The sequence below is a fragment of the Macaca thibetana genome, chromosome 7 (assembly GCF_024542745.1).
Source record: "Macaca thibetana thibetana isolate TM-01 chromosome 7, ASM2454274v1, whole genome shotgun sequence".
Taxonomy (NCBI): domain Eukaryota; kingdom Metazoa; phylum Chordata; class Mammalia; order Primates; family Cercopithecidae; genus Macaca; species Macaca thibetana.
In genome coordinates, this window is record NC_065584.1 from 94452801 (window position 1) to 94524889 (window position 72089).

Sequence of the window (72089 nt, forward strand, 5' to 3'; positions counted from 1 at the left end):
TGTGGATGCTACCTCCTGGGCCCAAGCGATACTCCCACCTCAGTCCCCTGAGTAGCTGGGACCACAGGTGATATGGTTTGGCTGTGTCCCCACCCAAAATCTCATCTTGAATTGTAGCTCACATAATTCACACTTACTGTGGGAGGGACCTGGTGGGAGATAATTGAATCATAGGGGTGGATATTTCCCATGATGTTCTCATGGTAGTGAATAAGTCTCATGAGAGCTGATGGTTTTATAAAGGGGAGTTCCCGTGCACATGCTCTCTCTTGCCTGCCACCATGTAAGACGTGACTTTGCTCCTCTTTTGCCTTCCGCCGTGATTGTGAGGCCTCCCCAACCGTGTGAAGTTGTGAGCCAATTAAACCACTTTTCTTCATAAATTACCTAGTCTTGGGTATATCTTTATTAGCAGCATGAGAAGTGACTAATACAACAGGCACGTGCCACCACACCTTGCTAATTTTTTATTTTTGTAGAGATGGAGTTTTACCATGTTCAAGCCCAGGCTGGTCTCGAACTCCTGGGCTCAAGCGATCCTCCCACCTTAGACTCCAAAAGTTCTGGAATCACAGGTGTGAGACACTTTGGCCAGAAATTAATCACTCTTAAAAGGAAAACTGAAAAGGACCATGTAGTAGAAGATGAAGAGATTATTTATAGGTACTTTTTATATGTATATATTCTACATGCCTAATACGCAGACCCACATACAGTGTGAGGTCAATTTCTTTAAGGGGCTCAGCACAGGCTCTGGCCAGGGAGGGTGCTTCGGGCCTAACCGCCTGCCATCACTCTCTCCCCTGCCATCCCATTCTCCAGGCTGCCATCAGATTTCTCTTTCCGAAGCTATGGCCCTGTATCCTCTCTCTGGAAACATTGTTAAAACCTGTTATCATCTCTCTGGAAACATTGTTAAAACCTTCCCAATTGTGCACAGAATACATTCTCCCCCTCCCCTTGGCTCCAGTTCATGTCCTCAGTCTGATATCCCTCATATCTTTCAATCCTCCTGCACGCCAGCACTATAGAGCTACTTTCATGACACTCTTCACCTCCTCCTGCCCACCACTTTACCCTCATTTTCGCCTGTCCTACTCGTTCTTTAAAGCCCTGCTCAAATTCCCAGAGTGACCACTCTAAATTAATCTTTCCTTCCATTATTTCCTCTTTGCACTTTATTGATCTCTTTCATTGCATTAATCAGAATTTTACTTGTATTATGGTTCTTTGTGTCTTTCTGTTCTTGTACTGATTTTTAGCCACCCAAATCATGTCTTCATTCATAACCTTTATGGAGTGGTTCTCAAACGTTAGCACGAATCACAACCATCTGAGGGTTCATTAAAACAGATTGCTGGGCCCCATCCCTGGCCATTCTAATTCAATACATCTGGGGTAGGGCATGAGAACTGGCATTTCTAATAAATTCCCAGGTGACGCCGCTGCTGCCCCAGTATGGCGACCACACTTTGAGCACCACTGCTTTTCAAAAATGGGAAATAATGAACTAACATAAATGAACTTGCTATAGTAGATAGGGAATGGAAGTTCAGAGGGCAGGATTTAGAATCAGAGGCTTAGGTTTGAATTCCAGTTCTGCCACTTAATGCTTCAACAAGTCACTTAATCCCTCTGAATCTTCATTTTCTTGCCACAAAAATTGGGATATTATTACAATAAGTCCTCAATGTCACCCATAGGTTCTTGGAAACTGAATTTAAGCAAAATGATGCATTTAAAAAAAAAAAAAAACCCAATCTTACCATGGGCTTATTCACATACTCAAGAGTTAATGGCCTAGGAAGTACTTCCGGTCACAAAAACATCGCCAAACTTCTAAATAAAAACTAGAACATGGCTGGGCGCAGCTCACGCCTGTAGTCCCAGCACTTTGGGAGGCTGAGGCGGGCAGATTGCCTGAGCTCAGAAGTTCGAGACCAGCCTGGGCAACATGGTGAAACCCTGTCTCTACTAAAACACACACACACACACACACACACACATATTAGCCAGGCATGGCGGCGTGCGCCTGTTGTCCCAGCTACTCCGGAGGCTGAGGCAGGAGAATCACTTGAACCCGGGAGGTGGAGGTTGCAGTGAGCCGAGATTGCGCCACTGCACTCCAGCCTGGGTGACAGAGCAAGACTCCATCTCAAAAACAAAACAAAACAAAACAAAAACCCAAAAAACTAAAACACTTCTAATATTAAACATTGAAATAAATGTGATTACACATATATTTAAGAAAGATTAATAAACACAAATAAGGTCATTATTTAAATGCTTTTTCCAATTCAGGGTTAGGAGTGATCAGAACCCATTCTGGCAGCTCAGAGCATAAGGTTGGAACCAGCCCTGGGCAGGATGTCACCCCACTGCAGGGGTCACTCATACCCACCCACGCTTACACTCACTCACACTGGGACCGTGTGGATACATCGGATAACCTGACGTGCACATCTTTAGGGGATACCTGGAGAAAACCAAGGAAGATTGTGGCCCCAGCTGGGATAGACATTTTTTCCCATCCATATTGTAAAGAAACAAAACTGAATGAAATAGTTATTCAAGAACCAGCTGTACCTCTTACATAGGGTTGTTCCGAGGGTTATATGAGATCACTTTTGTAAAGTGCCCAATAATAGATGTGCAATAACTTTATAAGATAAATTTTGTCACCATTTCACAGACAAAGAGACTGAGGCAAATGGAGGTCCCATAATTTACTGGAAGTCCTCTACCTTATGAAAGACTAGACTGGTATTCTAATTTAAGTCATTTTGATACATTCTACTCTACCTACCACAGCATACTAAATATAATGCACACTCAAAAATATTGGATTTCTGTATTTTTTTTTTTTTTTTTTTTTTTGTGGCGGAGTTTCGTACTTGTTGCCCAGGCTGGAGTGCAATGGCGCGATCTTGGCTCACCGTTACTTCCACCTCCCAGGTTCAAACGATTCTCCTGCCTCAACCTCCTGAGTAGCTGGGGTTACAGGCATGTGCTACCACACCCAGCTAATTTTGTATTTTTAGTAGAGATGGGGTTTCTCCATGTTGGTCAGGCTGCTCTCGAACTCCTGACCTCAGGTGATCCTCCAGCCTAGGCCTCCCAAAGTGCTGGGATAACAGGCGTGAGTCACTGCGCCTGGCCTAGATTTCTGTATTTCTTTATGTGAAATCCTCTATTGGCATTACCATCTCTCAAAACATTTTCCTGGACTTTTAACTAAAGATTATTTCCATTGTGATGGGCACAAGTGCAATTTCCCTTTTTTTTTTTTTTTTTTTTTTTGAGACAGAGTCTCACTCTGTCGCCCAGGCTGGAGTGCGGTGGCGCGATCTCGGCTCACTGCAAGCTCCCCCTCCAGGGTTCGCACCATTCTCCTGCCTCAGTCTCCCGAGTAGCTGGGACTACAGACACCCGCCACCACGCCCGGCTAATTTTTTTTTTTTTTTTTTTTTTTTTTTTTTTGCGTTTTTGGTAGAGACGGGGTTTCACCATGTTAGCCAGGATGGTTTGGATATCCTGACATCGTGATCCGCCCGCCTCGGACTCCCAAAGTGCTGGGATTACAGGCGTGAACCATCGTGCCCGGCCCAATTTCCCTTTCATTTTAAGAGACTGGGAGAAATAACAAATCAGGTAAGTAAAATTAATTATTAAAGAAGGAACTAGCACTTAAAAATATAATTTATAAAACTGAGTTGCCTAAGAGAAGCGCCACCTTACAAGACTTTGTTACTTCATGGCATTAATAGTTTCAGGAACATTATAATACATAGTTTAATAGTTTAATTTTCTTTGGTGTTCTTTGTCGTGTTTGGGGGGGGGTGGAGGTTTCTTTAATTATAGATTTTATGATAAATAACTTGGTTTTAATAGCACTTTTGAATTTGCTAGACACTAAAATAATAGAGAAAAACCATTTTATAAACTGAAAATTCACTTGTGTGAACACAATGCTGGGATTTGATTTCTTTGTTTCTATAGAAACAAAAGAAAATTGAGATTAAAATAAGCTAAAATGGAATTACATTTTATGAAACAGTAAAGAAGCTTATTTTACTTGTTCCCTGTGTAGTGTGGTGAAATAAAATTTTTATTTAAAACCCAAGCTGTCTGTGGGCCTTTCTGCCTTCTAAGAAAAAGTTTCCTTGGAACAGGGAGTGGCAAGATTTATATAGTGAAAAAAAAAAAAAAAAAAAAACCCATTTCTTTGGTGTTTCATTCCAATTTGAGAAATCGCTGGTGATGGTTTGGAGGAGATAGGGGAAGATGAAGAGTGTTTTCGCTGTGAAAACTTAAACCAGTGCTGTCTGTATTGTTCAAATAGTAAGAGTAGGTTTAGCAGAAGCAGTAATGTTAATGTCTTTGGGTCGGTAATGACAGCCCACTAGGGTAATAGGTCAAAGAACCAACATTTTCTGTGATAACGGGAAGGATGGCCAACTATGAGTTGGGGCTGAAGAGCTTTAAACAAAGTAGGCGCTTAACACTTGTTTTTGACTTATTTGTGTTGCTTCAATGTAAGACTGAGATAGTTAGTACAATGCAAGTACTGCCAGGCATCGTGGCTCACACCTGTAATCCCAGACCTTTGGGAGGCTGAGGTGGGAGGATCACTTGAGCCCAGGAATTTGAGGGTGCAGTGAGGTGTGATTGTGCCGTTGCACTCCAGCTTGGGTGACAGAGCAAGACCCTGTCTCAATTTGAACAAAATAAAACAACAATAGCAAAAAATGTGAATATCCATGTGGTTGGTTTTAGGGAAATTAAGGGAAAGGGGGTAGGTTTAAATGCTGGGTTGGCACAGTTCAAATGAAACAAATAATGTCTGTGATAGACGAGATGTGGGGAATTGGGGCATTTGGGAGACAGAAACTCAGAGAGAACAAGTCACCATGAGCCTAAGTCCACAAGAGTTTACAAAAATATTGAGAAGGGTATCTGACAGCTGACATTTAGGTTATATTTCTACTACTTAGATAATATTAAATCTAATGTGGTTCTAATATTAGAGTCCTTTGCCATTTTTGTTCTTAGTCATCTTCGAGTGTCTAGTAGAATAATATTTTCATGTATTAGAATAATTCTAATCTAGGCAGAAAAGGATACGTCTCCACCTATAGCATGAATTTACTCCCACCATTGAATTAAATTGCAAATCAATAGAAAAAAAATTGAAGCGGGAGAAAATCTAAATATCATTACCTAAAACAATGATGAGGTTCATGTCTTGGTTACGTAGAATAAGAACATCCCCCACCCTCAATTCAAAAGACTTGAGTTTGGAATTGCTGGATCTGTAGAATTTAGATGACAATCCTTGTCTCCTCAAGCATGTTTTTCCGCATATAAAATGGAAAACTTATATCTTGGTATCATGAGGATGTTGTGCAAATAGTAGGCCCTCAGTACTAACCTGGTAAACTTTGTCATTACATTGTTTTTATTTTTTACTTTTTTTTTTTTCTTTTTTGAGACGGAGTCTCACTCTGTTGCCCAAGCTGGAGTGCAGTGATGCGATCTCAGCTCACTGCAATCTTTGCCTCTTGGGTTCAAGCGATTCTCCTGCCTCAGCCTCCCGAGTAGCTGGGACTACAGGTGCATACCACCATGCCTGGCTAATTTTTTGTATTTTTAGTGGGAACGGGGTTTCACCATGTTAGCTAGGATGGTCTCAATCTCCTGACCTTGGGATCTACCGGCCTTGGCCTCCCAAAGTGCTGGGATTACAGGTGTGAGCCACAGCACCCAGCCTATTTTTTACTTTTACAAGGGAATGGTAGAAGGCAATTAGGGCCAGCTTTATGGGCATACAACCTGTGCTACCACACAGGGCTCAACACTCCAAACGGCCTCACACTTAGCTTAAGACTCTGCTGCTTGAAAATCTTCGCACTTATTTTATTTATTTATTTTTTTTTGAGATGGTGTCTTGTCTCGCACTGTCACCTGGGCTGGAGTGTAGTGGCGTGATCTTGGCTCACTGCAACCTTTGCCCCCTGGGTTCAAGCGATTCTCCTGCCTCAGCCTCCCAAGTAGCTGGGGTTACAGGTGCCTGCCACCACACCCAGCTAAATTTTTTTATTATTATTTTTGTATTTTTAGTAGAGACAGGGCTTCACCATGTTGGCCAGGCTGGTCTCAAACTCCTGACCTCGTGATCTGCCTGCCTCGGTCTCCCAAAGTGCTAGGATTACAGGCATGAGCCACCGCTCCTGGCCCCAAAAATCTTCATAATTTTTAGACAAAAGACCCTGCATTTTCATTTTGCACTGGGTCCTGCAAATTATGCACCCAGCCCAGAAGGTAAAATTACTCTGTAAGCTTCGGCCTTTCTGACTCTTTCTTGAGCACTTTCCCTCATCCGTTCCCCACTATGAGGACAGCACAGGTAGCTATATTGCTTAGCGGGACTTAATCTCTGGCTATCGTTGATTGGTTCAGAGTAGGGCACCTCACTCCAGATAGTCCAATTTAGCCCATTCCCATAGTCAAAAGTGATTGGTCCAAAGATGGACACTTGAGCAAAACTGAGCCAAACTCTAGGAATTTTGACACTTGGATGGCACGACTGAGCTACTAGACTGTTGATGGCAATATTTTCCACTATTTGAACTAGGAAGGAAAAGAAAATTGATTTCAAGAGAGAATAAAAAGGAACCTGGCTGGGCTAATATCTGTAACCCCGCACTTTGGGAGGCCGAGGAGGGTGGATAGCCTGAGGTCAGGAGTTCAAGACCAGCCTGGCCAACATGGCAAAACCCCATCTTCACTAAAAATACAAAAATTAGCCAGGCTTGGTGCTACATACCTGTAATCCCAGCTACTTGGGAGGTTGAGGCAGGAAAATCCTTTGAACCTGGGAGGCAGGGGTTGCAGTGAGCTGAGATCATGCCATTGCACTCCAGCCTGGACAACAAGAGCAAAATTGCATCTCAAAAAAAAAAAAAAAAAAAAAAAAAAAAAAAAAAAAAGGAACCACCAGGCATGAAGACAGTTGCAAAGGAGAGGACTGGAAAGAGGATCTCATGAGCATTCCTGGATCCATTTGTTTCTGAGGCCCAACTGCTTTCCTGTAGTTGGATAACTATTATGGGAATAAAGAAAAATTCTTCCCAATCCATTCCCATTTTGTCAATTCAGTTCAAGATAGGGTTGTTCTTATTTTGAGAGAATTGTCCTTCACTGTGCCACATGTAATCCTTTACCTGGTGTGACATTCCCTTCCTGATTTCTTACTGACTCCGTGATCCTGTGCAGCGAAGGCGCAGCATGTATTCTCATGCTTGCATTTACATGGGCTCTGATTTTTTTTTCTTTTGTTCTACATATGTGGCATGGATAATTTGAATCTGATAAAGGATCTAATATTTTTTAATCAGATAATATTCAACTCAATCTATCTTTAATCTGAAACTTTGCTCAATAGGAACATATAGGAAATGCAAAAAAAAAAAAAAAAAAGTAAAAAAAGATGGAAGACCTAAATCCACCTTGAGGCATAAACTATGGTGTTACTTTAAGAAATGCACCTGCCAACCCTAATAATGTCTGTAATAGTATATAAAACACCTCCATGCCTCGTTCTTTTAGACAATATGGTCCAGTGGGAAAAGTTTTGGCTCTAAAAGATACTGTTTTCTAGCTTAGTGATATGTTCATTCCACCTTTCTTGATCTCAATTGGAGGATCTGCATAATGTAATTCATAATTTTGTTCTGCCAAATCTGAAAAACAGTACCAGCACCTATAGATAGCAAGTTGTAGAAAATGGCAAATATATGCATAAAAATGGAAATGGATCCTAACTATCTCACCTTACTTGTTCCTAGAGAAGTCCAACAGGTAAGTTGGAATAATTTATTTTTTCTTCCCCAGTCATGCAGGCCTAGTTACAATTGATACACTTTTCCGTTTTGTCCAATAGTAAACAGTCTGAAATGTAACTTAAAATACAGTTTTCCTATGAATTATAAAAAGTTCTGAGAAAAACTCGTTTACCTAATGGTCACTGGATATCCAACACTGTGCTGTTGAGAACTTCCTTAGCAAGAGGTGATCAAATCAGGAAGAGCTTCCTTCGGAAATCATGATCAAATCAGGAAGACAAACCGAGCAGAAGTGAAACCACTTTTGACCAAAACATATGTTTAACTGAATATAAGATGTTGATCAAGATGTGTTTGGCAGCCAATAGAAATATTAATTCAGCTGGTTTAAATGATTAGGACTTTTATTATCTAATATAATAAAGTTTGGAGGTGCGTCCGTATCTGAGTGAGGCTTCTTCAGCAGTTCAATGGCATAATCAAAAATCGAAGGCTTTTTTCCTGCTCTGCTATTCTCAAGGTGATAGTCTTGTGTTCCCAAGTTGCTACAGAGCTTCTGCAGCTCCAAGCATGACCACTATATTTGGCTGCTGAAAAGCATGACAAAGGCAGAAATCATAAAGACTTTGCCCAGAGGGCCTTGACGGTCCTTGCCTTCTGGTACTTTAGCGAGAACTTCATTGGTGGTGGCTCCAAAAATCAGTAGACTTTCTGTGATGAATTCACTGTAAGAACTGTGGGACCCAGCCTTCCTTGAAGGACATAAGTACCCGATATCTGATGAAAATAGAGGTTTTTTTGTTTTTGTTTTTTGAGTTGGAGTCTCGCTCTGTCACCCAGGCTGGAGTGTAGTGGCGTGATCTCGGCTCACTGCAACCTCTGTCTCCTAAGTTCAAGCGATTCTCCTGTCTCAGCCTCCTGAGTAGCTGGGATTACAGGCATGTGCTACCATGCTCAGCTAATTTTTATTTTTAGTAGAGATGAGGGTTTCCTCATGTTGGCCAGGCTGGTCTCGAACTCCTGATCTCAGGTGATTCACCCACCTAGGCCTCCCAAAGTGCTGGGATTACAGGTGTGAACCACCGTGCCCAGCCTCTCCTGGCTTTTGTAGACTTGCATTTGATTCAGCTATAGGGTCTTGTATGATACTGTTTATCCAAGTCAACTGCTTGGTTCCATTTTTCTTTTCTGTTCTCCATTTGGTTGGTTTTATAATCTACAAATTCACATCCAGAAGGTATGTATATTTTCATCTAGTAAATGGATAAACTTATTGTGAGATTTTATTAGACTTTTTTGAAACTTCCAAAAATTTTAAATTGCATTTACTGCTTAAAGGAATAATTTGAGATATAACTCAAATCAGTAAGTACTCTTTTTAAGAGAGATTCTTATTAAATATTTTTGGTAATGTTCCATAAGGGACATGTTGTAAAATTCTACTTGATTTAACTAGTATTTGTTACCTTTCACTTTTCTCAGCTGCACTTTCTCAGTTTACACTCTAATCTCCTTTTACCTGGACAATTCTAGTCGCTTCCTAACTGTGCAATGTACACATCCTGTTGCTGACCATGGGAACTCTCAAAACACAAATATGATGCCCTCTTCCTGTTTGAAATTTCAATCAAGGTTACTTGCAAAATCAACTTCATAGTTCTTGGTCTAATGCCTGAGACCCTGACTGACCTTGCAACTTCCTTCCTTTACAGCTTCAAAAGTTGCTACCTCAAAAAACCTTCCAAGTTTTTGAAAAGTACTTTAAGGATGAACCTACTGTAGGCATGAGGAGCTGTTGGTGGCTCCCCAAACATCCCATGTTCTTTCAAGTTTCCATGCATTTGCACATTTTGGTACTACTGTCTGGATCATGATTTTCTACCTATCCTGCTTTATAGGAGAATTTATTTATTTCTCAACATGCAAATGTTCTCTCCTCAATGAAGATGTGCCGAAACTCATCTTTAGCCCATTTCCACGTAGCCAGCAGTTAATACTTTTGCAACATCGTATATGTATTTCTAATACAGGATCCAGATCTGTACATCACATGTACATTTAATATAAACTCTAATCCCCACATTAGATGAGACTTCATTGTCTGAGCCTAAGGCATGGTTAGTAGGCTCTCAATAGGAAATAGAAAGCTAAGCAGGTTGGTTCTTCTTTGTGACTTTTAAAGACACTGGATAAGTAAATCTGATGAAGATAGACTTCGGTTCAAACCATGGATTGGGCAACATGCATTTCACTCATATTATCACTTTTACGAAATACCTGTATCATATTATGGGTATTTCACTCATATATCTCAGAAAAATCTATTCTATGGTTTGTGGAGGTAATAACTTTTAGAAACTGAATTTTAATGCAAAATTGATAAATTCTGGTATGCAAATGGTAATATTTAAAGAATTTCCACCATTCTCCACACATTACTGGGACTGGATAATTATCTGAAAGGCAGATTCTGGTTTTGAAGGTCTAGACAACAGCATAGTAGACTTTCTTTTTAGTACTTACTTTGATTATCATTGACTATCTAACATTAATGTAAATAAGAATTATAAAAAATGAGAAAACATGTTTGTTTTATTTTAGGAGTAACAGAAAGTATCTTTTGAAAGGGCAGTTTAAATATTCCCAACCCTCATATTATTAAAATACAGTGTGGTGGCTTTCTCTTTATACTCTGAGCTTGTTGGTAGCAAACCCATTTATCTTTGTTGTCTTCCTAATCTATAGTATACTGGCTTGCATTTATTTTCCTTCTGATGTGAGTGCTTCTGGATCCCACAAAAACATAAGTTGAGGTAGTTTCGGGAGACAATTAAGCAAATGAAGCACACCTCTTCTGCTGGGCTGCAGTTGGATGATTCTACCTCATGTGTTTGGGGAGCTGGTGTAGTGATATAAATTTTAGAGCCAGAATGCAGGGTTTAAATTCCAGCTCCGTTACTTACCAGTATGTGCTACCAGGAAAGTCATGTAACCTCTTTTTGCCCTGATTTTGTCTACTGTTAAGTAGGGATAATACCAATTACTATCTCTAAGAATCTTGAGAAGATTACATGTGTTAATACATGTAAGGTGCTTGGAACAATGTCTGACACATCATAAATATCATCGAAGTGTCAGCTCTCACTTTATTGGTTTCAAGTCTTCACAATCAGCCTCCTTTCTCTCTGTCCTAAGGTCATGCAACATTTTGTATAAATGTTTCTTATGGGACAAAATGCTCCTGTCTGTTTAGGAGTGTAGGTGTGAGTGTTTAAAGACACTGATGACTTTTGCCCTATAATGGAAATTCTCTGCACCTAAAGAGCCAGAAGATTGTATTATACATTTATAAATTCACATCAAGTGCAAACAGAGAGGGAGATGGATCCCAAAGGAGATATTATCAGAATCGGGCTCCAGATGGAGAATTTTATGTGATTTGGTATAAGTTTAAATATACAGTTGTTTTACTCCAAAGCTTAAGAGAAGAGGAAGGCATCATTATGGTCATTGCTAGTTATATTAATGGAAGGGGTCTTCCCTATTTTTAAAACGTAAGTGATGGTAACTATTGGCAGAATTTGTCATTCATCTCAATCGAGTTTCTAACTCGTACTCTTAAACTCCCTCTTTTAATATTTATTTTTAAATGTTTTTATTATGCATAAAATCCATTTTTTAGTAAGTTGAAAAGAGTTGGAATGGGAGGAAATCAGAGCTGTCACGGGAACTGGAGAAAATGGGTGTGGGGAGGGGAATCTGTAGAGCACAGGTGCCAGGTATCCTGTGAATCTCAGCCACAGCTCCCCCCATCACCTTTCCTGTACTGTTTCTGGCTAATGGAGCAACCCATTCACTTTTTTCTTTTTTTTTTTTTTGAGACGGAGTCTCGCTGTGTCGCCCAGGCTGGAGTGCAGTGGCCGGATCTCAGCTCACTGCAAGCTCTGCCTCCCGGGTTTTTACGCCATTCTCCTGCCTCAGTCTCCCAAGTAGCCGGGACTACAGGCGCCCGCCACCTCGCCCGGCTAGTTTTTTGTATTTTTTAGTAGAGACGGGGTTTCACCGTGTTAGCCAGGATGGTCTCGAACTCCTGACCTCGTGATCCGCCCGTCTCGGCCTCCCAAAGTGCTGGGATTACAGGCTTGAGCCACCGCGCCCGGCCCCATTCACTTTTTTCTTAACCAAATGAGAAAAAGGATGCATGGAAATTCCACAATCAGTGTCAATGAGGTCAGACGTCAATAAGTTTAATGAGAAACTTCTACATCAGAGGCTTTATTTAATTTGTTTTGTTATTTCGTCTTACTGTGGCTTCAGAATTTCACCCAAGCAATGTATGAAAGGTTTAACAATACCATGTTAAATCAGTAGATCTACACGATCTTTTCAGTGGAATAGAAGAAATATGATCAGGACTTGGTGGCCCTAAATTAACTTGTTTAAAAACAGGATTCTTGATTTGGTTATGAATTTTCTTACCTCCAGTGATGTGCTGAGAAAGGTTTAACAACTGGCACTTTGGAATAAAACCTTGATTTATGCTATTGGCTTGTTTCCTTTTGGTGATATTCCCACCATAGTCAATTTTGACCTACCAGTGTGATGATACCAAATGAAGAGTTAAAAGAGAGGTGCACACTGGACTCTTGAGAGCCTGTTGAATCCGGCAACTACACAGCACGACTCTGTTTACATCTCAGAAAAGATTTGAGACAGGCCAACAAAAGAGATTGTCCTGAGAACGGTCATATACAAGAAGCTCTATGGCTTGCATAGGCAATGATGAGGCACAGAATTCAAACAGGGAAGCTGGATCAATCAACATTGTTTGACTGCACAGCATTAGATAGTCCAGCCAATATTCACTGCTGCACTATTGTTTTTAAACTAAATTAGTGAAGTATACAGACATTCCTGTAGACATCCACCTGGATATATCAGATACCCAAAAACTGCTTTTCTTTTCTTTTTCTTTTTCTTTCTTTCTTTCTTTCTTTTTTTTTTTTTTTTTTTTTTTTTTGAGATAATCTCTCTCTGTTGCCCAGGCTGGAGGCTGGAGTGCAGTGTCATGATCTTGGCTCACTGCCACCTCCGACTCCCAGTTCAAGCAATTCTCCTACCCCAGCCTCCCAAGTACCTGGGATTACAGGTGCCTGCCACCATGCCTGGCTAATTGTTTGTATTTTTAGCAAAGACAAGGTTTCACCATGTTGGCCAGGCTGGTTTTGAACTCCTGACCTCAAGTGATCTGCCCGCCTCATCCTCCCGAAGTGCTAGGATTACAGACCATGAGCCACCGTGCCTGGCAAAAACTGTGCTTTCTTATGGTGTATTTTTCTTTCCCTTTCTTCTAAAACATTTTTAGGTTGTTATCTCATTTTATTTCATTTTACATCAGAAGGTTTTCACATAGAAGTCCGTATTCTCAGGTTTTGTATGCTTTGGAGTAATTCACTCTGTATTCATTCCCTCTGAGGTCCTATATGATGCCTGTTTCCAAGGGAGGAAGTGATGAAGAAACAAGATATCCTCAAGCTACTCTTAGGATCAGTGTCCACATAGATCTGGCACACAGAAATGCAAGAAAACAATTTGTACAAAAAGGTGGGGTGGGGGCGCTGGCACTGAAAGTGTAACAAGTACTCCTGAGAGAGGACAGACGGAGAGGACCCGTGGGCAGGGATGGCTGCCCTGAGCAGCTGATGTTCGAGCTAAGATCTGAAGGGCAAGCTGGGGCCACAAACTTACTGAGTTGGGGGTGAGATGGGTCACCATCTGGGGCGCAGGAGACAGCCCATGCCTAGCCGAAGGAATACAGTGCGTTCAAGCTGCTGAAGGAGTGCCAAGCTGGAGCCCAGGAGCTCCGGGGAGCCTCCTGCAGGATGAGATGGGATGGGGTGGGCGGCCGGGCAAGACCTAGGGGATGAGATTTTGTGCTTGGGTCCTTGGATAAGAAATGGGGAGGCAGAAGAATGAATGGTGAGATGAAGTTTTATCACCAAGGAAGAGGGAAGTATTCATGAGGTGTTTACATCAGGGATTTTTATTAAATTTAGCGAGGGGTATTGATCTGGGACTCAGTGATCTGGAACCGAGAAAAGGAGACTTCCCCCATATCTGAGCAGCATGCAGAGTGACCAAACAGCCACATAATCATGACTAAAAGACTGACATATCTCAGGAGTTTGACAAGTCTGGGAAGCCCTGGAGGGGAACCCCCAGAGGGCGAGGAGTCCTGCTTTTGAAGGGCAGGGGTGTTTGCCATACAGTGAAGTGTCTCTTGCGAGTGGCTTTTAGGCAGCAGGCTGTCATGCACAGTTGTGTAGTTTGCATACTTGGCAAAGGTACTCAACACAGGGGGCAGTGGGAGCCTCCATACAGCTCTCTCTCAGCTCTTCAAATCTGCACCTTGGCAAGCGACACAGAGATGGGTTCTTTTTGACATACTCACTGAGGCTTTAAGCCAACGAGACCCTAGAGACCCTATTCAGGAATAACTTGGGGAGAGGGGCATTTGTTGAGGGTGGCGGGGCGGGAAGAGGTTTTGAGGTTCTTTGCCAGCTAGGAAGGGGGTTTGATCCTGAAAAAAACTAAAGTTAATATATTTTATTTATGCCTAATGTTGATTGGGCAGGAATTGCTTAATTATACACTGCATATGTGTATATATCCACCCACACATGCATATGAGTATTGTGAGTGTACATATACATACATGCATATGTAATGGCGATGTAAATGCTTCTTAAATATATTCATGTCCTTCCTTTTCTCACTTTTCAGGTGCATGATTTCCCACTTACCTCCCACAACCACTACCACCCACATTGTCCAAAGTATTCAGCTGTCATGGGGAGGATCACCGTTATTCTAATGGGACTGCAAAAAGAGGGAAGGACATAGCTTTTATCTGTTAGAGAATTTTGTTGAGACTGTAGTAAGTTAGCCTTTGGAAAATACTTTTCTAAATTTCCATCCATTTGGGTTAACTTATTAGAAGTCAGACCTGGAAGATGAGATCATCTATTTCTTCAAGAGGAGGACCTCTGCTTCTGTCAAAACAGCAGAGTCAACAGGGCATGGTGTCTCATGCCTGCAATCCCAGCACTTTGGGAGGCTGAGGTGGGAGGATCACTTGAGCTCAGGAGTTTGAGACCAGCAAGGGCAACATAGTAAGACCTTGTCTCTACCCCAATTTTTAAAAATTATCTGGGTTTAGTGGTGTGTATCTGTAGTCCCAGTTACCTGGGAGGCAAGGTGGGAGGCGAGGCGGAAGATTGCCTGGGCTGGGGAAATTGAGGCTGCAGTGAGCCATGATCACACATCTGCACTCCAGCCCAGGCGAGCACGAGACCTTGTTCCCCAAACAACAACAACAACAACAAAAAAAAAAAAAAAAAAAAAAAAAGAAAGAAAAGAAAAGCTGAGCCAGTAGACTTAGGGTTCCACAAGAATGGGATAGCATCTCTACAAGTCAGAAAGACAGAGAGGAAACTCTACTTCAACTCAGGTAGAATGCGGGAGAGAGAAAGTAGACACAGATGTGGCGGGATTAGGCTTGATGCTGAGTGACTGGAAGTCTAAGCAGTGGTTGAAACAAGATTGAATGTGTTTCTCTCCTTTCTGGTTGCCTGGGGAAGGCAGTTCAAGGCTGGGATGGCACTCTTCAGTGTAAGAGACTCAAGCTTCATCTTTTTATTTTTTACTCTGCCATGGTCCTTATTCCAAGATTGCCTCATGGTGCAAGATAGCTGCTGTAGCTCTGTATACCTCATCTGTGTCTCCCTCAGTAAAGAGAAAAAAAAGTAAAGAAGGCCACACTTCCACATTTGATCACTTTGCTAATATCCCTTAGCAGAGGTTAGTCATTTGACCACCCAGAGGCAAAGGAAGGTGGAGAATATAATTGCTATTCAGAGAAGCCATGTGGAGAGCTAAAATTCTGGGGTCCTTATAGCTAGAGGAAAAAATTAGGGAACAAGTGAGGACAAATGAGAGAACTGATACTGGGAGAAAAGAGTAGGGTGAACAGATGTGTGTTAGAAATGACCAGATAGATTTAGGGGAGTCAAGGATGTGAGGCCTTGCCTACTCCCATGGTACAGTCTGGGAAACCACTATGACAGGCCCCGTTGGTGCTGCAGCCACACGATGGCATCTGGGCCTGATGGATGTGCTTGAGGCTGCACTACTTCTGCGCTCAGCACAGGATCTCAGCGGTTCCCACAGTCCTTCATGATGAGGTGTGTTGGGTTGAGGCTGTATACTAGCAGAGGGCCAGCATGAGAGTCAAGATGCAGTGGCAGCTGGGACCTCCAAGACTAGAAGCCTGACATGTCAGCAGGTGAGACAGGACCTCCTGCCTCTGCGGGTACCAGCCAGACCAGCCAATCCTCATTAGATACCAAACGTGTCCAGAGTCCCCTGTGACTCTGATCCCCTGTCTTCTTGCTGCCCAAAGACACAGCAAGCTTCTTCATACACAGGCACCATCTTGGGGAGGAGCAGGGAGTAACTTTTTTTTCTCTTCCCATACATGGGGGAGCTAAATGGGGGATGGAAGCTTCTTGAGAAGATTTAGATAAAGAAGCCAATTTTTAAGTTAGGCTTCTGAGTATAATGGGAGTGCATTTTCTATCCTATAAATGTACATAGAATTAAACTTGTAATGCTATATCATTTACTTTTGAGTTCACCCTCGTAAGAGTGCAAAATGAACAAAAATTAAAATTGAGATTGCAGATTCTGATTTAGGGTAGACATGTGGAATTTAGTGGTACATCAGGCTAAAGACGTTACTCCAAGATAATACCATTTACACAGAAGATCTCCTTAGCTAGAGATGTGTTTTAAAAAACAAACTAGTAAAGAAAAGAGAATTGACTCCCACAAATCGGGTGTTTTCCAGGTATTCAGGCATGCAACATTCACACAGATGCTCTCAGATCCTCTTATAAAGCACTGGATTAAAAAAGTATGAGATAAGACATCAGATATTTCAGTGACAAAACCATCCCTCTTGATCAACCAAAATATTCAAATGCATTTCAGATATGCTGATTTTTAAAGTGACCTGAAGAACTTGTTTTCCCTTAACTCTAAGTTAAACCCAGACACAGTGACTCCAGACAGAGAGCAATTGTATGGGGATATTGTATTGCTATTGCCTGCAATTTAGATAAAACGAAGGTGCACATGGCATGCACCGACGTACACACACACGCACACCTGCCCTCCCCCCCACCACACACACACTGTGAGGTACTATATGAATGCCTGCATACTCCACAAATCTAGTCCAGCAACTTGCTTAAGCTTTTCACTGGAACAAAGTGATAGTCTTCTCTCCTAAAACATAGTATCTAAAAAAAAAAAAAAAAGAAAATAGCTAATTTAGCAAAAAGTAGTGGCCAACTTTTCCAGGGACCCATGGAATTCAGGCCATCTAGCTGACACCTCTGCAGTACTTTAAATATTTAAAGCAATTGCCTCTGAAATGTGGATTACCAGGTAGGGAAATGTACAAGGGAAGATTGCTTTCTCCAGTTTTATTTGCTCCTTTTGATGTAAAACGTTGTGGAAAAAAAAGAGCTGTGACCCTTAATTAGATCAGGATTTATCTATGTTGCTTTTCTTTTTGTGCCTGACCCCACTAGTCGGGCTAGTTGATCTGCATTGCCTAGTGTTGACACAAATGGACAGCGTGAACCTTATACTGTTGTAAACACCTCTAAAATGTGGCCTTCCTTACATGGTCAGTGATGAGGCCTTGACAGCAGGGCACCCTTCATCTGATAAGCTAGGGTCAGGAGTCACTCAAGGAGTGTCTTTTTCTTTAAATTTCTAAAAACCAAAAACTTTTAATGTTTTTAATAAGTAAATTACCTAAACACGTACAATCCTTTTGCACATATTAACTCATCAGAGGCCAAAGTGAGTCAGGGAGGGCTCCCTCAACAGTCAGGGGCTGTTCACCTGGTGTGTTGTAACTGCAAGACTACATTTTGTTGAGAATCTGAGATGTATTTTGGAGCGCTTATGTTACATGGTGGTCACATGGTCCTGAGGAGCCAGAGGTCATGACTTTAAGTAAATGGCTGGATGTTTTTTCCAATGTTGGCAATGTCTGTACTCAAAGGCAGAAACTCATTAGTAGGACTTCGATGAAGGAAGAATATTTTTCTTAAAGCAAGATACATTTTAGTGACAGAATTAGCCTTTTAGTTTATTCTCCCATGTGTATATATATATCTACACACACATACACATACATATACAACGCCTGTTTTATAATGTCTTGGAGATTTAGGTGATCAGGTTTTCTTCATGCTAGTATTTGGAATTCAGTGAGATCAGGTGGCTAGGCAAAAGAACAGTAAATTATAACAAGAGGTTCCTTTATAGTCACCATGAAGAAGATGACTTATTCACTGAGTCATAAAGTCATAAACCAAAATGTCTTGGTAAAGAAAAATTTTAATTGCTACTGATACATGTTTATTCTGTTCCAGGTCTATCTTATTCACTGAGGATGGGATAGGGGATAGTGTGTGTAACAAATATGTCAGTCCTTTGGATAAGGTGCTGTGGGAACACAGAGGGACTCGTGTCCCTGGGATGTAGGAGATTTTCCTGTGTTGGCCTCCTGCCATCTCTCCTTGTGCTTCAATCATTGTGTGAGAGTAGGTGGAGGAAGCACCAGCTTGGACATTTCTAGGGGTTTTAATAATATTTACAACCTTAAAATTTTGCGCTCAAAATAGGTCACTGAGAGCCTGTAATCCTGCAAGATTTCAGAGCTGTTCATTGCACTTTCTGTAGCAATTCTTTCATCAATCTGATCACGCTCTTAATTCCAAATTTGGTGTTGCAGGTAGTCAAAATACTAGTGAGGACTCCATTAATGCAACTCAAAAGTCAGGTTTCTTGTTCCAGTCACAGTTCAAATCCTACAATTTAGAATCCACGGGCACTTCTAGATTGGGTCTTGCAGAGATTTTTTACAACAGAAAGAATGGAAAGGCAAAAGAAAACATTGAGTAATAACCAACCCAAGCAACTCCAGTTTCTCTCTGCAGAAGGCACGTAGTTCTACATGAATCGAATATTTGGCAATTTTTTTCTACCCACACCGTTTGACTCCATTCTGGGCCAAAATGATTTGTGACTAAACACAGGCAAAAACAAAGTTTATTTTTAATCTGTCTAGCACTGAGGGTATTGGCTCATCATCCAGAGGAGATGTGAATTCTTATCCTTTATCTAATCTTTAACACTCTGTCTCACTTGGGGAGTGGTGATGGCTCAATTTCTAGCACTGATTTTCTATTGAAACTGTGGTTTCCTTCATTGTTTATCAAATTCTCTCCCATCCTACCCTCCACTCCAACCAACTCAGAGTTTTTCTTCAAAGCCGCTCTACTTGACATACATATGAGCTTGACAATAAAATCCCTTGGATATACATTGTGGAAGACGGGTGCATTTTCTATATTTTACATCATATTCTTGTTTCTGGATCACCAAAGTATGATGTGTTATAATTCAGAAATTCATTTCACAAATAATTTAACTAACTATAGGTCCAGACTCATGCAACTTGGGTATAGGCCAGACAAGTGGTTCATGATTGTAATCCCAGCACTTTGGGAGTCTGAGGCCAGCCGATTGCTTGAGCCCAGGAGTTGGAGATCAGTCTGCGTAACATGGTGAAAACTCATCTTTACAAAAAATTATAAAAATTAGCAGGGCTGTTGGCATATGCCTGTAGTCTCAGCTACTTGGGAGGCTAAAGTGGGAGGATCACCTGAGCCCAGGAGGTCAAGACTGCAGTGAGCCAAGATCACAGCACCGTACTTGAGTCTGGGCAACAAAGTGAGACCCTGTCTCAAAGAAAAAAAAAAGAAACTTGGGTACAATTGTAAGATGGAGCAACAAATCTTGGGTTTTACCTTGGGTCTCCTATACCATGTGACCTTTCAAATTTGGCCTTGTACAAATCATACTGTAAAGGTATGTTTCAGAACTTTTTCCCTAGCCTGACTCATCAAATATATTTTCCCCACAGGAATATCTAGTACCATCGAAGTGGATAATTAACATTCAAGGTGCTAAGACCATGTCTACATGATGAAAAGTGTTTTGGCAAAGAATAAATGAGTGCATTACTAATGAAAGATTTTTTTTTTTTCCTTTACAGAAAGTCACTGAATTTTGCTATCCAGGCAGCCCACTGTCTGATGCATTGATAAATGGAGGAAAAGACAATCACATTAAGAACATCAGAACATCATTTGCAATTCTTAAAGTCGGTATTCAGAATCAATAAGCAGGGAACTTTCTCTTAAAATTAGAGGTAATAACCCACCCAATTGAGTGACAGCAATGTGGTCAATTGAAGATAGAAAAACAAGACATATTTTCCACATTACAAGCCTTTAGTCCAAGGAAGTGTTTTTCAAATGATGTTGGCTGAGACCCTGAGTAATAAATACATTTTACACTGCAACACAAATGCAAATGAGTGTTGAAACAAGTTTCCAAGTAATGCTAACTCTACTATCTGCAATACACATGTATTTTCTATTGTATCCTATTTCACTTTAAAAATAAATGCTAGTTGCAAACCATAAAACTAATATCCTTAATAAGCGGACTGTGGTCCACAGTTTGCAAGAACAGTTATTTAGCAGTTATAGTCGTCTATACTTTTGAAAAATGTAGCAGATGGACTAAGAAACTTCCACAAAAATATGTATTCATAAGCTGAGTGAACCAAAGACCACTTTAAGGATAGAGTGTGACATATGATAGGGGCTCAATATAAATTTGAAGAAATAATTAAAAGAAGATAATAGAAAAGACCAGGCGTGGTGGCTCATGCTTGTAATCCCAGCACTTTGGGAGGCTGAGGAAGGTGGCTCATCTGAGGTCAGGAGTTCAACAGCAGCCTGGCCAACATGCTGAAGCCTGATCTCCACTCAAAATACGAAAAGTAGCCGGGCGTGGTGGTGCATGCCTATAATCCCAGCTACTCGGGAAGCTGAGGCAGGGGAATCGCTTGATCATGAAAAGGTGGAGGTTGCAGTGAGCAGAGATTGTGCCACTGCATTCCAACCTGAATGACAGAGCGAGAGGCCATTTCAAACAACAACAACAACATAGTAGAAAAGAAGAAAAGAAGAAGATACTGTGGAGAAGCCATAACAGCAGGTGAGCAGATAAGGCAGTTGAAATGAGCCTCAAGCAACTTAGAGGTGGCCAAGTTTTGGCAAAGATTTTAGGCTGTTTATAAAGCAAAATAACAACTGGAATGACTTTAAGTGCTAAATATTTTTGGAAAAAAAATATAGTGAGGCCAGCGCAGTGGCTCATACCTGTAATCCCAGCACTTTGGGAGGCCAAGGCAGGTGGATTATCTGAAGTCAGGAGTTCGAGACCAGTCTGGCCGACATGGTGAAACCCCCGTCTCTACTAAAAATACAAAAATTAGCAGGGTGTGGTGGCCTACGCCTATAATCCCAGCTACTCAGGAGGCTGAGGCACAAGAATTGCTTGAGCCCAGGAGACAGAGGTTGCAGTGAGCCGAGATCACGCCACTGCGCTCCAGCCTGGCTGACAGAGCAAGACTCTGTCTCAAAAAAAAAAAAAAAAGAGAACCAGGTGAGGAAAGTTTAAAGCCTTTTGTGACAAATGGATATGGTTTTGAATCCCAGATTTTCCACTTACCAGCTTCGTCAATGTGGACACTTTTTCCTCCACATCTTGTGTGATCTTTAATATTGGGGTGATGATATCTAGCTAACCAGGTTATGATGAAAATTTATAATAATAACGCATAGAAGGAACGTTATAGGGCCTAATAGGTAGCAAACGCTCAAGAAATAAATCAAGAAATATTATTTTTTGTGTTACGTTTTGGTTTTTTTTTGTTTTACCCAACCTCTGGCTTTAGTTTTCTTTTATGCTAAATGAATTTGCCCTTCAAAATGTTGCATCAGGCACTAACATATCTTCTCTGCCCAAATTGTTAACTAGCAGACAATCAGGATGACTCCAGCTTTGTACCTGACTGAGGAACTTAGTGAACCCTGAAGAAATGATGATTAAAGAGACAACGAAGAGGCCAGGTACGGTGGCTCATGCCTGTAATCCCAGCACTTTGGTAGGCCGAGGTGGGCGGATCATGAGGTCAGGAGATCGAGACCATCCTGGCTAACATGGTGAAACTCTATCTCTACTAAAAATACAAAAAATTAGCTGGGTGTGGTGGCACGTGCCTGTAATCCCAGCTACTTGAGAGGCTGAGGCAGGAGAATCAGTTGAACCAGGGAGGTGGAGGTTGCAGTGAGCCAAAGTCGTGCCATTGCACTCTAGCCTGGGTGAGAGAATGAGACTCTGTCTCAAAAAAAAAAAAAAAAAAAAAAAAAAAGAATGTAGACAGGAGACATTGGGCTGTGCTCTTCTAGATATGACAGGGAGCAAATAAGCCAACTCCAGGTCACCATAAAATCCTAGGTGATCATTAAAATCACTTAAAATTAAATAAGCCAACTCCAGGTCAGCAAAAAATCCTGGGCAATCATTAAAATCACTTAAAATTAATATCCTAGGTGATCATTAAAATAACTTTAAAAAGACATGTTTTGGGAGCCATGTGTTCAGGGAAACAGAGGAGAATACAATTGGGAGTCTATGAGGTACCAGGTTTGAAGCTGTATGGATGTGACTGATGTCAGGTTTTCATAAGACCAGTGGGAAATTTTGAGGCAGTAAACTCTGGGCAACTCAGGCTTTTGGTGCTTGAGTAATGACTGGGCATCAAGATCTCCAAACTGTGTGGCACACACGTGTGGTCCCAGCTACTCAGGAGGCTGAGGTGGAAGGATAGCTGGAGCCTGGGAGATTGAGGCTGTAGTGAGCTATGATGGTACCACTGCACTCCAGCCTGGGCGACTAATCGAGACCTGGCTCAAAAAAAAAAAAAAAAAAAAATCTCCAAACTGGACCCTCTCTCCCTAGGGGTTTGTCTCTTTCTCTTTTCCTTCTCTTCCTTCCTGATTATCTCCTTTTCCTTATTCACAAAGTAGGAAAATATATATCCTCAACTATGAATAAGTATACTTAAACTCAGCTATATTTTCTTTTTTTTCCAGCTATATTGATGTATAATTGACAAATAAAAATTAGATATTGTGAAGGTGTACAACACAGTGCTTGATAGATGTAAACATCGTGAAATAATTACCACAACCAAGCAAGCTAGTTAACATATCCATCACCTCATGTAGTTACTTTTTTTATTTTTTTATTTTTTTGGTGTAGTGAGAACACTGAAGATCAATTCTCTTAGCAAATTTCAAGTATTCAATGAAGTATACTTGAATAACATTGTATACAAATTCAAGTATAAATTCAAGTATACAGTGCTATTAGCTATAGTCATTCTGCTATGTATTAGTTCTCCAGAACCTATTCATCATATAAGTTAACGTTTGTAACCTTTGCCCAAGACCACTCCACTTCTTCCTCCCACCGGCTGCTGGTAACAACCATTCTACTCTCTGTTTCTATGAGTTTGACTTTTTAGGTTTTGCATAGAAGTGACATCATGCGGTATTTATCTTTCTGTGTCTGGCTTATTTCATTTAGCAAAATGTCTTGTAGGTTCATTCATGTTGCCGTAAATGGCAGGATTTCCTTATTTTTAAAGGCTGAAGAATATTCCATTGTTTGTGAATATATATGATATCAACTGTATTTTCATATATGTGTCTAACTGGATGGCCTCTTAATAAACTTTAAAGGATTAAAGATTGTCATTAGAGAATTCTAAATAAGATGGTTTAGGTTCATATTATACAACACATGTAATATGCATGCATTATGTTGACTTTTATTAAATTTTAAGTCCTACTCAATAGTGTTGAGGGCATTAATGCACCCAAGAATTTTGTTTTTTTATTTAACTTAGTGAGAAAATATAACTTAATATATAGAAATTCACCTAGATTGGTATAGAAGTATTTAACAACATATTCTTATTAATAGATTTCTACATATTTGCAATGACTAATAACTAAAAATGTAAAAAGTAAGGAAGTTACATTATAGGTTTCCAAAAAATATGCCTTTCCACATGTTGGATTTCGAGAAAAAAATATAAGCACAAAAGTATCTATTATAATGCTTGGAATAGTCAACCAAAATTTCACACAATATAAACAAGACAAATCGGTACAATTAATAATAGAGGACTGGATGTTTCTACTGTAAATTTTTGATACACTTTAAGTGTTTCTCAATTTTTGGTACACATTACATTTCCTCAGGGTGTTTGTTAGTAATATGGATTTTGGGAACCACCCTGAGAGAGATTCTGACCCAGAAGATTTGGGGTGGGGCCCAGGTATTATTTGCAAGCATTGTAGTCCATTCTTGTTTTTTTTTTTTTTTTTTTTGAGACGGCGTTTCCCTCTGTCACCCAGGCTGGAGGTGCAGAGGCGCAATCTCCACTCACTGCAACCTCCACCTGCCGGGTTTAAGCGAGTCTCCTGCCTCAGTCTCCCGAGTAGCTGGGACTACAGGTGGCACCAGCTAATATTTTTGCATTTTTAAGTAGAGATGGGGTTTCCCCATGTTGGCTCAGCTGGTCTTGAACTCCTGATCTCAAGTGATTCACTCATCTCGGTCTCCCAAAATGCTGGGATTATAGGTGTGAACTTCTACCTACACTTTGAGAAACTGGTCTAGGATAACTCAGATGAATTTTGGTTCTTTTTGCTTTCCCATATTTTAGATGTAACCAAAGTGGTGCGCTCAATATTTACTCTAAGTACAAGGAAGAACGAAGAGGTAGAAATTTGAAGCAGTTTTTCAACCTGCTTTTCTCATTTTGTTTTCCATCTTTGTTGTATGCCTTAAACAAATACACCAATTGTCTTAATTGAACCTTCCGGAGCACATTCGCATTCCACGTGTGCCCATGAATCTATGGCCACATGCACACATACATGGTTTGCATGGTTTGGAGTTCCATTTCTTAGAAAAAATGAAGATTGACCCCGATTATTTAAGTGCTGGGAGTATTACCGTAATAAATGGTATCACTACATGATAAGAGCAAGTGTGTGATTGCAGTCAACATATTTTCTACATCATTAATGAGAGACTAGCAGCTTGGATACACAGCAGTGTCTAGAGTCAGTGGCTAAGCTGTAGTAGGACTCTATGAAGTGGTGAAGTGGGCAAGTACTTCTGACCAACCGCAGGGAGACGTTTGCAATGTAGAGTGCAAGCTGCCCTGCCGTGGTTTAGCACTGCAAACACTCTCTCTTATACATGCAATTTGCATATTCCTTTATATACGAAAAGGTCACCTGAATATAGGTGGTAAAAAGATCTTCTTTCTACCTTCCTTCTTCTTTTGTTCTTTCCATTGGACCTTTGATTCTGAGAAGTCTGCCCCATAGAAAGGAGGAGGCTTAACTCTAGGAATGCTCCCTGTTCTCCGTCTCTTTCATCTTTCTTCTCACTTCCAGCCCCGGAGGCATCATGGAAGCATCAGTGATGCTTTTTTTTTTTCTCCTCCACTCCAGTCTGCTCCGCAGAACCCCATGTCCTCGGATAAAATGCCAACAAAAGTCTGAAGGTGGTTTGCAATGGAAATAGATTATTGAAGACACAAACACCTGTAGTAAATTTTACAGTTTATATACTTCTGTGATGCTGTTGTTCTTAAAATTGATAAGAAAAATCAGGAAATTTACATAATTCCTGTGAGTTTCTAGGACAAATGAGTTTATGACTATAAAATATCTTGTAATCTAATCTACAGAACTGTAGGTAAATATAATTGGGCATTATTATTGTTGTTGTCGTCTTTCTTGTTTTGTGAACAGTGATAATCCTAAGAAAATCAAAAGTTAGCTGTGTGCCAAGTTCAAGTTGAGAGAGCAAGAGAAAGACAGCTGGGCGGCTGCAGTTCACTTTATGGTGGGCCCCAGGAAGCTGAGGCATCTGGTCACCCAGCTGCTGAGCGGCTGAGTTAGGAATCAGACTCCTAGCTTTTGTTCCATAATCAAGACATGCCCCTTGAGGCTCAGCCATAAGAGCTTCGCTTTGACCCTCAGAGCCCTGCTCTTTGCTTGGATGGTTCACCTCTATGGACATTCTCCCACTCTCGTTCTTATTGTTCCTTCCCTAGCCCCTGCCCTGCCCTGATTGGTGAAGTTGCTGCCAGGGACCAGGAGGCCACTCTCCGAAGTGTTTATTATAAACAGGGGGAGAAAAGTGGGGAAGGAAAAGTGCCAGAGGAGTATCTCATATCTAGCTGCCCAAGGGAATCCACTGAACACCCATTACATATGCTGGCTAAGCTTCCATTGGTCTTTCCCCATTACAACAATGATAGTCTCCAAGTATATATGGGTCACATGTTGTGGAACACAGTGACAGTGGATAATGGTTTTTATGGGAAAATGCATTCTGAGATGGAAATCACCAGTTTAGTAACAAACATTTAGGAATTAATGCTGTCCGCAAATTCAGGACTACCTTTCACTTATGCAACAGTTACAATTCCATAGCCAGAAATGCTGACATCCCATTAAAGAAGGGCAAGAAGCAATGGGTAAAGCACCCTAAAAACTACAATAATCTTTAATGCCGAGAGAGGAGCAGCAAACATTATAAGAACAACATACAGCAAACTTTGCCAAATAATGGGGAGTTACGCATGAAGCTTGCTTCGTGAGAAACAACAGATTCACTTAAAGACAACTCTTAGGGATATTTTCTTTGGCTTTGTGAAAAATTCTGGACTTTTCTACAACCATGTCCCAAGAAATGTAACTCATTAAAAATATGAAACTAGCTGGAGACAGTGGCTCGTGCCTGTAATCCCAGCACTTTGGGATGCTGAGGTGAGAGGATCCCATGAGCCCAGCAGTTTAAGACCAGCCTGGGCAACATACAGAAACCCAATCTCTACCAAACAAAAACAAAAACAAAAACAAAAAAAACGCAAAAAAACATGAGGCGTGTTGGCGCATGGCAAGTGCCTATGGTTCCAGCTACTCAGGAGGAAAAAATATATATATTTTGAACTATGTATTCAAATGATTTGTATTGCTTTATTATTATTATATAGTGATACATAATCAGTGAAGAAATAATTAAAACAATAAAATGATTAAAAAGAAAATAAAGGCCAGGTGCAGTGGCTCATGTATGCAATCCAAGCACATTGGAAGGCCGAGATGGGAAGATCAGTTGAGCATCAGAGTTTGAGACCAGCCTGGGCAACAAAGTGAGACCCTGTCTCAAAAAGAAAAAAAAAAAAAAAGTAGAAGAAAGAAAAAGAAAAAAGAAGAAAAAGAAAAAGAAAAATCAGCCAGGCACGGTATGGTGGCACACACTTGTAGACTCATAGTTCTCCCAACTACTGGGGAGGCTGAGGTGGGAGAATGGCTTGAGCCCGGCAGTTTGAGGATGCAGTGAGCTATGGTTGTGTACTGAACTCCAGCCTGGGTGCCAGAGTGAAACTCACTCTCCAAGGGGGGGAAAAAAAAAGACAAGAGAAGTAAACGAAATATGACCTAAATAAATTTAATGACCTCTTCTAACCTTTTGGAGATCATGTATAAACACACCACACATATGTTTTAATGAAATATTGAGTCATATTGAAATATGGTAGTATAGTCCGCTTTTTAACTTAAATATAGTACAGATCTCTTTCCATGTCATCTATGGTATGACAATTAAGGTGGATGTATTTAGTATTTCATTTTATGGCTGACTATATTTTATTTCACTAATCCACATTTGACAGTCAGATTATTGTAATATTTTCACAACTTTATATTCTCATAATTCAATTGTTGTACTAAGGCATATTTATTTCTTTTGTATGTGAAATTTATCAGATACTTATATTGTTTTAAGCAAGCTTTATGAGATTACTTTTCTAGGTCTACTGGTTGTCTGTAGTTTCTAAGACCAAGTTGACTGTATTTCTAGACAAATCAGATAATGTGATTTCAGAACACCTGATTATTTCAGTCAATTGAAAGAAGCAACTGGTCAACCTAGTGCATAGTATTATCTTTTTTTTTTCCTCATAAGTAAGAAGACACATAAAATTCTTAGGATAGTTTACAATCTCATACTGGTTTACATGAGACAGAAAGTGCTAACTGACAGAAGACCCAAGTTGACAGCCAGCTTTCATTTCTCAGATGCCATATGAAAAGAATCCCTTATATTAATTTTCTCAGTTAAGTCCTACAGTTCTCTATTAATTTCTCAATGAAATCCAGAGGACTAAATTAACTGACCCTTCAACTATCCCCGGCAACGAATCATTAGCTACAATGTTAATAGAGACAGAAGGAAATATGATATTGCCTATAGTACATGAGAAATAAAAATTTGGTGAATGGCATTGAAAACAAAATTGTATTTCAGGACCTATTCTATTTTATAGAATCCTTCTTCAGCAAGAGCAAACTAATGGAACTGCATATTAGAACTACTGGTCAGTATTAATTTAGCTAAATTAGCATTCAAATATGCTAAAATGTTCACTCTTCAGCCTTCTGGGCCATCATTTTCAAGATAGATTGATATGATAAAGAAATGGTGAATGGGGATAAGGAAAGGTGAAGTGAAAAAGTTATTATAATCCAAGATTGTGAATAAATGTTTATAGATGATCAGGACAGTTTTACATAGGCCTCATCTGATTAGATGTGAATCTATACATAGCACAGATCTGTTTATATTCACATGAAGGAAGAAAAAAAAGCTGGCATAGCACCAGATGTTTAATTTGTAGCCATGATTATTTTCACAATAACACCTGTTGAATCAGAGATACTGGCACCTGTTGATTTTGCCTGTGCATCTATTTAGTGCTTTGTTCTTAAATGTGAACACAGTAGGGTAAGAGCCATGTTAATGAATCATGATATATATAAATAATGAAAAGTTATCCCTCTAGAGGTTTCCAATAAAAAAATAAATAAAGCAACTTGAGGACCTCTGTGTTCTTAAATGTGAACACAATAGGGTAAGAGGCATATTAATGGATCATGATATATATAAAATAACATATAAAATAATGAAAAGTTGTCCCATGATATATATAAAATAATGAAAACTTGCTCTAACAAATAAATAAAACAACATGAGGACCTCAGAACAGCATTAGGATGAATGTTTTAAGAAGTTCTGATCAAACCAAGTAGCAGTGCCTGAGCACATTCTGACTTCTGGACCCTGGGATCTGTATCCAGCACGATGGATACTGAGCAGTACTTCTGGGTGTGATTTCTTGGCCATGTAGGCTATTGCAAAGAGAGAGAATTTCATTTAAAAAGGTCTGTGTGGTGTTTTTGTATTTAAAGTGCAAACATTTTAGATAACTTATCTTGATTTTTGGCTTTGATAGGGGTTTGTGGGGGTTGTTCATTATTGAAATTTGTACTTAAGAATTTAGGACATTCTATTTATTATGTGTTTCCACAGCTAACAAGTTTATTATTCGAGATGATTACTCACAATACTTACAAAACAATAAAAATCAGAATACCATCAAACACAGGTTACTTTTGAATAAAGAACTTGGAAGTAAAGAAGTTTCTATTTTAAAAATAATTTCCTGTACTTTCTGTTTCCTCATTAAAAGTATTAATATGAAACTTCAGATGAAAATGCTTTGGACCATCTCTGACTTAAGGAGAGATGCAAAGAAAGAAATTTTAGTTTTCAAATAGTTACTTCTTTCCCCTCTCAGTCAGGCATTATCAGAATGTTTGGTACCACATTAATTTTAGGAGACAGAAAATATAATGGCCATATAGTCTTTTGACAATCAAAAGTATTTTATCTGAGGTGGTGTGTAAAATACTTCTAAGTAATTATGAAAGCTTTCCTAGTTATAGGACAAGAAATGAAACCTGTTTCATCTGTCTTGAGATAATCGGCTTCACACTAAGAGGTTTTCTCCTTGCCTCCTCTTCCCTGTTTGCTTCCGATGCATCCCAGCAGCTTCAGCAAGCTTTGTAGCAGTGTTGTGGCAGAACCCCCTGGGACACTTATGAAAACCCGGGTGGCTGGGTCCAGTCCCAGAATCTGAATTGGCAGGTTTGGGGTGGCCTGAGAATCTGCATTTCTAACTAGGGCTCAGGTGATACTGATGCTGCCAGTCCTGAGACCACACTTTGAGAACCGCTGTTGTAAGGTCAGTTATATATATTTTTATCAAATGTTTTATTTCATTCGAAGCTATATGTAGCAACCTCATAGTTTTAAGATTAAGTTGATAGAGCAGAAAGAAGAAATGATGGTTGCTCACTTTGGTACCCATTTTACTAGTGAAGTTGCAAATCCCCAATCTATGTCACTCCTGATAAGTGATTTTATACAAATTGGGCCATTCCCTTGAGAGCTTCACTTGAAAAAATGACATGTGTGACAATAAACCTTCATAAAGCATCAGAAGGAGGGGGTCTTGTTTAAGAAATTACAGGACAGATACATAGTAAGTACCTAATGATTTGCTGAATGAATATATAAAAGAATCAATTATATCCTTTCAAGTTTATATATTATAGTTACTTGCCATTTTCAACACCAAGTTCATTTTGAGAAGAAAATTGAGAAGAAAATGATTTTATGCACATAATTCTCTCCCTTACCTATCATGTTATATCTTATTTTTATCTAGATCTCCATGTGTCTTTTTGTCCTTAAGAAGCTTTGGAAGCAAGGAAGAGCAGAAATCACCTCCCCATTGGATAGATGAAGAAAGGAGCCTCAAAGAAGAGATTCAGAGGTTCTCCTAAGGCCACTAAGTAATAAATGATGACATGAGAGTAAACCAAAGCCTTCCTGTGCCAGGGTTGGTGTGGTCCTCTCTGATGGGGGCTTTAACATGTGGGGCCAAGGACAACAAAGGAATAGCGGTCTCCTTGCCAGTAACCAGAAGGACTCAACTGTCAGGGCTGCAAGAACTTCTCAAGGGCCCAGTTCTCTGCTGGAGTGGCAATCAAGAAATTGAAACACCTGTGAAGCCCCACCTCGCCGAAGAACCAGCACACCTGTCGACCACTGTCTTTCCACATGCAGATCCAGGAAGAAAATCAAAGCAAGGAGTGGGGAGAGGCTGTTCTAGGACTGTGCTGCTCCCCTGGGTGCGCAGCCCCTATATCTTCCTTCCCCCATGTGTTACCACCTTCCCTGCCCATGAACTGAAGGCTATCTCCTCCCTCTCCCTCTCTGCATCTTAAAGCTGAGCCCACTAACATAAAGCCTGAACAATTTGATCTGCAGTGAAATCTTGAAGACAGAGTCTGGCCTGCCTCATTAGAATCCACATGTTATTGAGCCTTACCCATTGGTGCTGGCCCTGGCACACAGAAGGCAACTTAATGCATACTTGTAGAATGAATGAATATTGTCCGGAAGACACACCAAGTCAAGGGTTGTTTGACATCTAATGTTCAAAAACTATTTTGTGCACCTACCATTCAGTGGGTACTATCCTATTTATTTAGGATATGCTGGTGAAGCAAATGGATTCATTCCCCGCCCTTGATATATTTTAGCAGGGGATACAGACAAGTAGTTGTCATGCATGTGATGGTATGAAATTCAACCGATGAAAAGTTCTTACCACCTCCAGGCTCTGTCTTGCACAGAAGCACAGCCTATGCTAGAGCCTTCATGTCCAGCAGACTTTGCAGTCTGGACTTTTCAATGTCTAGTGTGAGCTAAGATTTGGCTGCCTTTCCCCACTTCCTGCCCCATGTAGCCCTCTCCCTGGCCTCTTTTGGCCCTGTGTATGGAGTATTCCTGCCTCTTGGCATAATTCCAGTCCTATGTAGTGACACCTGCATCGGTGAGTGGCTGTAGCAACTGTCTAGGCCTGTCTAGAAATTAAAGCTATAACTCTAAACTTTGAAAGTCAGGGAAGCAGCAGCAGCCCTTCCCTTTCAGGTACCTACCAGCTATCCTGCTGAAGATACCTGGATTTGCATCTTCCCTGCAATCTTCTGGATGAGATAGAAGCTATGACTGATACTGAGCCATCTAAGGCATCAGTCCCTAACCTTTTTGACACCAGGGACTGGTTTCATGGAAGACAATTTTTCCACAGACTTGGGGTGAGGGGGATTGTCTCAGGATGATTCAAGCACATTACATTTATTGTGCACTTTATTCTATTATTGTTACCCTGTAATATAGAATGAAATACTTATAAACTCACCATAATGTAGTATCAGTGAATCAGTGGGAGCCCTGAGCTTGTTCTCTTGTGACCAGATGGTCCCATCTGGGGGTGATGGGAGACAGTGACAGATCATCAGGCATTAGATTCTCATGAGGTGCATGCAAACTAGATCTCTCACATGCACAGTTCTCAATAGAGTTCATGCTCCTATGAGAATCTAATGCTGCTGCTGATGTGACGGGAGGTGGAACTCAGGCAATAATGTGAGCAATGGGGAGCGGCTGTAAATACAGATGAAGCTTCACTCACTCACTTACCACTCACCTTCTGCTGTGCAGCCCAGTTTGTAACAGGCCACAGCCATGGACTAACTAAAATTGTCCCTAAGTGGAGGTGAGGGTTTCAAAGGCCAATGCAATGTGTTGAATGCGGAAGCACTGCAGGGTCTGGATGCTCAAATAATTGTTCTTTTTCTCAATTTTGGAAAGAAAGTTGTCAATCTAAAAAGAGCGGTGTTGAAGAACCTGCTAATTAGATTAGCCATGCTTGGCTAAATGGGAATGTTATAGTACTTGTTTTTTTTTTTCTTGAGTAAAATCATACTTTGGAAGTGGCTGAGTTGCAGAAACATCTGGGGGCGCTTTATGGCGTTAATAAGAAGTTTGGCCCTTGATGCAAGGTTAATTTATTTGGGATGAAACCGTAGCTAGTTCAACTTCCTATCATGCTCTCCAGAAAACCCCACGGCCTGGAATCCTCCAGGCAAAGCTCATTTACATTTTGTATCTCCCTATAGTCAATTCTGAAATTCCAGTGGTCATGTTCAGACATAACTTACTAGAAGAGTCATTTCATTCAGAAACGTCTTAATTTTAAATGACATCTTGAGTCTCCACATCTGTGCTATGGAGACTTCTTTATTTTGACGTGCTTATTCTGGTTGAGTACATTTAGTGTTTAAAAATGCAATTAGAAAGTTTAAAACTATGGTTTTTGTTTTTGTTTTTTTTTTCATTGAGTCCCTCTGTCTGGACAAGGAGGACTCCTTTTAATACCCTTTCTGGTGCTGCAGACATTCAATTTCTACTTATAGTGTTTGTGGATGGCAATGGAAAACGTATTTCCTGCTGAGCCTGAACTGGAAATAAAATTTTTGAGAACTTTGGGAAAAACTGGCAAAGATTCCACCAAGGTGTACATCCAAGGGGGCTGAAAGAGTTGCAAATATCCCCCTGGGATGGGAGTGAGTTGCATGGTAGGAGGAGCTCCAGTTGGGGAGCTGATGGACCTGTGTTTAGAGTCCCACTCCACCACTAATTCATTGTGTGATTAGCCCCTCCATAAAAAAGGGGAGATTATATGGGGTTCCTGCTTGTTGAGTGAAGATTAGAGTCTGTGAAGGGCTTAGCACAGAGCCTGGCCCATCACAAAGACTGGATAAATGGAAGTACTTATTGTTACCATTCTCTGTGGGCAAACTCCAGGACAGATTTGACCTGATTCACCTGGGGTTATTCTAATTTCTGTGCTGAGGAATGAGGTGCCCTGTAGAACTCGTGATTGAAGTAAGTGCTTACACTATACTGACTGGCTCACAGTGCTAGGTCACTGGGTGAAATGCACTTGGAAAATCAAGTGCTCCCTAGAATTCTAAATAGTGGGGGGAGGTTTGGGAAGGAACTAACTAGAAAGTGAGATCTCACAAGTAACAAAATACCCCAGAGAAGTAAAGGCTAGATCTAAAATCAAAGATACATTCTTTCATTCAGTAAATATTTAATTACTTAACATGTGCTGGACCCTGTGGGGGATATGTAGATAGTAGATTCAAAAGCTACCATCTTTACTAACACTATTCTTTCCTTATCTGCAACTGAGCTCAGTTAATTTAGAATCCCCCATTTCTTTTCAGTAGCTAGAATGTGGGTATGATGGTCAATTTTTGAAACTCATTTAATATTGTCCTAGAGCTAACTCAGCTACATCTGCTGTATTCAGGCATGTCTAATTCACTGTCTGTGTGCAGGGGATGCCTTGGGCACATTGTCCAGATGTATGGGACTGGACACCACAGAAGTCTTGCTTCACCTAATCTTTGAGTGAAAGTGTTGGTCCTTATTGCATGTGGTGCAGAAGTGTCTCTGGGGCAAAGAATTCTCCTTCCAGCACTGTTAATACACAGTTAGACACTGGTCCTGAGGTCGGGCTGTGAGCTTATTCAATCTCCAACTTGGAAACTCAAAGCATCATCTTGAACTTGGTATGTAGGAAATATTCGTTGTTGGTAATAAATGTGGAGAACGGTATAATGGATTTGAGATGTCCATGAGATATTTAGGTGTGCATGCCTGACAGCCTTATAAAATGTGAGCCTGTAGCTCTGGAGAAAAGCTAGAGATGAGAGATGAACAGGTGGGAAGTCATCTGTTTAGTGGTAGTACCTAAAGCCACAAGAGTAGGAGAGATCACCAGTGGAGTGTCAGGTGGCTAGCGGATGGTGTGATGCCCGGCCAGGCTCCACAGTAGAAACTTAGCTCCCATCTGTAGGGTCACCCCTCCCCTGAATCTGCAATTCTATCTCCTCTCAAGGAGGAATGGGAGCAGTCTTCTGTGTACTGCCTTTTTGCCTCCTCTTGTTCTTGGTGAAGTAGTTTGCTGGAGTTCCAGTAATTAATTCCCATTCTTGTCTACTCTTGCCTGAGGTTCTTCTCCATATGGAGTGGCAGGTGACTGGGGAAGTGCTCAGTAGTGCCCTGGGAACTTGAGTGACCACACAACATAGTATTTTTGGTGCCTGAGAGCACATACTAGTCTAGTATCTAAATGAGACTTTGGAGTCAGATATAGATGAACAGTTCAGCTTCAATATCCAAGTCTATACAAGACAAGATGGTGTAAACCCAAGGGGGCCCAGAACTGTGGAACCTGTAGTTGAAAGGTTGAGATCAGGGGAGAAGTGAACTCCTTGGAGATGGTTCTTCATGTACATTCTTCGTCTGATTGCTTGGATTCACCCTGAGACAGATGTTCTTGCTGAAGTTCTAGCCTAATTCTCAACCCAATCCCCTACTTCTTTGACTTCCCTACCATATCTCAGTTTCCTCCAGAGATTATGATTGTAAAACTCTGGTCCCCATGGCGATTTTCTGCCCCTTAGTTTCCAGACCTTCCTGGAAATTACTGCCTGCCAATTTAGGCTTTGACCTTGGTCTGTGCTCCCCGCTCATGGACCTTGCTTAGTTTCATCTGTTGCATTTCCATTGTCAAGGCCTCACCCAGGCCTAGTCTCTGTTTCTGGGACATCCTCTGGAATGGCAATCCTGGCACCGTGAGTGTATCACATCTTCTGGTGCTTGCTGTATGAATTTAAATTCCATCTTCCACTTCGTATTTGGAGGTCCCTGTCAGCCAAGGACCCTTATCTTTGTTGAGAACTGCTGTGTGTGTGCTTAATGTCTCAAATGCCTGCAAAGTAGAATTGTAGTTCTTATTTTATAGGCCACAAAAGAAGGCTCAGAGAGGTTCAGGAGCTTGCACAAAGTCACAGAACAGGAAGTGGTGGGTGCTAGGATTAACTGTCAGATTGGTTTGGTTCCAAAGCCCATTCTCTTTCCATAACTGTGGATGGCTTTCAAGGAGGTATGAGGAAGTAAGAAAGGTAAGAAAGACAGTGGTCAGGAAGAGTAGACCAGGAGTCTAAGATCTTTACAGTGACACAGTTTGTGAGTAACTAACTTCAGGGAGGTGGGCTTGTTAATAAACAGAGTGGAGAAAAAGGAGAAAAGGGAGTCGAGGGACTCCCTTTTGTCAGCATGAAGCTTATCATAATTAACAAACTCTGCTCTTCCAGATTTAAAATCAAGATGAAATTAATATTTCCTTTAGAAATGGGTGCTGTGGGCCAGGTGTGGTGGCTCACACCTGTAATCCCAGCACTTTGGGAGGCTGAGGCAGGCAGATCACCAGGTCAGGAGCTCAAGACCATACCGGCCAACATGGTGAAACCCCATCTCTACTAAAAGTACAAAAATTAGCTTGGTGTGGTGGTGCGTGCCTATAATCCCAGCTACTCGGGAGGGTGAGGGATGAGAATCACTTGAACCCAGGAGGTGGAGGTTGCAGTGAGCCGAGATGGTGCCACTGCACTCCAACCTGGTGACAGAACAAGACTCTGTCAAAAAAAAAAAAAAAGAAAGGAAGGAAGGAAGGAAGGAAGGAGGAAGGAAGGAAGGAAGGAAGGAAGGAAGGAAGGAAAGAAAGAAAGAAATGGATGCTGTGCTGGAATGATGAATATTGAATTCACTTGACTTGGGGACACAATCTTGTTACTTCCGGGTCCTGGAGGCACACATTCTATGCATATTTGTAACAGATTCACACACATGATTGGGCCAGTAATCTTGACCACAACCTCCAGGAAGTATGAACTTAACATCTGTGAGAAAAGCACAAATGTTGCTTCTCTGGTTAGCTATGAATAAAAATGGCTCCACTTTGCTAGAAGTTCCTGATGTAACACATCTTAATCCAAAATACGGCTCCCCCTTACCCCCAGTATATGGAGAATAGCTAACATTCTTCCTTTTCCTCTTAGAAGGCGGATTAGTACCACCTGTCTCAGCTAACGTTCATGGGATTCAGCAGGAAAAACAGTATTATGAGGGGAAAGCTCCTTTGAATGCAGTATTTTAGGATTATTTCTTTGGTTGCTAAACTGCTACCTTTGTATTCAAAGGTGATGAGACATTTTCTGGCTGAGAGACAGAGACGTCTCAGAAAGGTGTCAAGTTAAAAGAGGGCTGATGAAAAGATTTGAGCCACAGCCATAGGAGGAGGGTAAGCGATTGATTGCAGGAATTACTTACATTTTCTTTCCACTGCTACAGTTGAGGGAAGGATTGTGGTCATCACCTTGCTGCCCCACCCCACCCATTCTTCTGTGGAAGGTATTACCATGGGCCTTCCTTCCAACTGGATCGTTGCCATCCACCCAGGCTGCTCAATGATTTTCTCTGATTAGGGAAAATGTGGAAGTTACCGTGCCTCAAGGTTCAAAGAGCTGTCTCCTTTGAACTAGGAGTCTCCTTTGAGTTGGAGTCCTGCAACTCACTCTTGGCTTTGGCATTCAACGGGGATGGTATCATGGGCTGGGCATTAAACATTTTGTTGTCTGCATTCCCCCCCCCTTTTTTTTTAAATGAAGGTAATTTAATTCTCTTGCAGGAGAGTTGGGAAGATTAATGAGTCAATGTTTGGTGAAGTGCTTTGAGATTCTCAGATGAAAGGTGCTACATAATAATTACAATAACACTTTGTTCTTACATAGTGCCTTTCTTCTAGGGAGCTCAAACTGCTTTATAAAATTATTTCATTAATCCTCGCAGCATCCCTCTATGGCAGGTAGTAATTATATCCCCCCCATTCTCATATCAGCAATCTGGGGCACAGAGAGGCAAATTGACCAGGCCAAGGTTACACAGTAGGTCACTGATAAAACCATCAGTTGAATTCCGACCTGATTCATTCATTCGTTTGTACCCTCATCCACCAATATTTACCCATGATTATATGTCTCACACTTGAGCTATTGGATAGAAGAGGATGTGATGCAAAGTTAAATGAAATACATTCTCTTTGAAGAGATTGAGTTAGTCCAGTTGAACAAGTGCATAAATCATTATAGTAAAATATAGCAATCATATTATACAACGGATTAATAGAAACAAACATGCATCTAAAATAGGCAAAGAGAAACAAGAAATCTTAGTTTTACTAAAGAGATGTCATATGAGTGAGCTTTCTCTTGAGCGATGAGTTCACAAATAGAGAAAAAGAAGTTGAAGAAACATGCCTCCGATAAGAGAAGGAAGGACCATGATAAATGCAGGGAGTGAGATCTACTGGGCATAGTGGGAGCAAAGGGTTTTTTTAGACAGGGGAGTAGGCTAAGAAATTTGAACTTTATGCACAAGACGATTGAGAAGCACTGGAACTTGTTCAAGTAGAAGGAATGAGGTCAGCTTTATATTTAGAACATTAGCTCTGGTAGTTGAATAGTAACAGGTTTGGATGTGGAAGACATGAGCCCAGAAACCAGGAAGACAGGTCTCTGACTCAAAGTCCAGACCAGTGATTCTTCTCAACAGTTTTATGAGCTGGAGCTCCAGTGTTGTTTTGAAATTCTGCATGCGGCACTTCATGAAAACAGTGACAACAATGGTCTTTCATGGATAGTCCATTTTCTCAATTCAAGAAGCATAAAAATTGAAAAAAATTATCTATAATTCAGCTTTTCAGTGATGGTACAGTGAGCAATTGTCATTCTTCTGCCCTGAAATCCATCAGGCAAAATGGTTGAGTCTACATCAATTACCTATTATAATAGAAAGTGGCCTTTGTTATACTATTTAAGTATCTCTCCACATTAGATACATGAGAATGATCTTCAATGCAAAAGTACTCATTTTTATTTCACGTGATAAACTAGTCTGTGATTAAACGTATTTATTTTTATTTTTTGCCCATTATTGTTGCTATGGAGTCAATTTTAAGAATGATTTCTTGATCACATGTATTTTTTTTTTCTTGTCAAAATCTCTATTAAGTGTCTGACAGAGAAAATATTCAAATCACTTTGCCTACATTAGAGGTTCTCAAAATCTTTCTCAGGTATGGATGGCTGCAAGCCCACAGGCTACCTGTTGAAGAGGTAGGTGCACTTGGTCCTCAGAATGACAGATACTCAGTACCAGATCTCTTTATCTTCATTATTCATGGATAATAATGAGCTGGGAAAAGTCACAATATTCTATGAAATAAATCCTGACACATGGCTGGTTAAGCTATTCTGCACTTTGTGGACATACAGTAAATGCTTCTTGACTACCTGGCAATAAACTCATTTAGCCTTTTTTTTTTTTTTTTTTGGTAACAGTTGCTTTATAAAGAGTACATTATCTTTGTCATTGAGTTTGCTGAGTGAATCAGTTAGGTTAGGCAAGGTTGTGCTGCAGTAATAAACATCCCTAAGTATCAGTGACTTTAACAAGAAAAGTCCAGTTCTAGCTCATGCATTGTAGATCTGAATGTCTCTCCAACATGCTATCTTCTAGGTGATTGATCTGAAATTCACCTTCCTGTCAATATGCACTTTAGTGATTGCCAAAGCAATAAAAGAAGGAATTCAAACAATGGCAGTTGAAAGCTTCTAAGAAGTTCCACTCCTCATTTCTACACACATTTCATCAACCAAGGCAAGTCACTTTTTTATTATTATTATTTTTTAATTGAGTCTCACTCTGTCATGCAGGCTGGAGAGCAGTGGTGTGACCTCAGCTCACTGCAACCTCCCCCTCCTCGGTTCAAGTGATTCACCTGCCTCAGCCTCCCAAGTAGCTGGGACCACAGTTTGTGTGCCACCATGCCCGGCTAATTGTTTTGTATTTTTAGTAGAAATTGGGTTCCACTGTGTTGGCCAGGCTGGTCTTGAACTCTTGACCTCAGGTGATCTGCCCACCTCAGCCTTCCAAAGTGCTGGGATTACAGGGGTGAGCCAATGTGCCCAGTTGCAAGTGACAAGGAATTACAATCCTCTCATGTGCCCTCAAGAGGGGAACAATATATTTGTCACAAGTCTTTTCAGCTGCTCTTTGAAAGTTACTATTTTGTTCTTTGAAAAACATCACATATTCATTTACAAAACTTGTATTTTAATATTTGAAAATCAAGTAATTTATTCTTGATGGCATAACTGGAAGAAGTATTGGTATCATTAATCCTAATGCTTAAATATAGCCTACAATAGGAAACTGTTTATTGGTTAGTATCTCTCACCTAATAGCAAGCTTTTTAATAGTAAGAAAGGGTAGGAAATAGGACTGATATTTTTTTCTGCATTCTCACCACCTAGAAGAAGGGCTGACATAGAGCAGGCACTAAACATTTTCCCATATATTGTGGCATTAGCAATTTTTACTTCATATACATTTGGAAGAAGATATAGACAGGTAAGCTGAATTGACTTTCCTCTAAGGAGAAAAAATCCTATTTTGTTACAGGAGAAAATATTTCAAAATAATTTCTATAGTTGGACTTCTGATGTGTTTTCTAATTATACCTTAAGAAAAGCTAAAGTATCTAAGAAAACACAATAACTTTTGGAGATATTTTTCTAACTTTAGAAAGAGTTTTGCTTGGAGTAGAGTGAAGTTCACTGTGCCTGACATGGTGGGGAGATTACATGGAAATCCTATCTTGTAAATGAACTCAGGTAATCAAGTAAAGGAAATGCTAGACTTCCTATGAAGAAGTGTATTCTAACTCAGTTTCTTAGGGATCATTAATAGAGCTGTTTTTCAGTATGTACTCAGGCATCTTAAGTCCATAAAAAAGCTATACTATAGGCTGGGGGCAGTGGCTCATGCCTGTAATCCCAGCCCTTTGGGAGGCCAAGGCGGGCGGATCACAAGGTTGGGAATTCAAGACTAACCTGGCCAACATAGCAAAACCCCATCTCTACTAAAAATGCAAAAAAAACCAAAAAAACAAAAAAAAAAAAAGAAAAAAAAATTAGCCGGGCATGGTGGCACAACTGAGGCACGAGAATTGTTTGAACCTGCGAGGTGGAAGTTGTGGTAAGCTGAGACTGTGCCACTGCATTCCAGCCTGGGCAATAGAGAGAGAATACGTCTCAAAAAAAAAAAAAAAAAGTATCTATACTATCTATACTATAAGAAAATTCTTTAGCTTTAGCCCACTTGTCTTCTCCTTGAATTTTATTTGCATATTTCAATTCCTTCTACTATACTTAAAATACTTCTTCTTCATTGGCAAAAGCATGCTTTGAAGGTTTCCAGCATGTTCATCCCTATTAGTTGCTATCCTTACTTGGGGTCTATAATCTTTCCTTTGTGCCCTTTGTGTGCCATGACCTTCTGGTCACCCACTGGTATATTCAAATCATTCTGACACAGAGAGCATTAACCCCACAGTTGTGTGGTGTTGGTTTGAGGTTCTTTGTGTAAAGCATGAATAAAGTTGATTTTTCCACTACTTTAGAACATCAATATCATAGATTCATTGGATGTACTTGTATCTGCATTTTAGATGGTCTGCTACTAAAGTCTTGCTGTTTAAAAGGAGCTACTGTTGGCTGGGTGCGGTGGCTCACACCTGTAATCCCAGCACTTTGGGAGACCGAGGTGGGTGGATCACGAGGTCAGGAGTTTGAGACCAGACTGGCCAACATGGTGAATCCCCGTCTCTACTAAAAATATAAAAATTAGCTGGGTGTGGTGGCAGGCGCCTGTAATCCCAGCTACTCGGAAAGCTGAGGCAGGAGAATCATTTGAACCCGGGAGGTGGAGGTTGCAGTGAGCCAGCATCATACCATTGCACTCCAGCCTGGGTGACAGAGCAAGACTCCGTCAAAAAAAAAAAAAAAAAAAAGATGGCTTTTCTTCCATTGACTCCATCCTTCATTCTGATAGTACTTTAAATTACAAAAGAATAGATTATTTGCAACTAGAGATTTTTTTTTCTTAAAAAAAAATTTCCTTGTCCTATTATTTCTTTGTCTGTACTGGTGGTTACACCAGCTTCCAGTTTAATATCATTTGCACATTTCATTAATATGTTGCTTACTCCCTCTTCGAGATCCTTAAAAAAAAAAAAAAGGAGCTACTGTTGTGGGTTCCATGGTAGGTCAACAGGTTCCTTCTTGGTCTATCTCGGGCTTTAGGGAATTTTCATTCTTTACTTTTTCTCCTGGACCCTAAAAGGAGGTAAGGGTCATGGCAGGAATTAGAAGACAAGTGAAAGCCACCTTTTATTAAGTAGGCATTAAAGATAGAGGGGTGAAATCAAAGATTCCAGGGATGCTATGCTTATACACCAGGTCTGCCATTCCAGCTCCGTGCTTTGTGTATGTCATAGCATATAGTTCAACGAAGACCAGTCCTTTGAAGAACTCAAAGGGTAAAAGGCAGGAGTTCTAAAATGCAAGGTGTTTGCTTGTTTAAAGTTTATTGTCAATATGCCTGAATATCTAAGGGATGGCCAAGAGTGTTGGCATGGGAGTAGAAGTGGAGGTGGGAAAAGAAGACAGAATGGTTTCAAGAAGTTATAGGCAGTCAGGGGACTCCTACTTGAATCTCAGAAGGTTGTCAGATGTTGCCTTAAGGGCATTTTATTTTAGTTATAGGTTTGGCAGAGTCATTTCAGAGTTGTTTCAACTTTTCTGGGAGCGTGAGGAATAGGGAGACATGGGGAAATAGAAAAAGCTAAGGAGTCAGGGCTTCACTGCTTTTTTGTTTTTATTATTTAAAAAGACACATTTTTCTCTTTTTCCAAATTAATGTCTATTTGAAAACTTTGGCTTCTGGGTGGAGCCCTCTGGATCTTGTCTAATGAGCATCCATGTATTTGAAGTGCTGTCAGCATGCACACAACTTATACTCTGCCTTTTGTTTTACTGCATGTTAGTTCACATATTCTGCATGTCAATATTGTTCAGTACTAGTCATTTTTAATAGCTGTCTGTGTTGTGCCTAGTTAAGCTACTACATTTGAGTTGGCCTGTTCCTAAATTTTTACAGTTGGTGATCTTTCTGATTTTAAAGATTGTATAAACTTACATAATGTAATGTAAAGTGTTTGCGTTGGTATCTAAATTAGATGCTGGCTAAGGGTTGCCCTCTTTTCTTTCGTTTTGGTTCCCAATTGGATGCAGCCCCCAAACTTTGAGATTTCTGACTCCCAGCGCTCATCTCCAAAACTATCAATCCCAAGAAGGTGATTTTCATATAATAATTTTCTGCTCATAGTTTTAACCTCTTTTGGTGCATTTCTATTATTTCTTTGTCCTTACTGGTGGTTACACCAGCTCCCAGTTTAATATCATTTGCACATTTCATTAATATGTGGCTTACTCCCTCTTCGAGATCCTTAATAAAGATGTTAAATTAGATTGTATCTGACATTGACCCCTGGGGCACTGCAATACTTTAACGATATCCCGTTTTCCTGTCTGCAGTCTATAGAGTTCTTGCAGAATGCGTGAGGAGCAGCTTCAACCTGGGATAAATCTTCAATTTTAATTCCAAAGCAGAAGTCAAGTCATGTGGTTTGGGATAACTTGACATTGCCAGAACATACTTGTAGTTGCTAGGAAGTCATATTTTAGCAATTAAGTACAGGTTTGCCAGAATTCTATGTCAGATTGCCAATCTGCTGACAATCACGAGATAGTCACTCTGTCCTGCTTACTGCATTTCAGTCAAACTGAGAAGGGTCTTTAAAAAAAAAAAATTAAACTAGGCTTTTTAATTTCAAGGCTTGCAATCACCTTTCACCAGGTTTTAAACAGCAAGCTTCTTCTGTGTTTCAAAGCAGATTTGTTAAAGGAACGGTTATACCAGCTCACCAATGTAGGCAGAGTTCAGGGACGCATATCAAGTGACCCACTGAGAGTCCAGACATGAAAGCCACTTTCAAATTTCAAGAATTTACAGTAAGTTCTTCTTTCAAATTGGAAACATTTATTTTTTTTCTAAATAGCAAAGATATAATAGCCTATGATATTTTTGGCACAGAATTTAACTCTCTCATCATATTTGGTTAAATCAGAGAAATCTATATATTTATATCAGATGCAAAAGTTTTTCAACTAAATTGTAGAATAATATCTTAAAAATTAGGTTGTATTATCAAGTAAACTGCAATGTCTATGAAATGCAACAGACTATGGCTAAATGAAATATGTTCTTTAATCATATACCTGTAAAGTCTTCTAAGTCCCTCCAAATTATCAACTATCTTAAACGTCACGTTAGACATTCTCATCAATTTCTCTTGTTCTACCTGAAAGTAAACTTCCTTAGCTTTGCAAAGATTTTGATCTCCTTTTGGACGTACATATTAAGACAATTCCTTAGATTTTAACAGAAAGGGAATGATTAAAAGGACACACATAACCAGAACTTGAAACTGGCCCAGTAAAAACAATTTTTTTTTCTTTTGGAACTGTAAGCATGACTAAAAGTGAATTTTGGCATCAATCACAGAAGGTTGTGTACGTTCTACAAGGTGATAGAGGAAACGCACACATGTGGGTGTCCTCCCTTCCAAAGGGTTTTTTCATATGTGTGTGATTCATTGTGTCTTGGAAAATACAGTTTCACTCAACTGGTTAATTGCATTTGGGAACCTGAATTCTGAAGCATCCCAGTGAAATCTCAATGTCACTTCTACTCTCTCATTGCCCTACCCTACCCCACGAAGAATGACTGACCCCACTCACTTTAAGAAGTAAACAATGATTTAGGCAGGTCAGCCCAGAAACCAAAACAGATTAATCTCTATGTGTAATGAAATACTTAAACTAGTGGCGTTTGATTGGGTTGAGATTTGGTGGTAGAATTTAGATAGTTCTCTCAATTCCTGACTTCTATTTTGGGTGAACAATAGGATATCAGAACATTATGTTATATTCTCCTGACCTCAAGGATCTAACAGTTTAACTGGCAATATAAAGATTGTGTAAGGAGTTAGTATCAGATGAGATGATGCACAGTTTGATGTAAAAGCAAAAGAGAGAAGGAGGCAATCAGTGTGAGAGGAGTTACTGTTTCTGGGGCCTGGCCTTCGGTGCTTGAGTCTCCTCCTCTTACGCCCTTTTGCTGCTTCCAAATCTGTTTGTTTGTCTAGAGTCTTTTCCCTTAAGCTTTGTGTTCTTTTATCCAACTGCCTACTAAACAATGCCACCTTAAAACCCAGGAAACCCACAGGGCCAACCTGGTGATGGGTCTTTCTGTTTTACTCTGTGCTGTGCTTAACACACTTCCTAGAGTAATCCAGCTTCAGCATGGTATACTCAAACCAGTCATCCTGCAAACGTAGCTGTAGATGTTCTGGCTTCCGTGTGCTGCCGAATCTTTAGCCAATTAATTTTGTCAAGCACTTTTGATTAAGCTTGTAATACAAGGTAGACATTGACAGCTGTTCTAGAACCACTCCAGGAATCATCATGCTCCGTTGATCTTGTCACGTCATTCCTCCTCGCAAAAATGAGATGTTCCTGCTGTAACTTCTTCATTCTTCCTTCTCTGCAAGAGCAAATGCCAGGCCCAAATATTTCCTTCTTGTTTCTAGAGGTGGACAAACACTTTGTACACCAAGTCCTAGGGAAACAATGCCTAGATCTAACCTCTTACCCAGCATATGGGTCAGAGAATGGGAAGAACCAAAGTGAGAGCATTGGAGAGAGGCTTTCCTCTATTTTCCTATAAAGCATGGCTGACTTTCTTCCTTCAAGTGGTGTTTGCTCACTTGTCATAACTGAGCAGAGTGTCATAAGCCATATTTTTCTCAGATCTTCTGTTTATACTACTTCAGTGCTAGAAAAGGTACTTGTAGTTAGGGTTTGGTATATAATAAGTTATTTTATGTGGGGAGTATAATGTGGTTCTAATAATTTAGACTGCTTTTTAGAATGGATAGTGTTGCCACTATTTAAATGTTATTCTAGTCTTTGAGCCGAAATGCTTATTAAAGTATGCAAAAATAACTTATCCAGAGAATTCCTTAGACAACCAATAGGCACATATTGAAGAGAAAAACATTGTTAAATTACTATTCTCTTAAGTTTTTTGGTTCACAACGTACCTAAATAACATCTTACAGCTTGGAATTAGAATGAAATGCAAAGCTTGGCATTGTTTTTGAATGCGTGCTGCAGCAGACAGAGATCCATGATAGAAATAGAACAGAATTTTGCACACACACATGAATGCACCCCATGCACATGGGCATGTGGATGTATCAACCACTCTCCTGCACATCTCACCTTTGGCAAGGAACTGAATCTCGGCATCTTAGTTTCTACATTTGTTCAATGGGCTTTATCGCACTTAATTTGCCTACCTCATAGAATTTCTTTGTTGATCATCTATAAAAAATGCAAGTCAGGCCGGGCGTGGTGGCTCACACCTGTAATCCCAGCAATTTGGGAGGCCAAAGAGGGCGGATCACCTGAGGTCGGGAGTTTGAGACCAGCCTGACCAACATGGAGAAACCCTGTCTCTAAAAAAAAAAATTAGCCAGGCTTGGTGGCGCATGCCTGTAATCCCAGCTACTCAGGAGGCTGAGGCAGGAGAATCGCTTGAACCTAGGAGGTGGAGGTTGCAGTGAACCGAGATCGTGCCAATGCACTCCAGCCTGGGCAACAAGAGTGAAACTCTGTCTCAAAGAAAAAAAAAAAGGCAAGTCAGGTTGTGTCCCTCTCCTTTGTTGAAGCTTTCCCTGAATCTTTTTTTGGCTTTCTGTGAGTCTTTGAACAAACAAACGTATCCTTATGATGACTTCAGGGCAGCACATGATCTGACCCTGTTTCTCTCACTAGCCTCCTCCTTAATAACTCCTCTTGGTAATGACTTCTTTTTAGCCCCCACTGGCTTTCTTTTAAAACCTTGAATTCACCTTAGCATACCTTTCTAAGAGAGGCCTTCTGACATCATGATATCTGGAGCTAGGTTCCCGTCCTCTGTCGTGCTGGGTAGGCACCCCTATCATTCCGCGCTAGGTCTGGTCTTGCCTGACATATGCTTGAAGAGCCCCTGAATGCCTCCTTCACCAGACTCATTTCAGTCGTGAGCCATTTAATTCTTTATCTGATTAGATGATATTAAATTAAGACTGATCTTTTCTCCAGACTCTCATCCCCATCAGGGCAGGGCTGAGCTCTGACTTGTTGACACAGCCTTCCAGAACCTAATAGACTACCAGACATGGAACATTTCCTAGGTGAAAGAAGGAAGAGAATAAGATGATGCCGGTGATACCTGGTGTAAAACGGCGAACACCACTTACACGTAAAATATTAATTTCATGTATTTGAGCTGATCAATCACAGAAGCAAACATATATATGCCATTTTTGTAAACATTTTTACAAGTAGAGATTAACCCATGGGCCAGCAGGAAGACTCTCTCAGGCAAGAAGTTAAGGAATTGTAGCACAATTCTCCATAGTTTTGGAATATGATGTCTTTTTAACATAAGTGCCTCAGTGTTCCATTTCCAAGGAAACTCATCAATCGTAAGTGCCAGAAATGAAAGATTTATTAATAAAAAAGAAATTCAGGTAATATGTATCTTTACTATTACAGTAGTCATGTTTCTTATTTTGAGGCCAAATGCCTTCTCCAACTCTGTATTAACATTTTAAAATAATATTCATTTGCATTTTACTTCTTGATAGCGCTTAACATCTGAAGGATTAGGAAGGAATTGTTCTAGCTGATAAGTATTGAATTAAACTTGGAGAAACATTTTTTATCTGATGACCTTCATCATGGTGAATCTGTTTAGGTTTTAGTGCAAATCAAATTTTTCAAAGTACTCTAGAGAGAGGTAAGGAGATAGGGTTTTTATCTCTGTAATAAATTTGGGATTTTAAAGACTTGTTTAAAACTTATTTGGCATAAGTCAGTTTAAAACTCAGTCTTAAAATTTTCTTTAAAAATGAATATTCAGTAACCATTATGACTCTGAAGCAGAATAAAATTTGTTTAAATTCATAGACGAAAGTTGGGTTTGTAAGACTGGAGTTTTCTTTCTGAAAATTTCCATTATAGGGCTATCTCATTGGAAAATTGAATTAAAAATAACCTTTCCCATTATATCTAAACATACACATAAAGTTGTTTGTTTGCATAGCATGACAATGGAAAAATAAAATGAAGCATTCTGAGCTAAATGTTTGGAGGTGATATCACTCCTTGAGAATTTACAGCTGAAGTTTAGGGCTGTTCTACAGGAAAGCCATGTGTTTTACAGACAAGACCATTTTTTTCCTTAATAGGTGGTCAGTTTGTGCAACAAGTAAACCAGAACGATTTTAGAGGTAAACAGAGAAGATAAGAAAGAGGGTGTCCGTGTATTTTTTTTCCTTCCGTAAAGTTCAGATCATGCATCATCTCTAATGAGCTTGATAAAGCATAGCAAGGCAAATGTGCCATAATTCATCATGTTTTCCATTTCAAAAGTGGCAGGCAACCTACAGGAAAAAAAAAAGTCTTTATTTTGTAACAATAAAAAAAGGAGGTGAGATAATCACATTTAAAATAATATCTGCAAAGGAACTCTTAAAATCCACATCAAATATGAAAAATTGTCTTATATTGGGGTTTTGTTTGGTTGACATGATGCCAAAAATTCCTGTAAGCAAAACATTTGCTTTCAATATTTAATCCAAATCTAGTAGCAAACATTTAAAAATCTTTAAAAATTTTGACAGAGAATGTGCCCTTATTGTGAGAAATGGCAATACTTGTACTTGTTAGAAATTTATTCTGCAAAAAACCATAATGTACTTATAGTAATTTTTTTGAACGTTTGCCTATTTCTAAAAATGGTTCAACAAAATAGCATCTCAAAAAATGCATCTCTTTTTGGTTCAACCATTTCCTTTGGAAATCAATCACATTTTCTTATACCATGGAATGAGTATCTTAGACCTCACACAGAGACAAGAAGAGTTGGGAACCAACTAAATATATAGGATATAATCACATCTTTAATGCCTCAAGTCATTCTGCCTTATCTGCAAGTAAGTGAGGGAGGATGGAACATGGTTTGGTCACTGTAAGAAAAATAAAAGCTACTATCAAAAAGAAACGTTAATTTTTTGCAGTGTCTCAGAACTACAAACATGCATTTAATCACAAAATATGTCACTTTTTATAATAACTCAAGAAGTCAATTTGTCTTTACTAAGAATTTTAAGGATCATGTTTATTTAAAGTTCTAATCTGTGAAGTAATGAAGAAATAACAGGAATAGTATGTGGGATAGTAACTTTTTTTGTTTAGAATATAAGAAGTGTATTTACACAAATATTTAAAATATAGAAACACATTTGATTCTAAATAATTACAATTAATGAAGACCCTGAATCTTCATATTGAGGTACCAGGGTCAAAGGCTCTGGGGTTAAGATGGAAGCTGTTCTTTATAACTTTCTTTGCACATTAGAACACATAATATTTGGTAGATTTAGAGAAAAGAGTCTGGTGGGACTTATAATCACTGAGTTTATATAGTATGACTAGACATATACTTGCAGAGCAAATTCCATCATTATTATATCCTTATGTATAAAACAGTATCTTTTATATATAACAATATAGTTTATACATATGAATATTAAACATTCTGTTTAATAACATTCTGGTTATAACAGCTCCATTTACTTGCCACTGAATTATTAATATGCCACTGCATAGCAAACTTTGTTTTCTTTGGGTACTCAAGAGCTTCTTTCTATTATTGTCTCTGAGCTTTTTAACAGAAGAGAAAGAAAAAATATGATTATTGGCCAAATGCAGTGGCTCACACCTGTAATCCCAGCACTTTGGGAGGCCAAGGTGGGTGGATCGCTTGAGCCCAGGAGTTGGAGACCAGCTTGGGAAACATGGTGAAACTCCATTTCTGCAAAAAATACAAATATTAGCTGAGTGTGGTGGTGTGAGCCTGAGTCCCAGCCACTCGGGAGGATGAGGTGGGAGGATCGCTTGATCCCCAGAGGCAGAAGTTGCAGTGAGTCGAGATCACACCATTGCACCTCAACCTGGGCAACAGAGAAAAACCCTGTCTCAAAAAAAAAAAAAAAAAAAAAGGGAAAATATGATTATTTAAATTCATCTAGTCAACCCAAATTTATTCTATATAATGAAACAGCAAATTGAGTTTTCCTCTCAAAAGTTTATTCATTTTTGTTATTGCCCCAAATAGTATTTCTTTAAGGATGATGGCATTTGCTTCCTTCTTCCCTGCTCTCTCAAATAGAGGGGGTTGAAAGTCCTTCCAGAATTCCCTTTCCTGTTTCTCCTACTACTTTAGGATCACTACAGAGGATGAAGATAGAAAAGCTTCTCTAAAACATGGGCTCATTGTTGAAAATGGTAGGTTTTACCCAAGGGAACTAATCAGTAATATGCCAGCCTCATATCAGGGACTGGGGACATCTTCTATCATTGCAAACTCTCTGCCTGATAAGTTTTTCAGTTCTCAATTCAAGGGAAGACCTTCGGTTGACTGCAGTGCGTATGCTTGACTGTGTTATATTTCAGCTGTTTCTCCTTTTCCTTCTGACCCCCTTTCCTTCCCAAAAACCATAGTGTTCTTTCTTTTAAGAAAGGATACATTTGAAAATTTGATCCAGTGCTCATACTTAAATTATTAACTCTTCTGATGCCCTAAATACTTAACATTTCTTGATGTCCACACCTTTTCACAAATAATTATCTTATTTCTTCTAACTTACTCTTCTGCGAATAAAGTCTGATGGATTTATCTTTTACCATTTTTAATGAATAAACGATTTCAAACATTACCTTTCCTTACTTTTTTATGAATAAATGATTTCAGCTTACTTTTCCTTACTTTTATATTTATTGTCAAAGGCCACTAAATTATGTGGAACTGCAAAAAGCTTTTTGATATGATCTCTAGACTCTCATAGGATTTGAACCAAAATTCACAATCCAGAGATTTAAAAAGAAGAGGAAAAACAGTAGTCTTAGTTTTTGACTCTTTTAAATAATACTCAGTTTAGAATTAAGTTTAACATGGCAGAGTTAAATATCTAATGGAAGAGATCCACTGGAGTACGTGGTGAAGATTTTTCTGGAGATAGTAGGCTGAAAGGGGTTGGCATTTTATACACATCTTTGTTGATGGAGCTGGATTGACAAGGTGACAGTTTCTCCACAATTTCCAGAAAGACAAATCATTATTTTTATGGGGATGGAAGTAGGGTTGGGAAGGCACACTTCACAATGATACAATCCATTATTTGAAGGTGTTAGTATCTGGTCTCTCCCCCATTTAATCAGAGGCATTGGGTCTTTCTTCAATGTTTCTGTATTTTTTTGGGGGGGTGTGGTGGGAGGGTTAATACTTTCCCAGCCAGATCTGCCAAAGGGTTATTGTTAGCCAGTCAAAGGAAGCTGGCAACCCAATACACCGGCCGGCTTGTCCATGGCTCTTTTTCTCTGACTGTTAACTTCATCACTCTCCAGGTGTGGTGTGAATGGAGAACATGTGGCCCAGCAGTTGCTAGAGGGCACGTTTTCTAAGCTCAAAGTCAGAGGTCACTGGGCTCAGACCGCCAAGCTTTGGAACATCAACTGGGATTTAGTTGGAAAGGAGTCTATACAGACTGTATGGCTGGTACTTGCTAATCTCTGAACTGTTCTTAAGTGAAGCCTTTAGGACACACTGCTACCCTTTCCATGCTTTGATAACAGCAGTAGTAAAGGCAGAATGCAGATAGATCATCATGGTTTAGTCTATAATGTCATATCCAAAAAGAAAAAAAAAATAACACCGAGCTCTATTTCTGGCTCCTCAGGATTTGGGGAATTACCAAATATTTGAGCTTCTACTAATTCAGGAAGCGAAACTAATAATCCAGCGAGTATCTGTGTTGTTTTGCAGAAGGCAAATGATCTGGCTGGGATATCCTATCAGACTATACCATTCCCAAGTCAGGCAACAGACAGCCTTCAAATGATCTTGGGAAGAAGTAGAGGCCAGCCAAGCTGTTGTAAGATTTAAAAAGTTAAAAAAAAATCTCCTTTTGTGTTGAAAAAAAAAAAAAGTGTGTTAAAACTAATTTTATTTCATGGTCTGAGAGGAAGCACAGAAAAACCAAAGGCGTTGGCTTTCCGGGGTAGAACTGTGGGAGTGATGGTCAAGCAGCTTTGTTTAAAGATGCTGACGAGAGGTATTTATTTCGATCGGGGCATAAACTTTCTCGAAAGTGTTTTTTACCCCTTGCTTCCGCTGCTGAACATTCTCCTACCCAGATGGGTATCAGAAAGTGAGGTTCAGGTTTTGGCCTGCTGAGCCAGGGGAATACTTGGTCTACCCATTTGCAACAACTGGATTTTTGCTATTCCAGTGTAGGAAACCTAATTACACCCTGGTAAATTCTCTTCAGTCTACCAAACACAGAAAAAAACAGTGACAGAAACTGAAAGGCCAGAAAAGAGAAAAGAGTCCCTAAGACCTAATGAATCCAAACTAAACACCTCTCCACAGAAATGTCAAACATTTCTCGTAGCACAAAACAAGGCTTAAAGAATTCCCTGCTTTTGTCTCTGGCCTAATTCCTTAAGCAGAGAGGGGGATTTTCCTCTGGGAGTGTTATTTCACAAAGAACGAAACAGCAAATAAACAAAAGACTCTCAAAGAGAGAGAGAGTATAAATAAAATTCATGACTCCTTAAAGAGTTTACACTGAAAGAATGTGGAGGATTATTTACAATTAAAGCAGAGCCTCTAGAATACAGTTATTATATGTATATATATAGAGAGATTTCTATATAAAGACAGAGTTCATTTCATTTTCTTCACAAGAAAACTGCACCTAGATACCCTTGTTTGTAAAAAATCGTGAAACTTCATTTTATTAAGATCTTTTTGTTGTAGTTTTTGTCGCATATACATATATTTTGATTTTCTAATATTTAAAACTTCTTACACATGTGGCCTAGCAAATTCTAATTAATTTATATCTTTTTATTTAAAAAGCTACAGGTGATGTGTGTTGCAATTTGATTAAAAAATAAATCAGTCTAAAAGACAAAGTTCCAAGAAAAAGTGTTTTTTTTTTTTTTTTTTTGGCACGTGTGTGTTTAAAAGTAATTTCCTACATTTAACAAACACCTTTAAAATGAGTGTTTTCAGTGTTGAAAATATTCTTTTGGTTGAACAAAAGAAAAGTTGTAATCTATTAAGAAAAGAAGTTTGAATTAACAGAAAAGGAGGAGAAAGGACAAATTTAGAACTGTCTAGTTTCATGGCAAATCATATCATAATACAATGGGTAGTTAATAACAGAAATGAGGTTAGAGAAGGGGGAAGGTGAATACGAAACAAATGCAAGATTTCAGTATTAATGTAGTAGGGAGACAGAAATAAATGGTTATTAAGATAAAGCAGCAGAGGCTAAGGAAACCAGTTGATTGTAAATTATAGAGCAATTAGTCCTCTTTTCAATTGTGTGTGTGTGTGTGTGTGTGTGTGTGTGTGTGCATGTGTGTTTACCAGGCATTTGAATTCTACTTTGAGTGTGACTTAAAACAATGTGGATAATAACATTAAAAGCCGTGGTACAAGGGCCATATAGGCAAGAGGAGTTTAAAGGTAGAATCCTAGTAAAAGCATGGTCTTCTAGAGAGCTTAAGTCATGGGCCTGGGAGATGGGGCCAGGATTTAGTGCTTGCAAAGTTTACAGCAGAGTTTAGATTGAGTCTTATCCTGACGTGCCTGTCTCAGTGAAATATCTGAAACATTTGGCCCCATGAGATTAAAAGAACAGTGCTTATATTTAGCATCTGCTGCCCCCAACTCCAACTTTGCTACTAATAAAATTCAGCTCTATGGAAAAGAATTTGAATTCCAGCTGGGCAGTTTTCAAAATAAGATGAAAAGTTAAGCAGGCAATTGGTGTGTATTTAGGGCTCAAAACACCTTGCCCCCTAAGAAGACTTGAAGGAGTTAATCCCTTCTCAAGATAATCCACTAAAGAGCATCCTTCATTATGATGTTAAAAGCAAGGATCAGTGCCGAGGAGTCTAACAATAGGACAGGGGGCTTTTCAGTCCCAACCACATTCTTCCCAGGTTAGAAACAGAAACTGCTGTGATTCCAGCTGAAAAACAGAGTAGGACTTTTCTCTTATGTTAAATATTCAGATGGAAGGAAGGGGGAGAAATCTACCACATTAACTAAATTCCTCATTGGAGAATTTTTCTTGGCAACTATTTTTTTATGTTTTCAGAAATGATTGCCATGTCATGAGAGGAATCATTCTATAACTCAACCATTATGCAGCTTGTAATCAGTCTTGATTTCATAGAAAAGTGGATTTTTGATTAAATTGTGTTCAATTACCCCTCCCCCTGTAATATTCAATGAACATAAAACTCACCATAAAGTTTTACTAAAGCTGCATCCTAACGTTGTTATTTGGTGAAAATTTATCCTGTAAGATGTATTTTATATTTTTGGTCAGATGTTTATTTCTCAAAGATTCTTAATCATCTTCTATAAGTAACAAGACAAAGTATTTAGTGTATGTAAACAAATGAATATTTAAAAACTTGATTTAAAAATCTAGTCTTTACTATATTTTAGTACTTTTTAAGTATTGGACATACAATTTACTATTTGAAAAGGTCTAAATGTTGCTGCTTTCAAAATGTTTTATAAGAAATTTTTTTAAATTAAAAGGATTTCTATAAACATCTTAACCATAAGTTCATCTCTTAGGTAAACCAAATGGAAAAGTTGGGCCATACCATGCTAAAGGAAATGTTTCTTTAAAAAATGTTTCTATAAACACATTTTTGAAAGACATGTTTGTTTTTAAGGAACTTTATTCTGACCAAATTGAATCAAGACAGGCAAAGGTTTTTTTTAAGAAGTGTTTTCCAAGGAGAATCAACTGCATGCATAAACGTATGTTGTCACTGCCTCTCATGAACTCTGCTGTGTGCCTGTGATGTTCCAGGCAGCTGGCCTCTGAAGACCTGGGAGCTGGGGTTGCAGCCCTGCAGGAGCTGGAGGTGGACAAGCCCATTTTGGGGAATTTAGCAGGGCATGTGTTGGGGTGACAGTAAATCACTGGAATGAGTGGGACTGTTTAAAAGAGGAAGAGGCAAAGACTGCTGTGATTTGGATTTGACGGACTCAAAGAGTCGTTTGGAAACCCTGGTAAGACAAAGAATTTGAAAGAGAGAAGTGTAGCTATAATACATAAATAGAAGTCTTTGGGACATGGGCGAAGACTTTATATATGGATATATAGCCCATAGCTGGTGAGCCATCATGAAGTTGGTGATGTAGTAAAGGCAGAATTTTAAATAGAATTTTATTAATGGTCTATTTTCATGAGGAACCTCATGGAAGGGGAAGGATTTTGGGGGTAAGATTGGTTTCCTTATATGCATTATGTGAGAATAACTACGCTTGAACTACAGGCTAGTATGAAGATTTCTGGAGAGCCTATCAAAGCCTCTGTTATCTCAATACACCCATAATAAAGAACAGAGGTCTGAAGTTTTGCAGATCCTTCGTGTCCTCATTATGTGGCTTTAGGCAAGTCCCCTTGTCTTCCTAAGTCACAGTTTGTTGTCATCTGTCAAGTGAGAATGGTATCAACTCACAGAGTTGCTGAGAATATAAAATAATATGGTCCATAAATAACCCAGTGCTTGGCTCATTTAAGACCTCAATTAATTCTTGCTTTTGCCAAAACAACAATTAAAATATACATACTGCAAAGTGTCAGGCATATAGCAAATGTGCATGAAAAATCAGATTCTCTTTCTTGTAAATGTATGCTTCCTTTTTTTCTTTTCTTTTCTTTTTTTTTTTTTGAGATGGAATCTCGCTGTGTCCCCCAGGCTGGAGTGCAGTGGCGCCATCTCTGCTCACTGCAACGCCTGCCTCTCACGTTCAAGTGATTCTCCTTTCTCAGCCTCCCGAGTAGCTGGGATTACAGGCATGAGCCATCATGCCCAGCTAATTTTTGTATTTTTAGTAGAGATGGGATTTCACCGTATTGGTCAGGCTAGTCTCAAACTCCTGACCTCAGGTGATCCACCATCTTGGCCTCCCAAAGTGCTGGGATTACAGGTGTGAGCCAATGCACCTAGACTCTGCTTTTTTATTTTAAAGGAAAGTAATATGTGTAAGGTTAGTTCAAGGGATACAATTGTCACTAAAGATATTGATCTTGGAATCAAAGCATTTCGCTTAGCCCATGTACCTGCAGCTGAATTTTACTGAAAATATTTGGAAAATTAATTCATTAATTAATGCCAACTCATCATCTCCCTATCCTCTCCCTCCTTCCTTATACTACTAGAGAGAACAAGTCATTGGACAGCCAAGGCAAATAGTCATTTTCTAGAAATTTGGATCCTGAGAGCTGTGAGTGTTACAGTGAAGTGGCTCATATTTGATCTCCTTCCTCCTTCCTCAAGGTTTAGGCAGAATCTAGCCTCTTTATCTTTTTACTCTGGGATTCCTATTTTAAGTCATCTAACAGAGGACTATTGCTAACTCAGGGACAACACTTCCCTCTGACATAAATTTCATTTATTTATCGTACATTCATTGAGCTGCATTTATCATAAAACAAAACAGGATTTGCATACAATTTGCTTTTTATTGATTGTTACCTCATTTTATCCTTTCAACTTTCATGTAAAATATCATTCCTGGTTTTATTTTAATAGAGGAAAAAAACCAGACTAAAAATGTGCCCATGGACGTCGAACTGGTGCGTTCAGTGGCAAAGCTGGAATTCAAATATCAGGACTCCTGCTCTGGCCTTCTTCTCCATGAAACTTGGAGGTAAGAAGGAGGTCTTCTTCCATTTGGTTCCCCAAGCTCCTGACATCCTGGAAGTCTAAGGGGTTGCTGGTGGGCTTGGACTTTTTTTTTTTTTTTTTTTTTTGAGACGGAGTCTCGCTCTGTCGCCCAGACTGTAGTGCAGTGTGCAGTGGCGCAATCTCGGCTCACTGCAACCTCCGCCTCCCGGGTTCAGGCCATTCTCCTGCCTCAGCCTCCCGAGTAGCTGGGACTATAGGTGCCCGCCACCAGGCCCGGCTAATTTTTTGTATTTTTAGTAGAGGCGGGGTTTCACCGTGTTATCCAGAATGGTCTCGATCTCCTGACCTCATGGTCCACCCTCCTCTGCCTTCCAAAGTGCTGGGATTACATGCGTGAGCCACCGCGCCCGGCCAGGCTTGGATTCTTAGCTATCTTAGCTGCTTTATGAATGGGGACTTCTGCCTTCCACCACTGCTCTGAGTGACCCTGCAGTCAGGTCTGGAAATTATAGTTACTCCTTAAAAGCCGCACCCCAGGGTGGGCTGAGGAATTGGGCTAAAGGCCTAAACATAGGGCTTGTGCACCTGCTATAGGACAAAATGTCCTGTAAGCGAACGACTTAGACTTCGGCCTTGAGGAGAGAGGGTAGGTGGGGTTGGGAGAGTACCTTGACATTGCTTCGGGAAGCTATATTCCCTAACAGGTCAAAGATTGAATCTGAGTATTTTTCACCTTCCTAGAGTATCATGCGTTGAGTAAGTGTTCAATAACTACTAATTGAATTGAATTCATTTGACAAAATAAAATAAAAAAGTATGGGTCCAGAAATTGTCTTAGGTTAAGAAGCAATCTTGAATTCACAGCTTAATCAATAATGATTTGCAGATTCATTATTCCCTAACTCTCAGTCGGTACTTCTGGCTGCTTAGTTATTTTTAAACCTTTACTAGGTACATAAATACTTCCCTCTTTAATGAGAACGAAGCTGGGAAGCCCGTGCTTTATCATTAAGTTGCATTTTATTCACAAATGTTTCAGTTTCTGGATCGCCCTTTAAAAAGTCATTAATTTATCACCATTTTTCTTATCTTCTTTAAAAATAAGGAAAAGAAAAAGGAAGACACTCTCATTGGTCAGAGGAGAGAACACAATTCCATCAGTGGAATCAGTAATTCAAGCTACTGCTTATGCCAGTTAAAGGCCAATTTGGGGAAAGGTGGATGCCCTGGGCTCCATCTGCCATTCAACCACGGATTACGACCTTGTACGGATGGACTTTCAGCAGCAGGAACCCAAAATCACTGGTGAAATAGGAAAACTATTGTACAGATATTAGAAAAATGGGACCTTCACAGTCATCAGAAAGTTATCACTTAATGTCATTTGTCATCAGTCCTTCTTTCTTGTGATTGGTTATATGTTTGTATACATGCACTTGAAATGTGTTTTTAAAAGAGTGTTATAAGGGGTATTTTTCCAATAAGTACAATAAATATTCAATAATAGAACATTGATATCTCATTATTACTATTGGTCACATCTATATTATGAGGCAAAATTAAAGTTGAAATGCAATAAGAGCCATATTTTATCATAATAGATATTTTTCATTTTCTGAAATAATATAAATAATGTGGTTGGTTAAAGTATGTACACACAGGCTATCAATTAAGATGTTTTAAATTTAATTAAATATTAAATAATAAAAGCCACAAGGGGAAGTAAGGCAATTTTTTCTTTAACATGTAACACTTTAAAATGTTTCCTGATAATTATAGAAATATCGACATCAGATCAATCTTCATACCTCAGAAAATTAAAGGTTAAATACTGGGGACTATTAAAACAAATAAAACTGTTTATTCCACAACTTTGCATAGCTGAAAAAATCTTCTGTCATGTCTAGAAACACATTTCTGACATATGCATACCTCACCAGCTTCTCTCAGGTTATTATACACCTCCAACCACAGCCTCATGGTGGCAGGCAGTCAGTAAGAAGGACCCCAGTGATCCCTGCCTCCTGGTATTCACAGTCTGGGGTAATCTCCTTCCCTTGATTATAAGCCTGTGGCTTACTTCTAGTCTTTAAGATTACAGCAAAAGCAATGGAATGTCACTTCTGTGATAATGTAAGATTGTAACTTCCATCTTGCAAGCCAATTCTCTTCTTTGCTAGCTTTGATGATGCAATATGCCATGTTGGTGAGGCTCATGTGGCAAAGAACTGAGAGTCCTGTAGGAACTAAGTCCAACAGCCAGGTAGGAAGGAGTCCCTCAGTCCCACAACCCAAGGAAACTGAATTCTGTCAACTAACAAGCACGTAAGTGAGCTTGGAAGTGACTTCTTCCCCAAGTGAGTCTTCAGATGAGGTCCTAGCCAACTTTTTGATTGCAGCTTGTGACAGACCCTGAAGCAAAGGACTCAGCTAAGTTGTGTCCTAATTCTTCTACTGTGAGAAAATAAATGTGTGTTTTTAAAAATGCTAAATTTGTGTTAATTTGTTATTCAGTAATAGATAGCAAATACATGCACGCACATACAAACACACACATGCACACAGTATTTGGCTTTCATATTGAGGAGAACACAGTGAGTAGCCCCATTTCATGTGGCTTTTAAGGTAGCACAATTACTTTTCTTTGTCTGTGATCTACCTTTGTGTCCTTCAGGTTCTTTTTCAGGCCTTTGCCCTGAGTGTGTGGGGGACCAAAGGGATGTCATACTATATGAATGGTATTGCATATTCATATCCTTGGATCTGAAAGTAGTCCTAGAATATATCCTAAGGAGATAATCTATCAAGATTAGAGAATTTCCTTCACGATGTTGTTTATTGTGGCAACACTAGGAACAACCTGAATACCACTCCTCCAAGAAGTTATTGAATAATATTGGTAACTCTGCTCAGGAAAAATGCAAACAAACCACTAAAAAGAATAAAATAATCTTTATTGATATGAAAAGATGTTTAATGTTTACTATGACATTTTTAAAAGAAGTTAAAAATCTCATTAAAAACTAGTTTAAAATCCACTCTTATCCCATACTTGTATTATAGATAACATACGTGCATTTTTTTGAAGTAGAGAAATTTCTGGAAAAACACTTATTAAAATGCTATTTGTTTTCTATGGATAGAGTAAAACCAGATAAGTAAAATAAACTATCTGTGTTTTCTATATTTTCTATCATGTATATTCCTGAATAGATGTTTCAAGGCTTTCATTATGTTCATAGATTGATTGAAGTGAATGAAAACTGTTTCTTAGACAACCTAAAATATATCCCAATTCCAACTTCCAGGTCTATCTTCATTGCTTCAAGTGCAGTTGTATGAAATACTTTTCAGTGAGGCCACATTTCTTAATAATTAATAATTCCAGGTTCATTTTTCACCCCCTTCATTCCATTTGAGAAGGGTAGTGCAAAGGTGTATGGTACCATATCCCCACACTTTAGACCTATGGTCTTATAGAACTTCTTAGGGATCTATTTTAATAAAAAATTTAGTTTGCTGGTTACATCAGATGATGTCACACAGCTAATGAGCATTCTCTCCTATGCTGTACCTTCTCTGTTCTGTTAACATAGCTATGGTCAATTTTTCTATCATGTACAAGAATTGAATCTGTGGATAACTCTTAGTATATTTCTGGAAGTAAAAATTTAACTGTTATGTTGTAGAAAATTCAAATATATATGATTCCTTTGTATAAACTATGTGCACATACGATTAATCAATTGATTCATTAAGACTTATTTTCAGTAATTTTTTTTTTTTGAGACAGAGTCTCGCTCTGTTGCCAGGCTGGAGTGCAGTGGCGTGGTCTCGGCTCACTGCAACCTCTGCCTCCTGGGTTCAAGCGAGTCTCCTGCCTCAGCCTCCCATGTAGCTGGGATTACAGGAACGCACCACCACGCCCGGCTGATTTTTGTATTTTTAGTAGAGATGGGATTTCACCATGTTGGCCAGGCTGGTCTTGAACTCCTGACCACCTGCCTTGGCCTCCCAAAGTGCTGGGATTACAGAGGTGAGCCACCGCGCCTGGCTTTCAGTAATGTTAATGCTATTTTGATCATGACATTTAATTAAAAGGTGACATATGTTACTTAAGTAAGCTGGCTACTGTACTCAATAAATACATATACCTTTAGAAACATTAAAACACATGCTATCACCAAACCACATAAGTAGTGCCTTTTGAAAACTAAATTACCGTCTGGTAATCATTGGTTTTGTTCTAAGAACTATTGTTCAAAAAAGATCCAGAAAACACACACAGACACACACACACACATAATTTTATGACTTTAAAAAAATCCCAATCTTCACTTTGTTTTCTAGAAGAGTCACATGTGACCAGTGCCAATTTAAGGTTTATTGTTAAGCCGTTCCTCATTTTTACTTGGCAGAAGCAAACAAATATGTTGCCAACACAGTAGTATGTTCACTCCTTTATAAAGTTGAAAGACTCACATGTAAAAGACATAATTAGAAGTTTAATCATTAAGTATCTGCTAAACCAGGGCTCACTTGATGAACCTAATCTTTTTTCTATGAAAGAGAATATTCCATTCAACTCATGATGTAGATGAGATGGCCTATGTTTCTTTACTTGACCATGCCGTCCTCCCACCCAGCAATGAATCTCACCTGCCTCCAGCCATTCAGATTTGTTTCTTAGTCCCATGGGACAGGGCTTGCCTACCTGGGCACAAACAGTAGAGAATGTACCAATGTGCCTCCCAGAAGAACTACTTGTATGAGGCCACCGGTCACATTCCTGGCCGTGCACCGAATATTTTACCAAAGACAAACATTCAGAACACCATGCCTTCAGAATGAAGGCTTTCCTCAACTGCTTCAGAAATAAGCGACAAGAATTTTATTAGTCAAGGAGATATCTACTGAAGAAATGCAACAGTGATTTTATTGCTGCCTAAGTGGGAAGCTTTACTGTTTATATATTTGTTTGTTTGTTAATCATTCCATGGTACGCAAATGGATGATATAAAAACATAAAGATGCATTTATTTCGAAAAACTTAAATGATTGTGTGAAAAAATTTAAAAAAGTTTTATTGGTTATGTAGGCCATCTTGAGAAGCTTGGAGATAGCGTAAAAGATTTTCTTATTAATTATTAATATGAATCATTAGTAATTATATTTTTTAATCTGGAGGGTAAAACAAAACCCTGGCATTCATCATAAACAATTGCCTTTGATCATTTGAGCATTTATACAGAATATGCATCATGGATCTTGAAGGTTGTCTTGCTCTAGGTGAATATGTAACATAATGGCATTTTTCAAGAAGGTCATAGAAACTTCTTTTCTTCAGAATCTCATTGCACAACACACTCATCTTTTCTTTTCATATATTGTCTGAAATGACCAATTTCTTCCTTTCTCCAAAATCCACAATGCTTGTTAATCAACAATTTTTGAGGCATCTCATTTTATACCAATTATCTCTAAGTCTTAGTGTCTCTTTGGTACCCAGCATACATATCATTTCAAGTTTCAGTTCTCAAGTCTGATAAAACTAATAAACCCACACTGCCAGAGGTGGCACATTAAGCTGGTAAAATGGTTTTCATCTTAATTGGATATGAGCACTGTTATCGCTAATAACCCCAGGATACTTCTAATTGGAGTCTCTCTCTCTCTCTCTTTTTTTTATTTTTGAAACACTAATCTCATTGACCAGCCTTAATTCCTCCATCCCCCATTCCTCCAACCTAAACCTTGAAATGCAATATAGAAATATTCCAATTTCAGAGGGTTATTGCAGTACTATTTCCTTACACTAAACCAAAAAAGGGTAAATGATTTTGTAAAAATAAATGCTTCCTTTTAAAGTTCTTAGAAAAAGAAAGTGTAGTAAGGCTATTATGGTATTGACATTGCAATAATGTCTCAAATGCAGTTAAGTTAGCTGCCAGCTTTACCTAAGGACACTAAATTCTCAACTTTGAGACATTTTTAAAAGACAATAATCTACTTTGTTGAATTTTTTATTATAATTTTAGGGCAAGTTACATATCAGAAGGAAACACTATTTAAAAATTATCACATGCATAATTACTAGATTTTTGTATTTGAGATCAAATACATTATTTGAATTTACAAATATTGGTGACTGTATATGAAAATTATAGAAACTTGGTTGTTGGCATTACAGTTAAGACATGACAAGATGTGACAGGTTTCTTTCCATAGATAGCTGCAGTTTCCTTGCAGAGAAAGACACTCTGGTAAACACACAAGAAGATTAACACTTGAATCAGCCATTCCACAATATCAATTTTAAACTAAATTTCAACATGAAAAATCAACTTCGATTTTTCTTTATATGGTTTTTTTAAGAGTTGATGGGCACAGACTTGACACCAAAAGAATAAGATAATAAGTAGAAGTCTTAGGAGGATTTAAACAAAAAGAAAGAACAGAAAAAATAATTTTCTGATTCCACAAACCAGGAATTTTTTCCCCAGTAAAAGGTAAAAACTGAAAACTGCACGTTTTAATTGTTAAAAAATGTCATATGAGTCATTCACTGGAGGAAATGATTCCTTTTTAATAGACATAATATATTTTTCTGGAACAATATATATTTTATCAGCTGACTGCGGGCCTTTATAATTATTATTACTATTCCCATATAATTAAAAGCCTTTATGTAGCTATCATTAAATAATTATGGATGTGCAAAAGAAATGCTTTACCCATTTCTACAATCCATAAATGACAATTGAAAAAACTATTCATTACTTTATATTTACATTATGGCAATTAAACTAGCAATACCTGGAGCACAGATGAAGGTAGATTAAAGGACTTTTATAGACAGAATATTTTACATTATCAAACCTGTAGTGACATCACATCACATATGCCTTTTACACTGACTTAGAAAATTCTGTATTGTTGTGACTCTGAAAGACAGCCAGACTATCAGTCATTTGTCTTTTTTTTGGTGTATGTATATAATATAGGATATATAGAAATACACACAAAGTAAAACACATACATATATATGTTTTTGTATATATATGACATACAGGATATATATATATATAAAGGGATATATGTATTATATAAAACATACACATATGTACTCGTACTCAAATATATACATATATAATGATGGTAAAAATGATGATGATGATGATTTTATAACTGGCAAGCATTTTAGTTCTTTTGGACCATATTCTTGGTTTCTTCCTCTTTGAAAGACCAAAATTACGTGATTTCCTCATGAGATTTTGAAACACAAAGCATTTCCCAATCTCAACATAAGAAAGTGTGTGTGTGTGTGTGTGTGTGGGGGGGGGGGGTGTTATTTAGATGGCCAGGAATATCTCTCTGTGAATATGAAATCTGAGCTGAAACCTGAGTTATATAAAAAAGCTGGTGTGAAAGTAAGGGAATAGAGAATTTCAGGTAGAAGTTAACAGCAGGTTTTAGAACCCTAAGATAAAAATAAACTTTCCATGTTTAGAGAACATAGAAACAACTGTGGTAGCTTGGTGATGGTGAGAAGAGCAGAGTAAGATGAGATTAGGTAAGCAGGGGCTAGATGTTGTAGGACCAGGACAAAGAGTTTGGATTTCCTGGCAAATGCATTAGGAAGTTGAGGGAGATTTTAAAGCTGGGGAGTAACACGGTCTTATTTGTATGGTTTAAAGATCACTCCAGCTGTCGTGTGGGGCATGGCTTCTGGAATAACAAAAATGGCAACAGGGAGACTAGCTAGGAGGCTATTTCAGGAGTCCAGGCAAGAGATAGAGGTTCAGTGGATGAAGGTTGTAGCAGTAGAAGCAGAGAGCAGTGGTGAAGGAGACAAAAGGACTTTTTGAAGAATTTAATGTTGGCAGTGTGGGAAAGAGGAGAATCAGACTCCTCTAGGTTTTTGGCTAGAGTCATAAACTAAGTATACTGAGTACATTGTCTTACACTAACGTAGGGGAGAGTGGAAGTTTGGGATATGGGAAATCATGAGATCTGACTTGGCCAGTTAAGTTTAAGGATATATATTTGGAATCTAGGTAAAGATGTCCAGTAGGCAGTTGGATACATGATTCTAGAGCTCAGTGGAAAGGTAAAGCCTAGAGATAAACTTTGGGAGTCAGAAGCAGATGAATGGTGCTTAGAGCCAAGGAACTGAATGAGACCACCTATGGTGAACATATAGTCACAGCAGACTATATATTCTCTGACATATAGGGCCAGGGTTATTCCAATAATTACAGTTGAATCAGGGCAAGAGGATCCATCAGATCAAGAGGATCTCAGCTCAAAATTGCTGAGAAGGAACATGCATGGCATACCTGTGTGCTGTCTAAAAGAAAGGACCCAAAGTCTCCCAAATCGTATTTGCAAGAACATAGAAAACATCTAATCAAGCACATATTATGGGATTGCACTAGATTTAGAAATATAAAATAATTAAGACTTCCCAGCTGGGTGAGGTGGCTCACGCCTATAATCCCAGCACTTTGGGAGGCCGAGGCAGGTGGATCACGAGGTCAGGAGTTCAAGACCAGCCTGGCCAACATGGTGAAACTCTGTCTCTACTAAAAATACAAAAAAAATTAGCCAGGCTTGGTGGTGGGCACCTGTAATCCCAGCTACTTGAGAGGCTGAGGCAGAGAATTACTTGAACCCGGGAGGCAGAGGTTGCAGTGAGCCAAGATCACACCACTGCACTCCAACCTGGGCAACAGAGCAAGGCTGTCTCAAAAATAAATAAATAAATAATAATTAAGACTTCCACTCTACTGAGAAAACAAGATAGAAACTATAAAGTTTACAGTGCAATTTAGTATCATGATTTCCCTTTCTCTGCTGAACCTATAATACTGTAGCCTGTTGCCTGATGTCTCAGCAGACAACTCAGACTGGGGGACTGATTTCCTGGTCCTGCAGTTGCCGTCCCGCAAGGTTTCATCATGGTGTGATCTTGCATTCAGCTAAAGACAGTGGGATGAGTAACTTGAAAGCTTGTAGGAGTCAATGCCCATAACCAATGTGTCTTAGGTTGGGAAAGGAAGAAGTTGCAGCTGATCAAGCCTCTGGGTGCTGGGAAGATGACAGTGCTTGGAGTGGGGGTGTCAGGGACACAGATGCTCAGGAGGAGATAAAACTCAAGCAGAGCCCAACTTGTTTCCTTTCTAGTTTCCTGGAAAGAACTTGCTACTCTTTTCCACTTCCTTGCCATTCCCTGTGTCACCTGCACCCAGTTTTCGACTCCGCCTCTCTTTCTCAGAGCCTCCAGTAGGATTTCTGTAAGGAATTTACCACTGTTTGAGAGAAAACTAAGAAAATTCACTTTACGTTTGGTCTTCAATCAGACAGCCCATTACTGAATCTTCTTTGTTTAAGCAACAACTAATTTTTGAGGACCTGCAAAGGAATCACCCCTTCCTGGTTTTGTGTTTTTAATGCCTGACTTCTCTACATTTAATAAACACTGAATATATTTACATGTGTAGAAACAAACATATTCATGTACATTTAACTTACAAGTTTTACGTATTTTACTGCTTTACTTGAGCAGTTTCAGAAAATAGATATATGTGGAGTTTTAATAGTTACGTATTTAGTTTTCTTTCAGATTTTTTTTTTTTTTTTTCAGAGATAAGGTCTTGTTCTGTCACCTAGGCTAGAGTGCAGTGGTGCAATCATGGCTCACCGCAGCCTCAAACTCTGGGACTCAAGCAATCCTCCCACCTCAGCCTCCTGAATAGCTAGGACTACAGGCACACACTATTTTACGTGGCTAATGTTTAAATTTTTTGTGGAGATGGGGGTCTCGCTATGTTGCCCAGGATGGTCTTAAACTCCTGGCCTCAAACCATCCTCTTGCCTCAGCCTCCTAAAGTGCTGGGATTATAGGTGAGATTTATTTTTCATCTTCTTGCCGACATCTAAAAAGTATTTGAGTTGGCTGACTATGTATAAGCAGGGTGCTAGCCCCTTCATTGCATGGCTTTCCTGCAGAGACAATACCTTTTGGTCACTGTGTGGCTACTTGGGTGGGTTGGATACATTTTTAGCCTTAATTATTCAGTTTGGCCATTCCTACCGCCAGGCTCTTGCACCTAATTGGACTCTCACTGTGGCCATGCCTTCCATGGCTTCCCTTGCACCATGCCCTTTACTGTTTGGGCATCTTGTTTAGCATTTCCATTCCATCAAGGCCTGGGCTAAGCTCTTGAAATCTCTGGCAGTAAACACAGCTGCTGGACTTATCTCTAGCACACAGGCTAAGACAATGTCAAGGGCTCCCATGTAATTTCCATCCTCCATATTTTTCTTTCATAAAATCTCAGGAAGTGATTTAAAAATACAGTCATTAATTTCTCCACTAAAAGTTCATGTACGTTCTATTTTCCTAGACTGAAAAATTGTTTGGCTAAACATAGTCATACTATATGTAGTGTTTGCCATGTGAGCAATGCAAATTCTCAAGTGGTTCTTTAAAGGACTCTGATTAGGCTAATAAATAAATGATAATAGCTATCATTTATTGCACACCTACCATGTGCTAGGAGCATTTACATACAGGATTACATACAGAATTTCATTTAATCCTCACGAAAGCGACTAGCGTACCTGCCTTGATGAGGTAAAACTGAGTGTTTGCAGATCGGAAAGAGTAGCCATGCCGCTGTCTTCTATTTCTGTTGGGAAACAGGGGCCCTGACTTCGTAGATTATCTGTAATTTTTAAATACAGTATAGGTGTATATATACATATATATATTTTATGTACAAATGGTTCCTGAAATAGGGTTCAACTTTTGAATTGTCAACTTTCTGATGATGTGAATGTGATATGCATTCAGTAGACACTGCACATTGAATTTTGAATTTTGATCTTTTCCTGGGCTAGTGAAATATGGTGTGATGCTCTCTTGTGATGCTGGGCAGCGGCCGTGAGCACAGCCCCCTGTCAGCCACACAGTCAGGAGGGTGAACAACCGATACTGTACTCTACAGTGTACTGTATTCAGTACATTACAAGAGATCTTCAACACTGTATTGTAAAATGAACAGTTGGGTATGGCCCAGCTGTAGGCTAACGTGTGTTCTGAGCATGTTTAATGTAGATTAAGCTAAGCCATGATGTTTGGTGGGTTTAGTGTATTAAATGCATTTTTAATTTATAATATTTTCAACTTACAATGGGGTTATCAGAACATAATCCCATTGTAAGCTAATGTGTAGTTTTACACATAGTATTATGTTATGCTGTATTACATTGTATTATGCTATGTTATACTGTATTATATTATGATTATACCATATTTCTATGAACCATGGTGAGAGTCAAGCAAAAGATATTTGTGGACTGTTTGCATCCTCTGGGCTCTGTAGGCAACCTCTAAAGTCTACAGTCAATTCGAGATTGGTGAGAAGAGCCCAGAGTTTGGGGAGCTGTGATGTGACAGGGCATCTGGTCTTTGTTTCATTGTCTCATAACATCCTGTGTTGAGATAGAAGCTGGTGGTCCACTGCCTGCTAAGAACGTTCCTTGGGGCTTTGTCTGTGGATCCTTAGGGTTGATTACGGGTTCAGCTGATGCTGTTAAAGCCCAACAGAGCTGGGCCCGCTGTCAGAGAAGTGGGGGCCACACAATTCTCATCTATCTTCTATACCCCACTGGAGCATCTGACCCAGCTCAAGAACTAATTATTTATGTAATATCTACAGGCTTCCTCATCTATACCTTTATTCCCATTGGGTAGAAATGCTTGATAAGAATGTAAATGGAAATTCTTGAAAGGAATATTTTCATTTTGATCGAGATCAGTGTCTTTCAGTGGCTTTTAAAATACATCCCCTGAGCCTCAGGTTGCTGTGAGAGGGAGAGCGAGGATGCATCCTCCTTCCACCCGCCATCCTTCCACCAACCTCCCTAGCTGTTTATTTTTGCCAGCTACTGAGTCTCTGAAAAATACATCTTTGGAAAAAGTGGTTCTTTGGAAATGAGAAAAGGTATCTGGAAAATTAAATTCTAACAGTCAAGTTTTAAGCATCAATTATTTTTATTGCAATTTCCTCAATAAGTTTTTTTTCCTACTTATAAATAAATCCTTGAAAAATAAAAAGATGGGAAGAGTTGGAGTAACTATGTATTTTTTTCCACTCATGGAGCTATATGATCCAAACTTCTCAGCTGGAATTCTGGGATGGAAAGTCACCCCCTAAACTACGAACACGATGCACATACTGTTTTCCTGGCAGGATGATTTCGTGCCCATCTGCTCGGGAGCAGATTCCATGCCAATGGAATGCGGGACTTGCTGGAGAGCCGGTGGCACTGGGAGTCAGCTTTAAGATCTCTCCTGTGCCAAGCAATCCCTGAGTCAGAGCACATGCTGATTACAAGAGATCACATTTGTTGATACTGTAGATAAAGAACCATCAGCAAACATCCAGATCGTGTGCCCCGTTTCCCAATTCGTCTCCCTTCTGGAAATCAGCACACTGCTTCTATAGAACTGGCCAATCAGGAATGTGCAGGACTTCCCTATTTGTGTATATCCTTTATTGAAGAAGAACAACTGATTTTTTTTCTTTCTCATTTACAATGGGAAACCATTTCCTCCAGTCCCATACTAAATCTCCTTACTTGGCAATTAAGTTTCAGTGTTTTATCAGGTTAGTGGGGAGTCAGGTGTCATAAAGCTAAAGAGAAGTAAGTGCCTGAATAATTCTTAGACCTTCTTTATTTTTCTTTCTCCTTTTTCTCCCCTTCCCTTCCCTTTTATTTCTCTTGAGGTCCTTTTATGGAAATCTGAGAGTCAATGGCCCTCGGCAAACATACGCAGATATTTCTCTTGAAGGATGTGGCTGCAGCCACACAGACCTAAGTTGGCACATGCATGTGTGTGTGTGCATGCGCGCACACACACAAACACATACACACACACACATCCAACCCATGTAGCCATGTCAAATATGTGTGTGGGACCACATGTTCTCTGCAGCCATTCAGAGCATGTTGTATGCTCTAGTGCAAGTGTTCCTGACTTTTTATTTTTCAGATCAAGAGCCTCTTTAATTAACTGCCTCTGACTCCCTATGAATATCACTAATTGAAGAATACCCCTACTGCTTGTATTAAATACACTGTGTGGCTTAATTGATGGTAAATCTGGGGTTTCTTGGGCTTTTTGAAATGTGCAAGTTACGCCTGTAATCCCAACACTTTCGGAGGCCAAGGCAGGTGGATCACAAGATCAGGAGTTCGAGACCAGCCTGGCCAAGATGGTGAAACCCTGTCTCTACTAAATATACAAAAATTAGCCAGGTGCGGTGGCAGGTGCCTGTAATCCCAGTTACTCGGGAGGCTGAGGCAGGAGAATCGGAGAATCGCTTGAACCTGGGAGGCAGAGGTTTCAGTGAGCTGAGATCGCGCCACTGCACTCTATCCTGGGCGACAGAGCAAGACATTGTCTCAGAAAAAAAAAAAAAAGAAGAAAAAAAAAGAAATGTGGGAATTAATTGTAGGGCTTCCATGGCCCCCTTTGGGAATTCCTACAAGCTCGGAAGATCTGGATCTGCTGGCTGCTGTTATGAAAGATGCTGTGCTGGACGGGAAACCCAGGGAACCAAACTCGGGTGAACCCACAGCAGGAAGCCTGTTCTCACAGCCTTTATTTCCTCACCTGTAAAGTGAAGACAGAAGCAACTGCACCCCAGGGCTATTTCTGGATTCATGGTTCTATCTCTCCTGGATCTGAGTCCCAGGGGGTAGGTGGGCAGGTATCTATCTGGTGGCTTTCTCCAGTTTCCTGTCCTCCAGGCACTTCCTCTCTAATGTGGAGTGTGCAGTTCTTTCCCTGTCCTCCCCTTTCTGTGTGTACAGACCAGAAGAGCCCTGGAAAATTTCAAATGAGACTCCACAGGTATGTAGGAGGAAATCCACAGCCAGAAACAAGTAAGATCTGCTTGGGAAAAATAAATCCATTTCATTTGGACTTCAGTAGGCCCAATAAGCTCTGCCCACATGGAGAAGCCACGAGAAGCATTCATGACCGGCAACTCCCTTTTCTGCCTGGTAGAGCTCTTAATGATGAGACGGCTTTTAAAATGGCTACATCAAAGACAAACAAATCAAGGTGCGAGTCTATGTTGTGGGTCCTGATACCTGTTATCACCACTTAAGTATTTCTTCAAACATGGTATTGAGTCCAAGAGTCTATGTGATTATTATTAAACTAAAAACATGTTACATTCCAAAGATATTTTGGAAACAATAGATTTTGAAATTCACTGGTGGCTTCCATCATTTCAACAAACTTGTATTTAGGGAGCAGGTGTTGTCTGCAAGCCTAAACTACAAAACTGGTGTTTAGTGGTGAGGCTGATAATTCTCCCACTTGTTTACAAGATTGCACTGAGGGGAAAGGTATCACCTGAGCATGTCTCATGCCAGAAGCCAGGGAAATGCACAAACTTGAAAGATTTTGTGACATGCATACAATATGCCTAATATGTCTTTCTTTTTTCTGGTCTGGGATAACTACTGAATGACTATGTATATGGAGAAAATTTTAAATTTGTACTTTAAGAATAATGTTGGTTATGGTAAATATAACCCTATTTAAACCTAGTGGGAAAAAATGTCTTGTAAAAAGAATTATAAATTCTTTTTTTTTTTTTTTTGAGACAGAGTTTCGCTCTTGTTGCCTAAGCTGCAGTTCAATGACGCGATCTCAGCTCACCACAACCTCCGCCTCCCGGGTTCAAGCAATTCTCCTACCTCAGCCGCCTGAGTAGCTGGGATTACAGGCGTGTGCCACCACGCCCGGATCATTTTGTATTTTTAGTAGAGATGGGGTTTCTTCATGTTGGTCAGACTGGTCTTGAACTCCCAACCTCTGGTAAGTCGCCCGCCTCGGCCTCCCAAAGTGCTGGGATTACAGGCATGAGCAACCGCACCCGGCCAAGAATTATAAACATTTAACTAGTTGGATCACTTCTACCTTCCACTGGCATTGATGGAATGAATCTAATAGCCCTTTTTCAAAAACTCCAAACTCTGTGATTTTGCAGAGACCAAATTAAGAGAAGGTTAAAGTGGATATGAAGGACTGGTATAGTCTTTGTTAGGAGTGAATCAGTTTTGGCCTTAAGATACAGCATTTCACGTTCGAGTCATATCTGGAAAAAAGGAGTTCTAATTCTAACAACTGGAAATGAAATAATGAGTACAGTCTCACAGGTGTATCTGGTTGCAAAGAGAGATGTACATGAATGGCATCACATCTCTAACCCTGTCCTGGAAGGATGTGAGCAAGGTAGGCAACCCTTGGCCTTTGATGGTATCTTAGTCTGTTTGTGTTGTGATAAAGGAATACCCGAGGCTGTGTAATTTATAAAGAAAAGAAGCTCATTTGGCTTGCCCTTTTTCAGCTGTACAAGAAACAAGGCTCTAGCATCTGCATCTGGTGAGGGCTTTAGTCTGCTTCCACTCATGGTGGAAGGTGAAGAGGAGGTGGCCTGCAGAGATCACAGGGCAGGAGGTGAGATTTAGCAGAGCGGTGCCAGGCTCTTTTTAACAACTGGCTCTTGATGGA

At 39.6% G+C, this 72089-nt stretch overlaps 1 long non-coding RNA gene across 1 annotated transcript; it reads left to right on the forward strand.

The window, feature by feature from the left end:
* Positions 1–20787: 20787 nt before the first annotated feature.
* On the forward strand, positions 20788–29936 carry LOC126959378 (uncharacterized). The gene is made up of 3 exons (XR_007727514.1): positions 20788–21056; positions 21882–21973; positions 29898–29936. It is a non-coding gene; the product is annotated as an uncharacterized LOC126959378 (long non-coding RNA).
* The last annotated feature ends 42153 nt before the right edge of the window (positions 29937–72089 follow it).